The sequence below is a fragment of the Hetaerina americana genome, unplaced genomic scaffold (genome assembly GCF_022747635.1).
Source record: "Hetaerina americana unplaced genomic scaffold, ioHetAmer1.1.p SCAF_7, whole genome shotgun sequence".
In the NCBI taxonomy this organism is placed as follows: domain Eukaryota; kingdom Metazoa; phylum Arthropoda; class Insecta; order Odonata; family Calopterygidae; genus Hetaerina; species Hetaerina americana.
The window spans coordinates 8,607,789-8,679,877 of NW_027287316.1; the positions used below are offsets into that span (position 1 = coordinate 8,607,789).

General features: G+C 43.2%; 1 protein-coding gene across 1 annotated transcript; it reads right to left on the reverse strand.

Moving 5' to 3' along the window:
- Positions 1–25,832: 25,832 nt before the first annotated feature.
- LOC139696231 (actin-5C-like) lies at positions 25,833–41,993 on the reverse strand. The gene is made up of 6 exons (XM_071594906.1): positions 41,867–41,993; positions 32,966–33,140; positions 31,840–32,079; positions 31,231–31,369; positions 30,136–30,371; positions 25,833–28,190 (listed from the first exon to the last, which is right to left on the reverse strand). Exons 2-6 carry the CDS (start codon positions 33,089–33,091, stop codon positions 27,801–27,803), a joined length of 1,131 nt encoding a protein of 376 aa, XP_071451007.1. The 5' UTR covers positions 33,092–33,140; positions 41,867–41,993; the 3' UTR covers positions 25,833–27,800.
- Positions 41,994–72,089: the final 30,096 nt, after the last annotated feature.

The following is a 72,089-nucleotide window of genomic DNA, read 5'->3' on the forward strand; positions in this document are numbered from 1 at the left end:
ATTCCATTCGCGAGAATTCTCACAAAGGTGTGCAAGCGATTAACTCTTGCATTGCCCGGAATAACATATAATGAGCGTTTCGCGGATGTTATTAGCTTATGGTTCAAGTCCATGTGGAAAGATATTTTCCGTAGTAATGGAGGCTCTGAACAATTGGTGGTATTAATTCTGATGTTTGTAAGTGCGGTGGGAAACTATAGCTCAGAATTATTTCTACGGTTCCAAAATGCGAAATAAATCTCGTTCCACATTCCTCCATTAAACAACGTCCGCGCATAATGTGTCCTGGGCGGGTTCAAATTTTGATGAAATGGCGAGCCGCGGCAGATGGTAGGGTGCCTCTCTCCTCCCGCTCCCCAGGAGGAGCGTCTTTCTTTCTTGCTCCCGGCGGGGTCCGAGTGCCGGCTCAGACTGTCCTAGGTGACCTAATTCGACGGCAAACGGATTGCGTTTGTTCGGAGGAAATGCTATTACACGAGACTCGTATGGAGGGATATACATGTATGCTCGTACGTAGGGTTACTATCCATCTCTTCCATCACACTCTATTCTCTCATGCACATCCAGCGCTGTAATTTGCCAATTACGCACAGTGCGACCTCCGATCCCCCTTCAACGTGGTTGGACGACGTGCCACGCCCCTCAATTGTCGCATCAACTGTCACCGAACCCTTCTTCCCCCTCAGATTGTGCCCAAGCGCACCTCCTCCGCCATGTTTCTTCCAGTGACACTTCCAATGTCTCTCAATTATCTCTTCCCCTCCTCGCAGCCCCTCGGACTACAACTTTGAACTCCTTAAAAGGAGCCCCATTTCCCTCCTAGGCGTGTTTTCTCAGACTCTGAAGGTGACAGCCTGGCCGTCGAAACGTCAAACATATCCCTGAGTGCCCTCTCTCAGTCACCCTGGGTTCAGTTAAGGTTTGAATACATAAATATGGCTAGCTTTTATGGTAGGCGGCCAACAACTAAGGTTGGAAAAGGAGAGGGGGAGAGAAACCCGGCATCGGCATTAGCCTACTCTTGTCGAGAGGTGTCAAGGGGTCCGCTGTTTAACGTCCCATCCGACGGACGTGGCACTCATTCAAAGTGCCCTCTACAAAGCACCTCAAGCAGGGATCAAGATACCACTGAAAAATATTTGTTGTCTCCTGGATTTGAACCCGGGCTCTCTCGGTGGGAATGATGTAAGTTAGCCACCGCACTATCCCAATCCCCATAAATACACATATATGTATATATATGCACATACACATATGTATGTAATTGTAGCTTCAGGATTCTTGATAACATGAAATGTACTCCCAACAAGTTGTCGCTATTGGTGTATAAGAAACGAAGCCGATTTTCCCTTTTCCTCAACTCGAATGAGCTTTGACGTCATCTAACAGCATCTTCAGCGTCTCCAGTGTTCCGGGCTTCTTCTAATTCGTGGATGTCTTGAGTGTGACCGATGGCAGGGCGAGTGATGACGGGAACAGAGCATTATGAGCGCGGCTTGGACCTTGGCGAGCGTAGTATCACTTATCACGGGTGCTTGCTCAAGCATTGCGAGCGTGGGACCTGTTGCCATGCTATCTAGGAGGGAATAGATTTCGCCGGCGAAATCACCATCTGTCCCATCCCCGCCCCTCACCATACACACAACCCCCTCCCTCCTTCCCTACCCTTCTCCCCATTCCTCTCTCCGCTCACCCGAGTAGCCCACTTTAAACAAGACTTCCCCAGCCGACCGTAAAAAGAGAAGCACGCTTGGCAGGAATTTTTCTCCTTCCGTTCGTTTCATTTTTTCCCGTTCGAGAGTTGAATCCTATGGTATGGGGGAGGGTTAACGTTCACTCAGGGGTAGCAATCAAATACAGCCGTGCACCACTTCCCCCTCCTTCATTCACACGCGAATCCCTACCTTAGCACCTGCACGCACGCGTGATACGTGTCTCTGTACCTACGTACATGTACATATTGGCGAAAAATTTACACAAAGGTTAATATATGATTTTGCACAGGCAAAGGCAAAAAAAAGGCACTCACAAATTTGTCTTTTTTTAATATTTCCCCTTCGTTGCGTTTGCAAGTTTTCTGAGCCATGACCGCGCCTTTGACTATGCTTTTACATGAATACATGCGTATGTATATATATTGTTTTCCATGAGGCACAGCCACCCTCTTCCTGTCTGAAGAAGGTGGTCGTGCCACCGGAAAAATTCGAAGTTCGTCTGTTTCCTTTTTTATGTGTCTGCTTACACTTGTGTTGGCTAACGCCATTTTACTCCTTCGTTTTATTTACTATTCACATCTGTGAGACTTCGCTGACGATATGTATATATGTATATGTGTGTATATATGAAAAATACATGCCACGACACTCGGCCCAATCAGCCGTGTGTCGTGCCCGGCAGCGGGGGAGTCAAGGCTCCCGCGGTCGTCATCTCACGAGACCCTAGCAAAGGGAGACCGACAGCAGGAGGACAGAAGACGCAGGAGAAGAAGACCAAATTAGTTAGACTAGGAACTTGGAATGTTAGGACAATGATGAGGATAGGGAAATTGGAGAATGTTAAGCGAGAGATGGGAAGGGGAAATATAGATATTCTAGGTCTATGCGAGGTGAGATGGAAGGATAGCGGGGATTACCGGAGTGATCAGTATAGAATAATATACGGCGGCGGGGACGAGAGGCAACGAGGGGTTGCCATAGTATTAAATAAAGAGGTAGGAAGAAGCGTAGTCAACACAGAACAGGTAACAGATAGAATATTTCTAGTAGAGATAAAAGCAGAACCGACGAACTTAGTTATTATTCAGGTATACATGCCGCCGAGCAACCATGAGGAAGAAGAGGTCTAGAGGATATACGATCAATTAGAGGACATAATCGCGTGTATTCCTGCAGGGAAACATTTGATAGTGATGGGGGATTGGAATGCGACAGTAGGCGAAGGAAGAGATGGTGATGAGGTGGGGGACTACGGTTTAGGCACGAGGAATGACCGCGGGGAGAAAGCAGTTGAGATCTGCAGGAGACAGGGGTTAGTCATCACCAACACTTGGTATGGACACCGCAAAAGGCGTATTCATACATGGAAAATACCAGGTTACATATATTATGATTGGGCACAGATTCAGGAATACTGTGAAACGGGATCGAGGTGGTGCGGTAATTAATGTACGGGCTTTCTCACCGAGAGGGCCCGGGTTCAAATCCTGGATAGAGCCAATATTTTTCAGTGGTAACCCATTTTTTGACTTGAAATTGACCAACGTACTTGAAGTGCTTTATGGAGAGCACTTTGAGTATGTAGGAAGCCGGATGGGACGTTAACCTGCTGACTTCTTGGCGCCTTTCGGCGAGAGTAGGCGAATGCCGACGTCGGGTTTCTCTCCACGCTTCTTCCTTTCCCATCCATCCCTAATGGCGCGAAAGACCTTAGCTGTCGGTCGCCTCCAATAAAAACAACTACAATTACTTGGAATAGTGTGATCAATCCGCACAGCTTCCCGGGAGCGGATACGGACTCTGACCGTAATTGAATTGTCATGAAATGTAGCGTCCGTTTCAAAAAGATAATGCAGGGGCGGCGGGTTAGTAAATGGAATGTAGAAGCAATAAATGGATTAAAACGGAAGGAGTATCAGCAAGCTGCAGAGAAAATCATGGAGGATGGTAAAGAGGTGAGTACTATCGAAGAAAAATGGGAATATATCAAGAAAGGGATATCGAAAGCCGCAAAAGACACTATAGGAACCGTCAATGGAAAAAAGACTAGGAAACCATGGATCACGGATGAGATGATCGCAAAGATGGATGAGCGGAGAAAATGGAAGAATGTAAATACAAAATTAGGCAAAATGAAATAAAAAGAATTGAACAATAAATTGAGGCGGGCAACAAATAAGGCAAAAGAAGCATGGTGGAAGACGCAGTGCGATGATATGGAAAGTCTGCAGAGGAAGGGTGAAATCGGTGCGCTGTACAGTAAAGTCAAAGCTTTATCGGGAAGTAAGAAAGGAAGATCTATGCTAACAGTTAGAGATAAGGCGGGTAAGTTGGTAGCTGACGCAGGAAAGATTCAAGAGAGATGGAAGGAATATAAAGAAGAACCGTATAGTAAAGAACTTAGACCAACGAGGTTAGACATGGAAAGAAAACATGACGCAGAGGAAGGTAGCTTAGGTCCAGGAATACTCGACGATCAAATAAAAAGGGCATTATGGGAGAACAAATCAAATAAAGCCGTGGGGGTGTACAGCGCTCCTGCAGAACTGCTAAAAGATTTAGGAAAATATGGGAGGAAAAGTCTATATGGACTGATTCGTAGTATCTATGAGGAAGGAATTTGGCCGGAAGACTTTGTGAGGTCATTGTTACTTCCTATTCCGAAAAAATAAAAGGCTACATTATTTGAGGACTACAGAACAATAAGTTTGATATCCCACGCAGCTAAAGTCGTTCTAAGGATCATTAACAAAATGATAGAGATTAGGGCAAATGATTACTTAGGGAATGATCAGATTGGGTTTAGAAAGGGGAGAGGTACGCATTCCAGTAATGAGATCATTAATCGAGAGGAATATAGAAGACAATCAGGATGTATTTGCAAGCATTGCTGAGTGAATTGGAAATTCAGTGCGACAGATATAGAATGAGAATCAATATTAATGAAAGAAAGGCTATACGATTTTCCAGAAAGAGAAAGGGTAAGCTAAACTTCAAAACAGGAGGGTAAAAACTAGAGCAGGTAGATCAGTTTACGTATCTCGGAAGTGTTTTGGACCAACACGATCAAAGTAGTAGGGACGTAAGGAGAAGAATTGCGCTAGGCAAAGAGGCTTTCACAAGGAGGGAGTTAATGACGGGGACTCTGAGTAAGGATGTTAAGAAAAGACTCGTAAAAACTTTGATATGGAGCGTAGCTATGTACGGTGCGGAAACGTGGTCATTGAAGCAGGAGGATAGACGTAGATTGGAGGCTTTTGAAATGTGGGTGTGGAGAAGAATGGAGAAGGTGAAATGGACAGAGAAGAAAACAAATGAGGAAGTACTTGGTATGGTAGGTGAAGAGAGGGGTTTGTTGGGAGAAATCATATGGAGGCAGGAAAAATGAATGGTGTATTGACCGGGAGTGGGATGTTGAAGACTGTAATAGAGGGGAGAATGATCGACAAACGAGGAAAGGGAACAGGATAGGCATGTTGGACGGGATGAAGGGAGGATGGAAGTACACGGAGATGAAGAGGGACGTGATGAAGAATAGGTTGCTCGATTTTGTGTTTCATTAGGAGTCGCAAAATATTTATTTGGCACTTGTGTCCGTCCAAAACCTACCTTAACCGGTAGATTACTTAATGATAAATACATATATAATTAAATAACTATTATATATATGAATATAATAATGTATATATTCTCGCGAATGGGTTTCCAATTGAAGGGACGGTCAATTCCGGCGCTTTGTTGTCGATAGCCAAATCATAATGAATGGTTTCCGTAAATTTAATAGCGAATCGGGTAATCTATTTTTGCAGTAGACCAAGTCCAATCGGGCCTTTCGATAATGATTCGAAAGTTTGATGACCCTTACGGCCCGAATGTTTAGCATGAATTTTTTCTTTCTGAATTAAAATCCGGATCTACTGGGAGTGACGAATGCAGTTATGCGCGACCCCCTTCTGGGCAGCTGCCGCCCGCTTGGATCCCTTAGAGTGCCCCGAAGTTCACGATTCCTTGACCCCTTTGGTGCTCTCGGGTGTTGAGGCGAGGGGGAGACAAGTCCGCGCCTCTCCGACTCACGCAGACTCCGCCTTCGCGTCCCTCTTCGCTTCTCGCGGCACTTGACTGAACAGGGCGCTGGATATTCTAGGGTCGAAGAATCGAGTCTTTAAATGATACATTAGGAGAAGGTTGAGTTTTTTGAAAAGCGGTTTAAGAAGACCGATATGTAGACCTGAATCGCCAAACGGATGTACTACGATTCTAGAATAAATAATGGTCCGACAGGGCGGAAGTCGTAGAGTGAGATGGTCATAAATCAGATCTGGTTGAAGGCCATCGAGCCGCGAGGAATGTTATAAATCTCTGGAGCAATAAGCAAGTATGAAAAGATATTTGTACGAATGTCACATGAGACGAAAGAATTATGCAAGGGTCGGGAGGAAATCGTCATCACAAATCAGCGTCCTATGTTAACTTATTACCTGGTTTTTTCTTGTCGGTCCCTTGCCCCAAAAAAGGAACGGTGTCAAATTCATGTTCACATGAAATGTGCATCCATTTCGACCTTGAAAGCTTCATTTTTCAAAATTTTAAATGCGTCTTCGAATCTGGGATACCAGATGATCCGGAAGCCCTCCCATAAGGGCGCCTCACTCGGTTGTACTGACCACGACGTCATGATCTGCGGACCCAAGTACAACTTATGTCATATTTAATGGATTTGGATTGCCCCAGGGGTCTGATTAGGAGCTTATCAATTGAATTACTTTTTATTATTATTGTATAGTAGCCTGCGAGCCACTGCTAGGGCCTTGCAGTTTGGCAGGGGGTGGCACCATGTGTGGCAAGGGAAACACACCATACTACTTTTGACGCAATATACTTTTTCCCCCTACAACGGTCGGTCAATGTTTATTCTGATCCCTTGTCGTCCGTGGGAAAAATTTGAATCATAAATCTATCCGTTCTAAACTTAATCTCTCCAATTTTATTCATATGATCCCTCCACCGTAGTACGATGGGAGCTAATAATACATCTTCAAAATCGCTGCTATAGAGACATCCTTCCAACTTATGCAAGAGATTCAATCTGTAATTAAACCTTCACCCAATGAACGATTCCCGACCCTAGATCCTTTAATAATTTCGATGCGGTACTCTGTTTATCATAACGACGTTTAACAAAGCTAGCTCCTTTACGCTGCACGCGATCCAATTTGGCAATCAATCCATCCCATATACTAGCAGCATATTATCTAAATGAGGCCATAGTAGTGAAAGATAATATTTCTCTTTAACATTTTGGTAACATATCCCCGATACTATTCTAATAAATCATATTTTTTTTAGGCTTGTCCACATTGTCCTTGTATTCACCCAGGAGAGGTTTTAGGTGAGGTAACGCCTTAGTATTTAATCTAGTCTAATCTATCTCTTCCGGTGTTTCTGATGCAGTAGGCGTTCGGGAGGGAAATGGTCTTATTCCGAGATGTATACGAGTGCGCACTTTTTTAAGTTTAATTTTAATATCCAAGTGTCGCACCAGCGTTGTATAGTATTTAGGTCATCTGTTAAAGCTATTTGAAACGCCATTTAAATTAAGGGACGTATTTAATCGGTAAAGGCATCAATAACGTAGATACCAACAAATCGATATTTTCCCAAACACCATTCTCTACAATACTCTTGCGATTTCTGTAGTAGCCGGCAAATGGGCCATCGGCATGGCATTAATCCGAAGGATTCGGATAGCAACTCTTTGGCCTGCTCCTCTTGGCCTGCGCATATTCGCCCCTCTTAGTTTTCCGGGAATTTCCTTCAGCCTCTCCCTCCAAACGCTCTCGTTCCCCCGACCCTCCGCCCCCCCCCACTCCATTCATCATTCTTCATTTGACCTTCAGCATCACCCTCTAGCAATAAGTGCCCACGATTCGAGGGCTCCTCTTCTTATCTGGTCCAATTCGGCAACGGCCCGTGTCTCTCTCGCATTATGGTCGACCACATGTCGGAACCACCGAGCGCCGTTGGTGCCCGCGAGCGTCGTCTACGACCAAGAAAGAACCACTTTCTTCTCTTCCGCCGGGATTCTACCTGCCTAATTCCCCTAAATCGGCCTGTGTGACTCGTTTTCTTTCTCGGCCTAATCTTTTCCAGTTCATTCCAGGACTTGAATAATGCATTAGGCGAAATTCGAAGAAGCAAAGTTGCAAATTAACATTCCGGACCGAGCTAATTATATGCGGATCACAATTTTAGGACGGAATTCGGAGAATTGGCAATATTCAATGCAAACCAGTTGAAAGTTATTTTGATTAGAAAGGTGCGGGATATATTATGGCGAAGGGGTAATGTTTGATTGTTTCGACGGCGTGAGGCATTTTGCACCTTAAACGAAATTTCAAGGACAAATAATGAGCGTTACGCAAACGAAGGTCACTCTCGCGTAAGCTGGTGATTGCCATTCTACGTATTTCCTGAAATTCATTGACGTCCTTTGAAATTTGCCGCCGCAAAATCGGATTCCTTTAATGAATGCATTTAATAGTCGCACAAGAAATTTGCGCTCTGATCATCTTACCTTATCTTGCTACTGCAGGAGTTTTTTACTCTACGGAAAATACATATATGCGGTTAAATATTATCTGAATATTTCAATGCTTCATTCTAATATACCTAAAACACAAACATGAAGAACTGTTCTCAATATGTTTGAAAGTATTGTAAACGCAAGGATAATTGTACGTTTAAAAATGAAATCATCACCATCAGTATTTCAATCATAAGATTGGTTTACTGCAGCCCTCTATTCTTCCCTATTTAGTGTTAATTCCCTCACCCTATGATAGGTTCCCTGTTTTACGTCCTTCTTAATTTGCCCTATGTACAAACTAGTCTCATGGTCTTTATCGCGGGATCTTTCCTTCAATTTTTCTTTCTATTTTGTTTCTAACTAATCCATTGTGCCTCAAGGTATGTCCAATCCGCCTAGTTCTTCTTTGCAGTATGTCCTTTGCTATCTGGTCCTTTCCTCTTCTGCTCTTCTATATACTTCATCGTTCCTTCCCTTGTCTCTCCATTTAATCTTCAGCATTCTCCTCCAGCACCATGTTTCAAATGCTTCTATTCTTTGTTGATCCACTTTTCCAATATTCCATGTCTCCGATCGGTATAGGGCCACACTCCACACGAACGTTTTGACGAACTATTTCCTTGTTTGTAAAAATGAAATAATTACATTAAATTATCCTGGTATTACGAAGCACGGAGCCCTATGGAACAAGCTACGTTCTTCATCGGGAGGTTATTCAATTGGATTAACATCTGATTCATACTCTCGATATAATTGGTTGATATATTAGTATTTGTTTATCTTTTCACCTGTAATTGGTGGCTTATTTAACCATTCCGCCTCAAGCCGACATGCAATTAGTTCCGCATGACGTCTTATGCTGCAAGTTTAACAACTCACTCGGTGCACACACATGCTGTTGCGACGGGGCATTTATTTTCGCAGTGGGAAGACCACGTCAACTGGAAGGAAACGGATTGCGATTGGTGGAGACGTTGCCCGCGCCATTCATTCCTCCCGTGCCTTTCTCAAAGAAAGGCCCCGCATCGGTCGCTGCCCTCCTGGTCACGCGCCATGGCTACGAGGCGAGTCGGCTGTAATGAATGTAATTGGGTCTCTAATGAAATCGATCGAGAATAAAAAAAACTGATCCTGAAATACGTACGTCTTCAGCGAGTCATTCGGAATGTTTAATTTCTGATTATGATGATAGTGCCACATTAGCATTTAGGTTTTCATCATTATCAGTACATGTAACCCTTTAATCTACCGCAACTGTGTGTGGCAGGGGGTGATTATACACCAGACTACTTTTGACCCAAAATACTTCACACACCCCCTTCACCCTTCATACTACGATCGGACGTCATTCTAATCCCTTGTGGTTAGTAGGAAAAATGAAATCTCAAATCCATCTACTCTACACGTAATCTCTGTAATTTTAAATTACGTCGAATAGTCATTCGATGCTGAAATAAGCAACGGAATAGGTATGGTCATTTCAATAGTAAAATCCGTACCCTAGTCAACAGTGCCTAATCTGGGATCGATAGTTCCCTGAACCTCTTCCTCCAGTTAATGTTCCCTCGTTCTCTGCAATGCGGTCCGTGCATTCAATTTCCGGTATCTCCCTCTTCACAGTTTCAATCCATCGCTGCATTCATAGCAAGTACGTCTTTTCGCAAAATGTGCTCGACGTCATTATCCCGATGTTCCCGGCTTCTTTTTCCGCCAACTCTTCGCATGTCATGTCCGTTAGTTTTTCCGGCAGTTGAGTCCGTTCAATACATTCGACCCCAATCATTCGTGTTTTGAATTTCTTCCTGAACACCTGATCAAGTATTGCAATTTATTGTTTTTTTAAATTTATTCATTTTATTTGCATTAGTCCGAAAACAGCATTTCAGCGTTTACATCGGACCTACATCGGACCTACAGTAAAACAATGATATAACAATATTACAATTACATACATCCAAGCCTTAGGTGGAGGAAAAATCACCTCGGTGGAAATCGAACCCGCGACCTCTAGGTTGGCAGGCGAGGACGTTACCCCGCCACCACCGGGGTCGGCAAAAAATAAACATCTCTGGTAGGGTACGAACGCACGACCTTTGGATTAGAAGTCCAATTTATGAACTACATATAGTGGAGGCTCTCAAGAAAGTTTCCATCTACATTCAAGTAAATACTCCGAAGTCCACCAAAAAGGTGTGTGGCAGGGGGTGCAAGCACCAAAAGGCATTGTAAGGGAGGATATGGGTGGTTGCAGGGTTAGGAATAGGAAATAAAATATTAATTAAAAACTCCGAAATGACCAGCAAATCCAAGCACATGCTGGCGGAAAACTTACATTAGTTCCGAACAAGTCACCCACACATCCAATTTCACCCACTAAAAAAGTTCTTTGGTATACTGAAAAAGAGAGAGTAAAAATGAACCGCGATCACTTACTTACACGATAGACCTCCACCACACCGAGACAGGTCATGCGAAACTGGAAAGAAAGAAGTGGGAATGTTCTACGTATTAATCCATGGCTGCACTAAATTTAAGTATGGCCCCCGTCACTTAAGTCACAGGTAGAATATGTGCATACCCCCCCCCCACTGCTATTGGCAGTGGATGGAGTGAGGTATCACCCCCACGGAGAAGGGGTGGAAGAGATAGAGTGAAAATACTAGGGTAGGCTGAAAACTAATGCACACATGCTCGTAGACTACAAACAAAATGACCTTCAGAAGCACTCCTAGTGGCATATGGAAGTAACATTCCCCTCAATAGGTTTGCGTAGGTTTGAGGTCGTTACATTCATCCAGTGTATTTTGAGAAGCGGTAGTATGGCGACGTGTTCTAGTGCTATGTCAATGCGAGTTTACAGCGTGCTGTTATCGAATTTTTAAATGCTGAAAAAGGGACTTCTACTGAGATTCATCGTCGTTTAAAGGCTTTTTATGGTGACGATGCTGTTGATAGGTCGGCTGTAAATCGATGGGTAGTAAAATTTCGTGGTTGCGAGCCTGGAAAAGCGACTTATGGTGACGATGCTGTTGATAGGTCTACTGTAAATCGATGGGTAGTAAAATTTCGTGGTTGCGAGCCTGGAAAAGCGATAATTGTTGATGAAACACGCAGCGGACGTCCGATCACTGCCACAGACGATAAACATCGCAAACTCGTCAAAGATTGGATTCTAAATGACCGGCGAACCACTCAAAAGCGTATGATACACCTCCGACTTCGAGTTTGTCATGTTTAAGGCAGACTGGCGCCAATAATCTTGCAACGTGACAACGCTTGTCCACACACCTCGCGCGCAACTAGAGAGGGTCTGCGAAACCTAAAATATGAACAGATCCCACACCCTCCTCCTTATTCCCCCTATTTTTTCCCTCAACTCAAGAGTCACCTCAAGGGTAATCATTACACCTCGGACGATGAGGTGGAGGCAGCCATCAAGTCCTGGATTCGAGAAAAGGCGGAAGAGTTTTTCAGTGACGGAATGAAAAAACTTGTTACACTTGGGATAAATGTGTTGGCCTTGACGGTGCCTATGTTGAAAAAATAAATATATGATTTAGTAACTTAAGATTTTTACTTTAATGTACTTTTCACCCGATCTTGCTATTTGTTTTTGTTTGCGCTCTACATACAATGATGTGTGCATTACATTTCAGCCTACCCACGTATTTTGGTTTAAAAGAATATTGTTTGGTGGTATGCGTCATTCTCGGAGAGTAGCTTGAAAGTAGACATGCAATTCGACCCGCTCACTCAAAGAATTATAAAGGAAATAATTAGAAAAAATCTTTAAAAATAACCCTTCGATCCAGCTTTGTAGCTTGGGGTAAGGACGATTCGATCATGCGTAGCCAACACACGGATGAGTAGGAGGAGAGAGAGAGAGAGAGCGGTTATTTGCATTAATTATGAAAGTATCATAATTATATTCGTTGCACTGATAAATTTTTTCAGTCAAGGCAAGGGAAGAAGAAATCATTTGTGCTCAAGTGTAGTTGACGTGTATCAATCGTTTCATTTCTGTATTACAAAATATCTCCGTCGGAATGGGATTATTGCATGGGAAATGGGAAGCGCATTTCGAGACATCGCGTCATCAAAAGCAACGGACATTTTTGATTTAGAATACCGAGTCAGCGTTTATTTTCATGAAATTAGTACAGTTGCGAATCATTTATGTATAGGTGGGGATTAGCTTGATTGGCATGAGCCGTGTATTTGGTGGCGAGTGAAGACAACCAGAGTGCAGTTTGGTATGGAGAGAGTGATGTTGAATGACTCCGCGAGCTGATGCCTCCGAGAATCGGGGGTCATAACTCCTATAACATTTCTCCCAATTCGAAACTCCCCGTCGCTTACTCCGCAACTACTAAAATTACCAAAGGAACAAAATTTCCCAATATACTAAAATCCTAAATTGTAAATTCCAAAATTTTTTGTCACTAGTATTTATTGTGTCAAGTAATTTAGAAAGTCAAATTTGAACCAACGGTTCGTAAGTAATCAAGAATGTCACCATCATTTTTGTCTGTTTCGTGCTTAGAAACAATATCATACAAGCGATCTTCGAGGTGTTGCAACTTGGGTGCCCTAATTTCCTTTATTTGCAGACAGGAAGATAATGGATGAAGTGTGATCTCGGTGTCAGCGTGCTCCTTCTGAATTTCCGAAAGCAAGTTATGAATACTTGAGTGTGCTTTACCCACAACGGTCGCAAAATGATTGTGCAACTCCTCGGAAAGATTACTTGCTCTACCCTCCCTCGGTCTTACTGCTTCATATAAATTCCAAATTAGGGGAGGGAAACGTGCTCCTACAGGTCGTCGCCCGCATCTAACACGCCGGCTGTAGTTTACCTAGGATTATATTATTCCTCAGGGATTTTCCTTATTGTACAATATTTCTTATAATACATGTACTATAGTTGATAATATGCAAGAACCTCGAAGTAATCACCCACGGGTAGAAAATCTTCAGTTAGTTCGTTAGACAGAAGATCGATCAATTATCTTTAGTGATAATTTCGGCAATTGCATGGTTATGGCATAAATAAACAAATAAATTGTAATAAATGGAACGTATCAACGGAATATACATAGAGAAAAAGCATTTTATATAATGAAAACGAGATAGCCGGAAACGGATCCCTGGCACAGGAGATATCCTTACAAACCCTGAATGATTTTGTGTGTGTGAATACGATTCACGAGAATGGCCGTTATTCCTTAACACACCCTAGTGATCGAGTGGTTGTAAGTTTGTTTTAGTTTTTATTAATTTTGCTTTTTTTCGTGGGATTGAGGTATACGTGGGTCACTGTTTCCCAAACACACCCTAGTGACCCAGTGTGTGTGTGTGTTCCCTATCTTTCCCTATCTACTTGTAACTTTGCTTTACCTCCCCCCCCTTAACTAACCTCGTGCAAATCAAGTGTACGGTATCAGCTATCTCGTTTTCATTGCTTCACGACCGTAGGTACATTCATTATATATCTGCACATCTTATACAATTTGGGAGTTTGGTATTTTAGGAGATTTAATGTATTGGGAGTTTTGTATTTTGGGAAAAAGGAATAATTGGGAGTTTTTCATTGATAGAAATATTTTGGGAGTAATGACCCCCTACCCTCCGAGGGCGCCGGGCGTGGTCGTAGGATTTGTAGGGCGGGGAGGAAGGGGGTGGGATGAGAACGTGGGGAGGTTTTGCCGTGGAGAGAGATGAATGGGCCAAGTGGCGGAGAAGGGTGGTGCGGGAGAGGCAGCAGGGGACCGGGGGTGCCTGGAAGCAGTGGAGTTCCGGCTGGCGGGGAAGGCTCTGATCCCAAGTCCCGAGAAGTCGGGAAATGGTGGCCCTGAAATCAAATGGTTGTCTGAAGTATTGCGTTCATCATGGACGCAAAATTGAACGAAGAAGACCAGTATAATGCACGTTATTGATGTGCCGGTGAAATGCTTCACACCGTCTGGCCGGCCACGCCCGCTCTCGTTCGGAACGAAAGAGGACCTCGCCGGGAAAGGAATCCTCAGTGTTTTCCAAGATTATTCGGGTCTCCCACCGGGTCCACGTTCGTAGGGTTGCCGACGTTTCGATGGCCGAGTCGTCCATCGTCTTCAGGGCATGCCCTGAAGACGATGGACGACTCGGCCATCGAAACGTCGGCAACCCTACGAACGTGGACCCGGTGGGAGACCCGAATAATCTTGGAAAACATTATTCGCCGGGAAAGTACCAGATCGAATCCTCAGTGATTCGCCATCGAAAGGCGACATTCCTCCCGCCCTACACCCCATAAAACGGTCCATAGGATTTACGAGGTATGTTCAAAAAGTATTACGACTCATGTGTTTTTTCAAAAATTATTTATTTATTCATGAATATCTATTTTTTCCCCTTCAATGTAATCCCTATTCAATATTATACACTTATAGCACTTCAAAAAATCATTTTTTTTTATGATCTTGTTCAGCTCCTCCTTCGATGCAGTCTTTATCTCGTCTATCGTAGCGTAGCGTCGTCCTTTCATGGGCCTCTTCAGTTTTGGTGACAAGAAAAAGTCACTGGGGGCCAGATCTGGGGAATACGGTGGCTGCGACATCATCAGTTTGTTGTTTTTGGCCAAACATTCGCGCACAAGTAACGATGTGTGAGCAGGGGCGTTGCCATGGTGCAAAATCCAATTGTTGTTCTTCCACAAATCCGGATATTTGTGGCGGATGGCTTCGCGGAAATGGCGCATAACTGGAGGGTAATGTTCCTTATTTACCGTTCTACCTTGTGGAAAGAACTCGTGATGTACCACGCCCGTGCAATCGAAGAAAACTGTAAGCAAAACTTTCATATTCGACCGAACTTGGCGCGCTTTTCGGTCTTTTTTTATTTCGGTCTTTGGCTCGTGCTGCACCTTTCATTGGGATGATTGAGATTTAGTTTCCACGTCATAACCATAAACCAATGATTCGTCACCAGTTATGACCCTCTGGAGCAAATTTGGGTCGTCACGGATAGAGTGCAACTTCTCAATAGCAATGTTAATGCGTTGCTGTTTTTGGTCGAAATTGAGCAATTTTGGTACGAATTTCGCGGCGACCGTGACATTTGGGCCGCGTCATGCCGAAATAATTGGTATAAATCAAATGGCACGAGCCAATCGATATGTTTAGGTCCTCAACATGTTCTCTAACGGTGATTTGACGATTGGCTAATAATATTTCCTTCACTTCATCAATGTTTTCGCGTGTTGCTGATGTGCACGAGCGTGATCTTCGTCGTTCACATCTTCTCGGCCCTCTGAGAGCATATTGTACCACCGATAAACTTTGCTTCGGCCCCTTGACCCGAAACACCTTTCCCCCTTAGCGTGGTCGGACAAACGTCATTTCATTCTGATGCCTTATCACTCGTGAAAAAAGGGCATCTGAAATTTATCTGTTATACACTTAATCTCTTTTTTAGATTTTATTCACACGACTTCTCCAACCATAGTACGATGGGGGTAATGATACACTTTCAACATCTCGCTAGAGAGATATCCTTTCAATTTATGCCAGAGCTTCAATCTGTAATTTAACCTTCCCTCTGTGAGTGATTCCCAATCTAGCTCCTGAAGTAATGTTGATACGCCACTCGGTTTCTCATAACTACGTTTTACAAATGTAGCTCCTCTACGTTGCTCGCGATCTAAGTCGGAAATCAATTCAACTTTATCTGGATGTCATATAATATGCTTGAAGCATATTCTAAATGAGGCCTAGCGAGAGAAAATTAACATTGCTCTTTAACCTTTTCGTCACGTTTCCCCAATACTTCTTTTTTAAATCCTATTATTTTTAGTTTGCTTGTCCATATATTTTGCATGTATTTTTTACCCAGGAGAGGTCACGAGTGAGGGTCATGCCTAGCTATTTAAACGAGTCTCCTCTTTCTATTTCAGTATTCCCGGTGCAATAGGCGTTCGGGAGGGAAATGGCCTTATTCTGAGAATTCATAAATATACGCTGTTTTATAGTTAAATTCTAATTGCCAAGTATCGCACCAGCGTTTTATAGCATTGAGGTCATCTGATAAAGGTGCTGTGTCCTCTGGACTAAGCATATCTCTGTGAGTTACTGCATCGTCGACAGATAAACGTGTCTTACAATCGACCACGGAGTTAAAACCAATAACGCAAAGTAGAATAAAATGGGTCCGATGACATTTCCCTGGGGAACACCTTAAGCTATTTCTACTGCATTAGAGCTAACTCCACATATTTTATGGTCTTTATACTCTTTAAACCAGACCATTTAAAAAGGCATCCAGTCCCTTAGGTAATATCCTTTCCCACTGCTGAAATCGCCCCCTCCCTCCTCCCCCCTCCAATCCACCTAATGGGGTGGTCTTCATGATCCACATATTTGGCTGACTTAGAATTATCGACTTGGGAACTGTTGGACCTTGTTTTTGTCATTGAAGGGGACGTCTGTCGTTTATTTACTGCTCCAGGGATTGCTTCAAATGCTCTTTAAATTGCCGAGTGACAGGATAAATGACTGTCACGGCCGCCGGACGAAAGACAACAACCGCTTATTTGAGGAGCATTCCTTCACACTCTCATAATTACTTCACAAGGCTCACCGTAGCTTAAACAATTACATTACGCCTAACGACCGGCAATTGCCTTCGGCGTCTGTTTCACGCCGATTGGGGGACAACGAGAGAAAATGCAATTAGGGCGCACCGCCAATTATAACGGCAAAGTGTGTCTCTCTCTCTCTCCCAATGGACGTCCCCCCCCCACATTCGGGGGATCCTTTCCCTTCCCCCATGCGTCGTGTCCCTCGAATAAGCACTGAGCCGGTCTCGAGGAGACCCTCCTCAAAGAAAAGGAAAATGACCTCAAGCGTCCACTGTGGGGGAGGGGGAAACGATATTCTCTACGGAAAGAGTTCGATGTGATGATGAAAGCTCTGCTAAAAGTTTTGTGGAGCATTTTTGCCAAAATACTCCAAATATTGGCATATGGCTGCGAGGTGTGGGGAGAGAGATAGGCTAATTTACAGCGGAATCCGGAGGAAACTGGAGGAGGCTCAAATATCATGTCTAATTGCAATATACGGTCTGCAATGAAGCTCTACAAATAATGACTCGGATGCAGCCGATAACATTCTCAATAGGGGAAAGAAGAATCAAGTCACGGTTGAGGCAGATGGAAGAGGCTACTCCAGGAGATGTAACTTTGTCTCCAACTGAGAAATGTAGCAGGAACAGGAAGGTTATAAGAGCGCATTTCCTGGATAAGTGGGAACGGGAATGGGAAACATTAGAAAAGGGGAAAATAACCACAATTCCTATCTAGCGTGAAGGAAAGAATGAAGATCAACTTTAAAACTTACAAAGGAATTACGCAAATTTTAACAGGACACGGGGAGTTTAGATCATACCTCGATAGAATAGGGAAAAGAGGAGGGTGGGACGTGTGAATGCATGTTGGAGGAGGACACGGCAATAAACAGAGTGCCCAACTAATGACGAGGAAAGACGCGAACTGGAAGCCACCCTTCGATTTATTTACATAACGTCCAACAAATTGGGAATAGCTACACGAGGAACCGATTAGGAAAATATTGGATAGTTTTATCAACAAAAGATAAAGTGGGAACGGGGAGAACGACGGAAAGGAAGGGTATGTAACTCATATGTTGTAAAAAATTATCTAAATTGTATTGTTGGTTTAAAATTAAGGTGCCCCGTAAAATTGAAACAATTAATTTCCCGATTCTGATCGAACGGGCCAAATTATTATTAATACTTCGGTGGTCCCGAGACAAGTTCTAACGCAAAACGGATCGATAGAATTTGTGGGCGGCGTTAAAATTTTAAAATCGTAATAAAATTCAAGAAAACTCCCGGTCATATGTTCATGACATATTTGGCAGAAAGTTAGATGGTGGAGGTTAAAAAAAGAATATATTTACGAAGAATTCTTGCAAAATATAGTGATACGTTTCTTGGAGTAGTTTTTTATACAATGAAGTATTTTTCCAACGTTAAAATCAAAAAATATAATTTAATTTAGTTGTAATATTTCTGTTTAATATTTTCCGCGGTTAAATATATTAATTTTTTTATTCAAGTGCTCCGTGCTGCTACTGGAGCCACAAACATTCTGTAGACCGCAAATGCGCAACGGCAATAGCCAATTGTTTTGACCCCGAAGTATCACATACGTGGGCGAAACAAAAGAAATAAGTTAAGATGGTAGCTGACTGCCGAACGAACCTACCTATATAAGGGATCCTATTTCCCTCGAACGATTCGCGGCCACAGCAGAAGGGAACAACATGAATGAATATTGCTACCAAAAAATAAAATGATAAGGAATGCCAATGAACACTGATTATGGTCTGATGGTCGGTGGCAGAAAGTTAGATGGTGGAGGTTAAAAAAAAGAATATATTTACGAAGACTTCAACCAAACTTCCTCGTGGTGGCTCCTGCAGAGTGTGGCTGGGGAAGGGGTGCATGCGTTCTCCTTCCCCCTTTTGAGGTGTGGGGGATCTGTGATTATGTTTGCAACTATGCCGGCGTTCTTGGTAGTGCATCTTCATGGTTTCTTGATCGAGTTCGGATTCCGTCATGATGAAGCATGTGATAGAAATTCCCTTTATTATGGATTAATTTACACTACTTAAGCCCTTGCATTTACATGTTGAATGGATGTTTATTTTGTATTCATTTATTTTTATATTTAAATTTTAAAGTTAAACGTATTAAAATGTAAATGGGGCAAATACAGTGTGTTAGAATTTCTCATCAAATAAATTTATGATGCTTCTAAATACATATCCCATTCATTTCGATCGACCTCAAAACTACTACTACTCGAACCAAATAATGCCTTGAAAATTAGCATAGCAGGAATAAAGTAAACATCTATGAGTTTGGAAAATTGTAATTATGCAAACCATAGTTTTCCGTTTATGCATTAGAAAAAATTAATATCATGTCATGTATCAAAACTATATACCATTGCCTTATGCTGCGCCAAAGGGAGAATTGAAAACATCGACCATCAGTGGTAATACTAGCTCTTTTTCCATCAAAAGCTTTCGATGGAGAACAATAATTTTCATCATCCCGGAAAACTGTCGATAGCTTGAACTATCAACATCGGTTGAACATGCGCGGGCTACTCAATCTACCTCCCAGGCAATGGGAAGCGAAAGAGATTAAGAGGGAGAGAGAGAGTGCCGGAATGAATGCGTGGACCAGCGGGATGGAGAAAAGCGAATGCTGATTAGCCCAGAGAGACATTTTGATTGTGTTCGCTGTCACATTTACAACCGTGGAAAAGTGTTCGTTTCGCCTCTTCTTTCGTTCCGCCAAAAAAAAACATGACAGCGCTCTCTTCTCGATGCGGCATTAACCCCCTAAATTTCCGATTTTCGAGTAAATCTTTCAAAAATATTTGCAAATGCAGCACTTTCGAGAGAACGTGCAGCTGCCGGCGATGCCGTTGTAGAAGTGATGCGAGAATTTATGGAACGAATAACATCCACAAGTTAAACAACTTCTCAAGATGAAGGAAGACTTTACTTAAACATTAAGTTAAACATAGGACATTAACTAGGGCGGGCGAATAACTTCCTCGTATTTGGGTCGTATTTTAGATGAAAGCGAGCATAGTAGTGAGAGGAAAATTTGCAGGAGGTTTGTGAATTCGGAAAATTTGTCAAGAAGAAGGAAACTGATGACCGTTGCACCAATTAAAAACATAAAGGAAAGATCATTAAAGACTTTAATTGGAAGTATTATAGCGTTATATGGATCCGAAACGGGATCTTCGTAACAAGAGGATGAGTGAAGATTTTTTAGTTCGTATCTCTTTTGAGATGTGGGTGTGCAGTGAATTGAGAAAGTTTGCCTGAAAAGGCAGGAAGACCAGCGACGAAGTTTCTAATAGTAGAAGGTTTAAGATTTTGAAAGGGTAATGAAAAAATACAGCAGGAGTATCATGTATGTATGTACCACGAATCGCGAGAATTTCCCCTTGTTTGTCCTAATAAATTCTTTCCGTCTTTAGTTCTTCCTGCCTGCGAAGCTGCGAAGACCACAAGAAGGAAATGGTGTAGAGCAAATTGAAGGAAGCCAACGCAATGCCTAGTACTCGTACCTAATGGTTTTCATGGACCTTAAATACGCCTACCTTTTATGTGTGCTTAGATTACCTTTGAGTTGGCAGCCATCACGCCAAAGACGAGCAGAAAAAGTGTCCTTCAAGATCACAAGCATTTAGTTTTTCATCTACTATAGGCTGAACCAAATACTAAAAAATCATCTTATTCAGTGAAACCATACCCTTATGAATTGGATCTCAGGTCTCAGGATCCAGGTCAGATCAGGATCATCGCTTCGATCATCTGACGGGTGTATGAGCGGGAAGATTTGAGAGACCCCTACGAAAAAATCTAACAAAAAATTAAGATTTATTAGAAGAGTACTAGGTAAATTTGATGAAAAGTTAAAGAGAAATTTTATCTTCCGCTTGTTAGGCCTCATTTAGAATATGCTGCAAGTGCCCATGTAATCAAGATCATCACGAAGTTGGATTGATTGCCTTATAGCGTAGAGGAGCTTGATTTGTAAAATGCTGTTATGATAAACTTAGTAGCGTATTCAAAATATTAGAGCAGCTAGGCTGGGAGTCACGTACGGAGCGAAGGTTAAATTACAGATTAAATCTCTCGCATCAATTGTAAAGATGTCTCTTTATCAGTGATGTTGAAAATGTATTATTACCCCCATCGTACCACGGTAGGAGAGATCATGCTAGTAAAATTAGAGAGATTAAGTGTAGAACAGATAGATTTAAGTTGTCATTTTTACCACGAATGATAAGGGATCAAGAACAATGTTGTCCGACCGCGCTAGGAGGGAAAGGTGTTTTGGGTCAAGGGTAGTCTGATGTGTAATCACCCCCTGCCACACACCCTAGCGGTGGCTTGCAGGATACTATGTAATGTAGAGAGACGTGGACATCAATTTCGAGGGTGGTTGGAAGCTCGTTCAAACATCGATCCAAGCCTCGTTGTCTCTCTCGGCTAAACTCTCCCACATGCATGTACGATATTTCTCCCTCGGGCGGTTCTAAATCAAATGGAGACGAAATCAAACTTCTGTTTCCCTTGTCATTGACGATAATCCATTCGTCGAATTCCATGCGGAGACTGATGTCTGCTCGTCACGCGAGCGAAGGACGGTGGTTAAAAGGGAACGTCTTCAAGATTCCCTGGGGAGTATTCGAGTCACGTCATCCAGGCGATGGAATTTCTCCGTCCTGGCATATGAAGAGGAGTCAAGACCCGCGGGAGGGAGTGACGACGTGCGATGGACCCCCGGAAAGAAATATTTTCTTCACCCTAGCATAGAGCTGCTGCGATTTAGTTTTCTTGACTTTCTGTCAGTTTGAAATACCTGACAGAGGAACGTAGGTCTGACACGATTGCTTCAAATTATCCAAAAATTAAGTTGCCTCCTCCATCCATTCCTAGAAAACTAAAAAGCCTAACTGCCGAGGTCTTACAAGGGTGTTTTAATAAACAGATGAGATAAGAAAATGAATAAGTGCATAGCAACGAATGAGAGTACTTTGAAGGGGAAAAAAATCGATGTGGACTAAATTTTGCAAAATAGGGTATTTATGGCTTCAGTCCGGGTATTTATTGGAGAGACCTCGTAAATACTTGCGAATGTTGCCCCGCCATGCGGCGATCCAGGCACCTCTCTTTTTTTCCGATCGTTTTCTAGTAAATCCCTGCCACTCATTGCATGCTTCGTACCTTTCTGCCAATTAATATTTTGCCTCACTCTTTACCTGCTGTGTGTGGGATCCCAATGACATGTTCAGCCAACTCTCTCTCGCCATCTGTCTCATTTGCCCACTTAATTTCAATCAATCCCCGACTGCAGTACCTCGCATATTTATTGTTACTCCCATACTCTTATCTGATTTATTCATTTCGTGTTCTCTACATTCTTGTCAGGCCACGGCTCTCTTCTCCAAATGTCCAGTTTCATCGCTTTCAGTTTTACATCATTTTTATTCTCACACATCCTAAACCTCCGCGACATAAATTCCAATCCTCTTCATCGCGCTGCAGAAAATTCCTCTTCTCACATCATTTGTAATGTTAATGTTCTATCATATAGCGTTGAAATAGTTCTTAATTAATTAATATTAATTTAGAGAAAGCTTTCCATACGAGCTTCGTAATGCCTTTTTTTTTAAATAATCACCTTGTCCCGGAGCGCACTTTCTTGCTTGGCATTACACTCTTTCATGAAATTCATTCTTGTAAGTGGATTTCGATTTAAACTTACAGTGAGTTGTATTCTTATTTTAATCGGGGCTCAAATGAAAACTCAAAACGGGGGGGGGGAAAGGGGGGTCACTCTTCTGATGATTGGCTTCAATTAAACATCTCCCTCGTATCGGCCCCACCGCCCCTAGGCCACCATGTGGCTTCCGTCCGAATAGTGCTGCCCACTGGAAGTGTGTTGGTTTTGACCCCGGATCATCTGCCTCGGGGGGGCACTGGCGACCTCAAAAAGGAGGGGAGAGCGCTGGAGCGGGCAGACGACTCCCGCCCGCACGGCTTCCACTCTCTCCCGCCCAGTCACCTTATTACGTCTCTCATCGTTTCATTGGGAACGCTCTCCTTAGCCGCGGATTTCGATTCCTTAAATGGACGCCAAACGAAGCTTTCGACGACTGGTTTCCCGCGAGTCCCAAGGCTCTCGCTCGCTCGAAAGGAGGCTCGAGTGGTCGTCCATAAGGATGCCGGAGAGAGGCCCCCCCAAGCACTCACTCACATAGCGATTTATGAATCATTCATTGAGGATCCCAATCCACAGATTGGTTGGCTGCATCTAGCGCCTACACCCCTCTATATATGGTGCGCGCTCATTCGCCCCTTGGTCTTCCGTCCCGTGCACCCATCGCCTTTTCCCATTACAATCATTCCACAATGGCGTCCCCGCCGGCATGATGTCAGTCGCGGAAACCCTCGAAGTAGCCAAACGTGGTTAAGCTACCTTTTTGCGCCTGACCTGCGCCGGTAACATTTATATGTATAGTGGGAACGCAAGTATGACAACACCATGATAGGAAAGAATAATGGAAAAAATGGAATGATCAGACAGGCAACGTGGTTTCTCGAGACAAAGCCCGGTTACTCAGTTACGTAATCAAGTTTTATGTCGATCAGTAAAATTATTGGACACAATAGTTTATTCTTAGGCGTGACACTTAATTATTGTTTCTTCCAACTTGCACTGCATTGAACTTCGAACAGCCTCGTCTCTATTTGTTACGCAAATGTCTTGGAGCGAACAATAATCATTACCTTTTGGAGAGCATCGTATCTCTCACCAAATATTAACTATCGTTGATTTTTTATACCGATCGGAATCCATAAAATATCCACCTGTGCTACAGCGTCACTAAAGCATTGTAGGTAGGATGTTAGTTGGCGCGCAGGTCAGTTGAGACAGCAAATCCCATGATTGGCAAGAAGTTATGGCACAAGGACGAGGAAAAAGCGATAAACATTATCTTTCGTGGCTCGTCTTTTCAGGATGATATTTATTAAGGCAAACCTAAAATGTCGGAGGGAAAGTGAACATTGTCGGGGGTAATTAAGGCCGCTGACTGGAGGGCTTTGGGTTCAAATTACAGTACGCTGGAAGTACCAAGTGTACGTAAGAGGCACCTCCAGCTCACACCCGGGCGGCGCGATTTCTTGGGCACCAGGAAGATTTTTGGGGTACTTTCGGGGTGGGATTTTGGAAGCAACACCTGATTTTTCCAATCGAGTCCCTTTCGTGCGGGAGTAAACACTAAATCCACGAGTGTTCCAACCCATAGCACATCTAAAAAAATGGCATTTCAAAATTTCGTTAAAACACGCCAATGGTTTTCGAAACCACTTGCTCCTGCATGCCATTACCTCCCCACAACAATACCATTTTTCATTGAATTGAATAAATTTGGGTTTCCTACGTGGTCCTCGCAATGACCTCCTGGATTAAACATCCCGAGTTCGAATCCCGGTGGTGGCAAATTTTCAATAGCACTCCAATTCCTTCTCCCTGCCCACCTGCGTCCTTCGGATGGCTTGAAGAGACCGCGACGACGCCACCGCTGCCAAGGGCTTTGCAAAATGTCTATGAGGGATGCGATATTGAGAGGGCTTGTGTTTCAGTGAAATTACTTTGCCTCTATGAACGTTTTAATACTAATATCCTGATCGGAGCACAAACTATTGGAGACGCTAAAAAAATCATTTCAAAATCTGATTCAGCAGCTATTAAGATGCTTGGAGTGAATTATTACCGTTACGAAATGGTCTTGAAAAATTGTGACATTTTTGATTATAGATTTTTGACCATTGTTCCTCCGCTTCCCTTACCGTCCCTTTCCCTTCTCCCCCTACTTTCTTCCTCCCCTCCCTTTCTTCATCCTCTGCCACCCCCCGACCCCTTCCAGTGCAAATTACCTCGGCCACCTTTCGCAACATTAACTTCACACATTTCTCGTAATCGTAAATATCTGCTGCTTTGGTATCACATATACATACATACACCTGTATAAACATGTATATATATACATATATATGTGTATATATAATCGCGGTTGTCCAGGGGCAGAGCGCCGGAATACTCACCGGTCGGGCCGGGTTAGATTCCCGGGTAAGCCTCTATTGGCACTTGCACCTCCACCCAAACGATGTGATTTTTCGGGTACCAGATCTTCCTGGGTAATCATAACTGGCACAGGGAAAGGAACTGGTCCCCCTACCCTATTGTTTGAATTTCACTAGCCGTATAGGGCTTAGCACTGGGTGAACTCTACCATCATATACCAAACCTACCTTCGGGTTGATTACTATGTTCGGTTTTTTTAATATTTATATATATTACATATGTGCGTGTGTGTATATATATATATATATATATACATATGTATATAAACTCACATATCAAGAAAGACACTCGGTGGTTGATTATGATCAATAGGCAATTATTCAATCTTTTTGAAACGTAACCGCAGAATTTATGTGGTGCTTGGAACGAATTAACAAGCACGTCAGGATATTGGCATGAGATTAAAGTCAATCTTCTCGTGTGATAGGTTAAATATGGTAGTTATGCAATATTGGCAATATTTTTCACAAAATGAAATTATTGATACGACCGGTTTCAATGTAACTACATCATCGTCAGGTAACGGTCATCACTCTAAGTCCAGTATATATTACCAATTTTAATGATATTCCACCATATCACGCACGAAACGACTATTTTTAGACGCGAAGTGTTCGATTGATTAGTCGTCTTGGATTGACCAAAGTGTGACCCCTAGCTTCAGAGCCATCAATCGCGGCGAATTCTTTTGTTTTAATCCTGTAAAAGTGTGTGCATTTGAAGCGGAGGAAGGAAAGGGCATCTCTTTTTCAAAATAAACAATAAATATCATCTGGTGAAATAATTGTATTTCCATAAACAATTAATAAATTAGATACATTTATTTTTACAACAAATCCATTTCACATCGCATAAATTTTTCTATTTCATATTTACATGCATTTCAATATATTTCATTTGCAAAAAAATACGTAAAAGTACTTACAAATAAGGAAATATGCGTATGCATAATTTTTTCCACCAAGTCGTGTTTTTTTTAATGATACTTATTTTCATCGAAAGGAGAAGTGGACAGCGTCTTTGAATGTTTCAACGCAGTCTCGAATCACTCCTTCGTGGACCGCCGCGCCGGTCGGAAGATAATTTTTGATAGTATGTATGTACGAAAGTGGCCCAACCTTCGCCATTTCGGAACAACCCCTAAAGCATGGGGATGCGATGGGGACGACGTTTTGACAGCTGGCGAGGATGCTTCGTCGCCTCGTGCACATTCAAAGACGCGGATACAATATTGCACTCGCGTGAACGATTGATGACGATTCCCGGGACAGTGCGCTTTCGTGCTCCTTACCGCCAAACCTCGCCGTCATTCCTCTCCAGTCCCGGAAGGGGGGGGGGGCGGGTATCGACCAGGGCGTCGGAATGCAACCGTTCGCTCTGCCAGCAGACGGAATGTTCGGGAGGGGACTGGCGGTGAGAACCACGCCGTCGAAACATAAAAAATATGTGTGCAAAGGGGATCAAGGAGTGTACATTTTAAAAAAACCCGTTGCTAGTGCAAAAGTAGTTAACAATTAGGAACCCTAAAAAGAAAAATATACGTATCATACGAAAATGTGAGCGATGGATACATCAATGCATGCGTGTGAAACTTATAAAAGATTTACGTGAGATTTAACACGTATCGATGAGGTTTTAAACAATGATGCTTGTCAGTCTGGGGCCCATTTAAAAAAAAACTGTGGGAAACCAATGACACCATTCGAATAAACAACACCGATGATGGGAATGAAGCCGTGAGACCGCAGCCATGGAAACGGGGAGAAAAGCGCTCCTCTCGTTGAACGGGAAAACGACTGTTATTAAGTTGCCCCAGATGGCCGCACAATCGATCACGAATGATAATATGCTTGTGCCTAAGTCAGTGCTTTATCAAAACATAAATTGGTCCATTTTATGATGGTGGATGCGGGAATATTATGTTATATCATTCTGGACACTTTCCTAAGATGGGAGGAAGCATTAGGAGAAGTTACATTTCGGTTGGCAAATAGGATGGCGCCTTTGAACACGTTTTAAGCAGAGCCTCTATTACAGGGCGTGGGACAACGGAATTGAATCATCCAACATCGGCTCTTCTGGCAGACTTTCATGCTCGCTTATCGATTGGGGACGAGTGAGTGAGGACTGAGCGTAGCTGCAACCAAGTTGTTGGAGGAATGTCGTCGGCGTTCCTTTTCGTAAAATACGAAGGAAGTTCGAAATTATTCGGAGATGGATCAGAGCGAAATCTAATCTTCTCCGAATCACCTTCATTTAGGCTATTTCGACCAAGGCATTTAACTGCAAACAAAAAGTCTTTTGTTTGCAGTCAAATGCCAGGTTGACAAAAAGTCAAAAAGCGTTTTGTCCTCCCGAAAAAAAAACAAAAAGACCAGCGTTCATAGGCACCAATAGAGAGCTACGATTATCTGCAGTATTCCTAATATAAAATCATCTTCGTCCAAATCCCAAAATTAAGTGTCGACAACGACATACAGAATAGACCCGCACAAGAGCACTCCTAACTTATCCCAATCGAGATGAGGAATGCAAAGATGATGTTTTGATGATGATCATAATGATTATGATGGTGATATATGACGACACGGAAATAACCCAGCCAGGAGTCGCGGCTGAAGAATACATTCTGGACGTCAGTGACTATACGTTGAGACTCATTCCTTTGACTCATCGTGTCCGCGGATAATGTGCCCGGACCGAATTTCGTGGTAATGGCTAAAAAGAGTTCAATGATCGTTGCATAAGAAGCGGATTTAGAAGCACTTCCTGTGGACGATGGACGGGCCGGACTCGTCGTACTCCTGCTTGGAGATCCACATCTGCTGGAAGGTGGAAAGGGAGGCGAGGATGGAGCCTCCGATCCATACGGAGTACTTCCTCTCAGGGGGGGCGATGATCTTGATCTTCATGGTGGAGGGCGCCAGGGCCGTGATCTCCTTCTGCATGCGGTCGGCGATGCCGGGGTACATGGTGGTGCCACCCGAGAGGACGGTGTTGGCGTACAAGTCCTTCCTGATGTCCACGTCGCACTTCATGATGGAGTTGTACGTGGTCTCGTGGATGCCGCACGACTCCATACCCAGGAAGGACGGCTGGAACATCGCCTCCGGGCAACGGAAGCGCTCGTTGCCGATCGTGATCACCTGAGAGGGAGGACATAAAAGTATTTTTATTAGTGTGCCCAAGATGTACTGAAAAATAAATGTAATAAGAACCACCGTCAAAATTTATTTTCTCCTGCAAAGTACACCCAGCATAAACATTTTTCCTCAAAATTCTTACTCAACATACCTAAAGCGCTTTCGAAGTAAGCCAAATTTATGATTCAGCCAACGTGAACTTCAGATTCAACCCCTTGTTATGTCAGTGCGTTTCTATATAGGAATTTACCATCGCGGAAAGCGTCAACGGAGAACGTCACCAACTTTTAATTGATGCCAACTTTCACGGTCATGGTTGATGCCTACGCATGCGCATTGCTCTTCTCGTTTATTGTACAAGAGAGTCCTTGATGACAGAGTATCTATCAAGGTGGACGATAATGGTCGTCCCATCTTCCGGTTGACAAATAAATCGTCAACCCTAAACGCGAACGTGAATCTATCTTACAGTGGACGTTAAAAGTGACGCCAATCGGAAACCAGACTTTACGCGTCGTGATTGAAACGTGCTCTGAAAAACTCATTCCGTTCACCTATTTGGAACTTTAGCGTCGTTAATATTTTAAGTGTTAATGCAGTGATCATGAACTCATCACTAAAGAGTACTCCTCCGATTCAAGTCACTTTTTTTCTTCTTTTGAATTCTTCGAATGTTAGCGATGTGCACGCAATGAGGAGAAAATACGCGACATTTTCGCGAAATCTGTGGCGTGGAGTATGCTTGGGAGCGAAATGCACCTTTCTCCGCGTCACCCACGATTTTTTCCCCCCTCCCCCTTCAATGAAGTGCGCAACCGGGTCAATTGGTTAATTCTTCACCCTATTTATTTTCATGGTATGAGGAATTCCACGCGGAGGAGTTGATGCGTGGGTGAAAGTGACCCTGACACGCACATCTACTCTGGTGCAAACGATCTCAGGGAAGAAAGCGAACCATCAGAGCATGTTAAATCATTCGATGTATCTCGACTGAGATAATCGGCGAGTTTCGGACCGACTCCGGCGGCGGCGATTAATGAGGACGGAAGGCACGCGACCCAGGTTCCACTTCGGGAATAGAGAAAAAAAAATAGACTCGCGGAAATTATTTTTATCCCCAAAAAAAACCACGAATGTGAAAAAACTGCATTCTGCACTTCGTGGATTATCCGAATCGAGCAACTGCAGAGAATAGGACGACCGTTTTCTGGACTCACAAACGTTCGCCAAAAAACATTTGGTGAGTTCGGAGCTCCCAAATATTCCATCTGATTTACACAAAATCGCAGGAATCATGGTTCACCGTCGATTTTATTTTTTCCCCGCGCAAAAGTATCGAAATGGTTGAGAGAAGCGGTGGAATTGGCCTTCCTCGGTCGTCGCCGCATCACGGACCATTAATACCCAGGATCGCGTACCCGTCCGCCGCTTTCGGCGATCCGCGGGCTCCATCGCTCATCGCTGGAGGAAGGAATTTCGATTTCGAGCTATCTCATCAGGTCACACACAGCAAGCGTCCTGATTCTTTTAATTGACCGCCATGGCGTCAGCTACGTAGGGTGTACTCCTGCGAAACATTTGTATAGCAATCTTAGCCACTAACAAGCGGCCAAGGACGGTTGGATCCCGGGTGGGGCATCATTGCTTTTCAAAATGATGAGTTTGAAGTACAACACGATAAGTGCCATGACAAAGGAAAACTACTTTTTGCGGAAAAAAGCAAACCCAGAGAAAAATCTCGGAACAATTCTCGGAGTCCTAAGTGCTTAATAATTGCTTTGAACTCACATTTGCCTCTTAAAAAAATGAGTTCCAGTCTTTGAACATCGAAGGCGGAGTGAAAAAGAGAGAACTTTGGGAGGGCAGTAATTTTTAATGCATTTTCTCGTCTCCTCGAGTTATCATCCGGATGACAAATCATTGCCACTGCCGTCGGTCGTGCACTCACCTGTCCGTCGGGCAGTTCGTAGGACTTCTCGAGGGAGGAGGAGGAGGCGGCGGTGGCCATCTCCTGCTCGAAGTCGAGGGCCACGTAGCAGAGCTTCTCCTTCACGTCACGGACGATTTCTCGCTCGGCCGTGGTCGTGAAGCTGTAGCCGCGCTCAGTCAGGATCTTCATGAGGTAGTCGGTCAAGTCACGGCCGGCCAGGTCCAACCTGAGGATGGCGTGCGGGAGGGCGTATCCTGGAGACAAATGGGAGACAAACGATTCAGTCAACGTCGACGAGAGGGAGTCACGTGGGCGAAATAAATAAAACTGGCAGTTGCGCGGTGGGCAGGACTAGCCGTGAGCAAGGTGTTCCTCGCAGGCGATCGATAGAGACCTCTTACTAATTTCCTCCGCTTGCCAAATTGCCTGCAGACGCAGACCCATACGATATTACTGGTGATATAATATTATTTATGATTAATCACTTTTCTACAACCGGATAAGAAGCTTGAGAAAATATCTTTAGCCATTTAAAAAATATAATGCACGAAAATCTCTTCCTGCATTGCATTTGCTTTAACTCAGTCTTCAACGACTGTTTAATCTGACTCTTTATATTTTGCCATCACCCAAGCAACGTTGCGATGTGGGGTGAATGCAAAAAAGCTTGATTCCGTTAATTTATAATAGACGACGCATTTATTTAGAAAACAAATGCTGGAGATATTATTACTCAAAAACACCTTGTTTGGCAATAATGATTTTCTTGAGATAATAAGGGGGGAATAGCATTGATGAAGGTTACGAAAAGCATACATACAAGCATTAATATATTTTATTTTTTTAAATTAAGCCTATGTTCAGAGTAATATCTCCATGGAGGTGATGTAAAACCGTGGAAGTCTAATATAAACATAATCTCGTGGATTAAAAATGGGGTTGGAATTAACATTAAACACTTACGGCGTTTATTCAGTCAAAGTGCCTTCAGTGCCTTTTTGTCTCTATGACGGAGCGAGAATATTTTCCATAAGAAGCTTGCACATGGGGGAAGTGGCGAAAGGGGCAGAGCACCGGGGGAAGGTGCGGGCACAGCCGTAATAATGAACTCACCTTCGTAGATGGGCACGGTGTGGGAAACGCCGTCGCCAGAGTCGAGGACGATGCCCGTAGTACGACCAGAGGCGTAAAGGGAGAGCACCGCCTGGATGGCCACGTACATAGCCGGAGTGTTGAACGTCTCAAACATGATCTGTAAGGAGGAAGAGAGAGGTGTCGTGAGAGAGACTTCAACGAGCGTATAACGCCCGTACACTATGAGCGATTGTGCGGACAAAGATAGATCAGGTTGACACATTGGGTACACTATACATTGATAATAGGTGACATTGATTTACTAATTGGGTTGGTTCTTGAACCGATAAGATTGCAATACAATGAAACCACGGAGAATACCACGAATCCCAACGCGGTGGCTTCATAACTTTCCCGAAAATTCGAAACATCTGATGGAAAACAATCCTTTAAATCTAGAGAAACGGATCTCTGACCGGAATTCGAAAGCTGAAGGCTTTGGAAACTTCACATGTCCAGTATTTATTTTATCATGGAGATTATAATTAAGATTACGAATACGTAATCAATCGGAAAGTGCTGGATTGCAGAAAAAACACTCATTGCCATTAATAATTGCTTGGGCTACTGGTATCGTTTGTTCCTCACCTGCGTCATCTTCTCCCTGTTGGCCTTAGGGTTGAGTGGTGCTTCGGTGAGCAGCACCGGGTGTTCCTCTGGGGCCACTCGAAGTTCGTTGTAGAAGGTGTGGTGCCAGATCTTCTCCATGTCGTCCCAGTTGGTCACGATGCCGTGCTCAATTGGGTACTTGACCGTCAGGATGCCTCGCTTGGACTGTGCCTCGTCGCCCACGTAGCTGTCCTTCTGGCCCATGCCCACCATTATGCCCTGTCGGGGGATAAAGAGGAGGGGTCATGATATCTGCCAGAAACTTATGTTGATTTTTATAATATTTCCGTACCATGCTGCTGTTTTATGGACCGTATGCATGTTTTTATGAATATGGAGAGGATCATTTTATTAATAAAAGGGATGTGACTTCAGGGAATATAAACAATCGAAATTTTCCCACTTACTTTTTATCATATCGTTAATAAGGTAGCAATACGTTCAAATTCAAGTATATGTCTTTCTTAAGACTAACTCACGACCGCAAATGAAAGTCTCCAAAAGTTTTAACTCCAGCGTACTCAATGGTTAGTGCACTGGAGTCCAGATTGAATAATTTAAATGACAATGTCTCAATATCATTTAATGAAGATTTTTTTTTACACATTACACATTTTGAAGTTAAATGGCAGTTGCAATAGAAAATTCTGCTTGTATTTTAAACTGAAATGATGGTAATCGAGTCTGCGGCCAAAACTGTTAATTATATTTGGATAATTATCTTTGGATAATTCTCTTACCATTAAATACTGTATTTATAGTCTAGATTCGATCTTCGACGTTTTAAATCTCTGCTTTACGAAAGGACCTCGAAAATAACAACTGTTAAACCATTAAATCAAATCCCGTAAAATGAAGCGTGATAATTATGATAAAAATTGAACGTCGAGTGAATTTACATGTAAAGCTCTATAAAACCGTAGGATCTGGTCGACCCCAGCGATCGTAAAAACTTACCTTATTATTTTTTACAAACTTTTAGCAGTAGTAATAACTTTTAACGACCGGTATGCTCTTGGCCACAAGCCAAAAAATCAGCTTGGCTCGCATATTGTAATATATAATTAAAGCAGACGCGCGAGGAGAAGGATGGGCAGATACTTGCCTGGTATCTGGGCCTGCCGACGATGGACGGGAACACGGCCCTGGGGGCGTCGTCTCCCGCGAAACCGGCCTTGCACATTCCGGATCCATTGTCCACGACGAGTGCGGCAACATCTTCGTCACACATGATTGCTTCTAGATTTTTTCTTGTCCTTTCTCAGAAAATACACCTCTTCCTGGAATCATAATATTAAAACGTCAATCATTAATAAAGAAGTTTATGAATGTTTTTCATTCACTTGTTACCGCAATCATGATTGTTCCCATTTTAAGGGGAAAAGGTCATATGTGGAAGGTTTGAGGAAAAATTAAATGAGTGAAAATCAGAAAATACACAATTATGACTCTTAATGTTTCTGAGAACGTGAACAAGAGACGACATATAACAAGCACATAGCGCAACATATTAATGATAAACTTTTATATAAAAGATACTTGCACTAAAATTATGATATTTTTTACTTTTTTTAGAGGAAAGCCATTAGAAATTTTTTCCCTGAGAAAGAGAGCAATTTATGGGGTCAGGAGTGTTTTAATGCCGTTCTGCCGTCATTTGTAAATTAAGTTTGTAATTTTGGAATTCATATTTGAAGTGGTATAAGATTGTGATCATCACCATTGGGTATTCACAAGTTTTCCATCAACATTTACCGTAATTTAAAAGAAAGTTTACATACTTATTTAAGTTTTTGTGGTGTTAACTTGTCTTATTTGGGCGAGAATCAAACCCACGACCTCAGATTTGACTTTCGACACTCAAACACCCTTCGAGCTCACCATATAATCGCTACAGTTCGAAAAAAAATTCCCTTGCCGCTTCAACTGAAGGAACTCAATGAATCTTTTGTGAAAATCCCGCCTCCTCTGACAGACCAGCTGCGACGAAAAGGGCTGCGGGGATCGGGAAAGGGAGGGGGGCCGGGCGACCACGTGCGGGCGTTTCAGTCTCCGACGGCTCCCACGAGAGACTTCGATGCGCGAGGGTGGTGACCTCGGCGAACGAAGGTCGAAGCTGTGACTCACGCGCATCCGTTTATATTCTTGGGAAACGTGTTTAATACCGAACGTAACCCTTGAGACACGCGTCATAAATACTTACTGCCCCATTTTAATTTTAAATATTATTGATGGGGAGAGAGACGCTCAGATAGGCGAAGGTAATGGATGAGAGAAGCGAAAGGTCGACGAAGTTGCACCATTACGAGAGGAATTAAAATGTACGGCCGCAGCGGAATCTCTCACGCACCTCGGAAGTAGCGTAACGTGGGATGGAATGAGAACGACAGAGAAACTGCTTCCTCGAATGTACGTCCGGCGGAATTCAATAGTCGAGAGGAAATCGGCGAGAGAAATTACATATTTTACTAAGTATTGAATACTGCGATGACGTTCATTAGTTTTGAAACATACATCCTACCACCCTTGTTTCAGCATCGAGGTTATTAGGCCAACCGGCTCTGAAGGCCAGCTTGGGTACAAAGAAAAAAATCGGCAGAGGTGGCCAAGTCAGTTAAAACTATCGCTAAAATTCTCTTTTGAGAAGGGATCGATGTCCACGCTCCTTGCTTTGCGTTCCATCCGAAAATCTCTTTGGCCCAGAAAAATAATTTTCTCACCTTTTTGTGTTTGTCATCGTTCAAGTGTATTCCACTCTTATTCATATCCCTCTCTTGCATTTACTATTCAACCATCTAAGCCTTCACATCGCATGGCAAGTGCTCCGGAAATGAGAGTCCGGTGGATTTCTCTTCGCCCTCCATTGAGCCTCAACGTCAGTGCCTCGAGAGGACGTGGCTGGTGCTAAGGTCCCACGGTAAGGAAATTAAGTTCCTAGTTTTACATAGAGATGTTTTTTTAAAGGGCAAGAGGAATAATTGATGTGAATCAACGATATGCTAATACGAAAAGAAAATTGTTGCATCCAAACATAAATTGCTCACTCCTGAACTCGGGTACTCTTTGCCTTCTTCAAGGGTCCACACCCGATTCTTAAATTTTCCTTTATCTACTTCAATTTCCTCTTCAGATGGCCATTCAGACCAATTAATTGAAAGTATTGGTGCATTTTGAGAACCTTACGCGATTACGTCCCTTTGAAATAAGTGGGGATGTATACTATATGCTGGGTAATTCAAGAGGAGGAAAGATTGCACTTTGAACTTCCACGTTCTTTACCACTTGCATCGGAAACGTTGAATCCGCAGTATTATTGGAAACAAAGTGTTTCGTCGAGATTCCACGTAAAATTAAGAATGATTATTGGAAGTAAAATGATTCCCAGAATATCATTCCTAAATCACTTTAAGCATGGATTTGGTGCATTCGCAGTTTCCCAATTACGCAACTGATGAAGGATTCAATTAAGCAAAAACACCACGTACGTCACTAAAAGACAACGTTGATTACGTGGCCTAAGTACTTTCATCAAAATGCGAAACAATTCTGGTGGCTAAGTTATGTTCCCCGTGCGTATGTTTCTAGCTAAATCTGGTAACGTATTCGCAAATTTCTGCGAAGCGGATGCCTATTGAGTAATTTTAATCGGCCCCTTCATTTCCCCGGAGGACTGCGCTCTCTCTCCTGACTGAATGTTTTTATGGCCAATTTCGCCTTCCTCCGCTACTGCCTAATTGTGATATATATACAGGGAATTAATTGGACGGATCGATTCACGCGTATTCGAGTGATCGTACCTCCTCTCCGCCCTCGGCAAATGGGGAAGGGAGGTTCCCCCACCCTTCGTGGTGCCACCGCCGATCCGAACTTGGAGAGTGTTTTCAGCCCCTGCCCAACCGAATGGAATCGCCGCCACCACCCCCCTCTTCGACGCGACCTCATCACGCGCGCCGATATCGCCCCCCTAGCAGTGCACCCTCCCCCCTTCCCGCCCCCTCTCCCACACTCTCGTGTGCCCTGGAGAGGAAGGAGTCATCCCTCGCGTCTCGCCCTTGTAAGGCTTCCCCGCTTTCCTCCAAAGACCCCCCTTATTCTCCCCACTTTGTCGAGCCCCCACTGCTCACGCCAGTCATAAGGGGGCGGGACCTTGGGAGAGCACACACATAAATATGAACAAATACATGGTATGTATGTATGTATATATATATATATATATATATATATATATATATATATATATATATATATATATATATATATGTGTGTGTGTATATATATATATATATATATACACACACACACATATATATATATATATATATATGTGTGTGTGTATGTGTGTATACAAGTGAAAATGTAGAATGAGAGGAGAGGGATAGAGAGAGAGTGTGCCCTCGTATGTAGGCCAACGGGGGGGTGGGGGAGGCAGTGGCTCTCGTGTGCATATATGTACACGTCTGAAAGAGAGCTCGTCCCCACCGCCTCCTCCCTCCCTAACTCCACCGCGGAGGCGTCCCCCTACCCCCCCGCCCCTAGATGACGACGACTCCGAGCTCCCCCCTCGGAACGTGACCATATAAGGCAGCGAGAGCGAGTCGAAGGGTCTTTTCGTGGTGCGCGTGGGGAGGTGGGCGAGGGGGGAGGGGCGCTCATTTCCGCGGCAAGCACCCAATCACCGCTGCGCTCCTCGGAAAGCGGAACGATCGGCCACGTGGTGCGCGGGCACGACGAGGGCTGTGGGGGGGCGTGCTCCCGAACAGGTGCACCACCGAGACATCGCGCACCGGGTTATAGGGGCGCCGGCACCCACCCGTGCGGAATCGCACGCACCACGGGTAATGAATGGTGCTGGAAATCCGTAACTCGCCACGAATCCGTAGTTAATCAATCGATAGCGAAAATCTCTTCGTATGTGACGAATGTCTATCCGAAAAAGCTATTCTGTAACAGGTGATAGGGGCAGAGAGTCGTTCCATTTAGCGTCGACTTAGTTTACATCATAAACAGTTAGCTAAAGGAGTAAAAACACGTAGGCAGGAAGCAATTATGAAAGATAACCAACCGAAATATTTTGTTGACGTGTCTTAACGGGTTGCAGAATAATTACACCATTTACAAGGGGGAATGGGGTGAGTCCGGAAACGAGAATGATTTCCGGTTATTTGAAATATAAATTTCAACGCTGTCATCGGATTTTTATTTTTTTTTTGGCATTAGAAATTTGAGAGAATAATGAAACCGACTGGGAATCGCTACCGTCCTCAAACGAACTCGCTTGTAATCGTGAGTTGGAGAGACTACTTGTGCCACACCTCACAAATGCATCCTCGGATAAGAATTCTGATCGCATTACGGGACTCGAACTCGTGACCCTATCCGAGTTCAGCCGTTGGCGGCACGTGACTGGCATTAGGGCAAACCCGTTCGGTCGCCGCCGGCCACGTCCGCCGGCGGGCGTGCCCAACGACCAAGTGACCGACCACCTTCATAGCGCTCCCTTCATCGAGAATAATATGCATTTACGGAACGCTTGCAGTCATCCGATGAACTGAATACGGCCCCGAATTCCCTGAGATAATCGAGTAACTATCTAAAAATCGGGAGATTTTTTGAAATCCTTTTATCATCAACTTCGATTACGGCCTCCTGAATTCCAATGGCGTGTGTATGGTAGTTTGATAATTTTCTTCCCAATATCTCTCCCATTTAGTCTTTTTATTCGAAAGACATTTTGGAATACCGTTATGTAAGTGAGTTCGTTAACTTCGAGTTTAATTTAGCTGGGGCCATTTGAGCATCGTCAATACGTATCTCAGTGCTTTGTGCGGTAGTCAACATCCTTGGCATGGAACCACGCTCCGAAATCTCATTTAGACTTTACCCGAGGAAACGCGAATACAGACGTGCCATTATAACGTCACGGTAAGTACACTCTTTGACAAACACACTCAATCTATTTAGCCTTCTACATCCATGATCCGAATTCTTCCACCACAAGTAACCATTTAATATTCGTTTCAATCTTTTTTCTTTTCGCACGGCACACAGACTTCTCGATTATACCTACCGATAGCAATGATTGACTTGAAAATCAGAATCTTCTGAATAAAATTAGCAGCCGTCTACGCCCCGCGTATTTTATCTCGATAGAGAGAGAACTTTACGAATTGGTCGAAAACGCTCCCCCGATCACGATTGTCGCGATAAATCGCCGGGAACAGAGGGGTGTGGGAATCCCCTTGGACATGGTATTTGATTATTCGCCGTTCCCGATCGAGTGCGCTCGCGTCTTGCCTCCGTGAGTGGGGGAGAGAAGGCTTGTCGCTGGATCGCCAATGTGTCCCGCCCCCTCTTAGAATACGCAGAGGCAAATTTGTCGCTATTTTCAATCCCACCACCGCGAGGCGGATACTACTTATACAGGAGACATGAACTCTCCTCCACCTTCCCCCTTACTTATTTTCATCGGCGCTATCGTTAATACCTCGCGGGCATCTTTCTGAAATAAATTAGAAAATCGTATTTATGCTTAATGAAAACCTTTGTTTGACCGTGACAACCGATCAATTAAATCATGCACCGGTCCTGTAAAAGTTCACTTCCTTGAAAGATTTATTTTTAATTTTTGCGACATTAGAACACAATTGAATGAAACCAATTTTCCAACTCTTTAAACATGTTTGAAAATAATCAGTATTTTTGAAGTGACAGTTTCTTTCATGTATAGTATATTCAGTAAGTGTTATTTGCTGCTAAAAGATAACAAAAGTTATATCTCCATAAGTAATGACTGAAATAATGAATTAATAAACCTTTTAAAAATCCTTCCTGGCCCCCTCCCCGACACTCTCTTTACGCAAACGTGACGAACGGGCGTCCGGTCTCGCCCGCCAAGTTTCGCGTAATTAACGGGCATTCCCGAGATGGGTCAGGAGAGAGAGAGACGACGGCTCGCGTCGGAGAGGAATGAATGAATGAATCGCGTGATTCCGAACGGCGCCACTTCCTCAAGGACGGGACATTACTACTCGCGGTGAGTGAGTCACGGCGTGCCCAGCCCTCTTCGCTAAGACGGGGGAAGCCCTGCCGAATGGATGACTCACCCCCTTCGCCGAAATCTAACCCCCCACACTCCGAATACCGGCTGGCGCATTCATTTCGTTTGCATCTCAACTACACGTCGCCGGGCGACCCATTTCCCGGAAGTTCAGGGGAGCGATTTTCGCACTCACCGCCGGCAGCTTGCTGCCCCTCTTCGGTGAGCACGCAAGTGCCTCACGTCACATCACGGCAGGGAAGTGATGCCATACAGCCGCCCACTAAGTTCCCCCGTGGAAATCACTTAGGATGTGACTGAAACAGTTGGGGGCAAAATGTCTAGACGGTCACGTTTAAGCGCGGGAGGGTTCTCTTGGTGATGGGCAGAAGGGAGGGAGGGAAAGGTGATAGGAGGGGCAGCACGGGAGAGGGCGGGGTACGTGCCATTGTCTCACGTTGACTCCAAGGCCCACCAGTCGCCCACGGCCCTCAGGGCCCACGCGGTCCAACAAACCGCCCCGCGGTTCAACAGCAAAATAATGCCTGATTATAACATTCATAGAGCCATTGAAACTGCATCTCCGATTTTTGGAAATGTTAGTGTTTTTCAAGACAAAAACCCCATTCGTCTACACGGAGACACGAACCCGGAACCCAAGTATTCCGGCCAATTCATTTAACCGGTTAACCTCCCGAGGAGGCGTCCTATTGAAAATTTCACATTGGAGGAGTGCGCATCGCTAGCTCAACTGGCTATAAAGAACACGCCCGGAATACGAGGGCACGGGGTTCGAATCTCGGTGTAGACCAATAATTTTTCCCACTGTGAAATATACGCATATATGTGCACGCGCTCTCCCGGTGGCATGCCAAAGCTGTTTCGGGATATTTCGTAATCTATTCCGTTCTTGTGCATTGAGTCGCAATCGCGTGCTAAAGCCGAGGAGATATTGTGCCAAACGTCGGAGGAAGAGGCCTAAAATGCCTAAATTGTGCGTGCCTCGTGTTGGAAGAACTCGACGGACCGCGCGCGGCCTCTTCCACGACCTTCCGCTTTTGGAAATTAAAAAAATAATAAAATCGATTCGGTTGCATTTTCCTAGATTTCACTCCTCAGTGAGTTTCACAGCTTTCTCTCCCCCCCCCCCCTCCCTCCGCCCTTTCCCCTTCCTTGTCGCCTCTCGGCAGTTATTTCGTCTGTTTCTGATTCTGGTTCGAAGAAAACGCCACCCTATCTCCCCCCTCCGCCCCCTCCAGCGGGAATTCCAACAAGTATTTCCTTATAAGGCAATCCCACAGCCATTGAATCGACAGGAAGACGTGGGAAAGATGACGTCAACAGTTCTCAGGGGTTTCAGTGTTGCTGTAGTTTATCCGGAAGCAGTGCGATTTTGTTCGCGTCACCTACAATGCTGCGTTGGGAAAACAAAACTAGCGGGTGTATTTCCACGGATGAAAGGTGTCGAATGTTTTCGCCGAAAGCGGCAGAAGTGTTTCGAAAAATAAAGTCCCGATGGCGGTCGTCCCGAGAAACGCAAGGGCGCTCTTCCGCGGGGCTGATTCGACGCGAGGGAGGGCGGATATTGACTAACTGTGCCAAGGTCACGATTGCTTGAACGGGAAATAAAAAAAATATAAATGCTAAGGGACCGTTTCGGAGTCCGTTCGTTAAGCCTGGAAAGTTCGACTCTGTTAGTGAGTAATTCCAGTGATGGAAGCCAGGATTGACACCGGGGAAATGTGACGCTGTCGCCAAATAGCGTTATATTTCACTTTCAAATGTTCAGCCATCATTATGTTCCGGAAATCATGCGTATGAGATCCTTTAAATATCGCTACGACAGCTTTTAAGTTATATCAAAGAGTGGTACATCGAGGAGACTTGCAAAACATTATCATATTATGAGGTCACTTAAAAGTGAGCTATCCTAATTGAAGGTGAATAATTTTGGAATCAATGACGGGGGCAGAAGTTTACAAATTAGAATCTAAAATTATTCAATATTGAAATACTCGACTCTTATATCAGTCCTGAATACGGTAAATTAAATTGCAAATCACTATTTTTTGAAGAAGGTTGTGAGCAGATGAACATAAGACTACGGGTACTAGGGCACTTGCTGCCCCTCTTCGGTGAGCACGCAAGTGCCACCGAAGCACCATTGAGGGCAAATCTTATTCATTCGCACGCGCGCCATTCCTCGAACTAAGCAATTTCAGTTCTTGACGGTATTCTACATCCCTGACATAAAATTCTATCCACCATTCGAGGATCTTATCGTCTTAATGAAGCATGTTAATTAAAACTGGAACAATGTGTTGCATTTTAAACTGTTTACAACCCCGAACACTACCATCATCGTTTAGATAATCAAATCAACTTCTTTGTTATCTCAGTCTACATGTTCAGTGGTGCGTGTCGGGTGTTGGATCTCACCCTGGAACCCCAACGAAAAAAAAACAAATTGAAGAAAAAAAATCCTTCAGGAAAAAGTTTAGAAAACCCTAAAACGATCCCAATTTTTTATCAAATATATTCCAGTCCTATTTCGCAAAAGCTTAGAGTTTGGATTTCGTGCACCACCTGCCAATCACCCGTACAAATCTAACAACGGTCGCGGTGTACCACCCAATTGCATCAGCCCCGAAGTCTGAAGTCGACCCCATTTCCCTCAGCACTCCTGCGAGCCACCGAGACAGTAAAATAGTTACGCTCCCCACTCAACTGTTCCTTGACATACGAAGAGTGGCGGGGGCAGGGGTAAGGAAATGTGAAAAACTATAGTATTTCCGAGTGGTAATTTTGGGAAACCCTTGGACTTCGGAAGACGGGACGACAGTGGGATCCCCCGGCGAGGGTTTCCTCGCCATCCCCACGCGACGGGGCGGCGGCCTTCGTGCCTCTCCGATGCGCGGGCGTCGAAGGCGGTTGAGTGGGGCGGCATGCACTGGACTGAGAACCTCTCACCTGCTTCTTGTCGCTCTTCCTCTCCAAATACGGCGGTGTTCGCAGCGGCGGCTGACTATCCCTTCAGGCACACACTCACACACCAAATAGCACACTCACTGAATGACTAGTCTTCGAACTCGGTCTGCGTTCCTCGGACGAGTGAAGTGGGCTGAGTCGCTGGCGTCCGGGTTATATGCCTCCGCGCCGCCTCCCCTCTCCGCCTCCCCCTTCCCCTCGCGCCGCTCCCCTTCGCCGTAATCGGTGATGCACGGAATCGCCCGTTCTCGTCCTCCACTTCCCCTCATTCCCCCCCCTCCTCCCTCCCTCCTCTCCAGATAAACAGCTCACTCTGGGAATTATGAACTCGCGGCGTGAGCACCATGAGCGTTGAGACTCCATCCCACGAGCAGCCTGTTCGCCTTTCCATTCGGACAATTGTAGTTCACATTCATTTAATTAAAATGAGATCACTTCGAGTTGGATTTGCAGAAAATCTGCATAAAAATTTAATCAGCGGTTGCCCGTCGCCACCGTGTTGCGGTGTGAGATACGAAATTTTGATTTTGAAAAAATGTAAGAAAAGAATAGAAGGGTAAGCCAGAAATTAGTCCGCTTCCCACTCGCCTCCACTTGATCCCTCTTGGGTTTATTTTTTTTACTCAACTTCACTCAACTTTGGGGTACCTTTGTCTTAACCCCCAAAGTTGCATATTAATATTTTGTTGCATAAAAATTGCAAAAGGTTGCCTACGTATTACATAATTATTGTACATAAATACATATTTCAATACATACATATATATATATATATATATATATATATATATATATATATATATATATATATATATATATATATATATATAATGTGCTGACAGAACATAACACAAAAAGAAAAGAAGAGCAACATTTAAGAGAACACTCGCACGGTAAATTGTTCGAGCTTTCGGCCCTCTCAGAGGCTTTCTCCAAGTGAGGCAGTCTCACTTGAAGAAGGCCTCTGAGAGAGCCGAAAGCTCGAACAATTTACCGTGTGAGTGTTCTTTTAAATGTTGCTATTCTTTACTATTTGTGTTATATACTGTCAGCCCATTATTGTGCCGCTCGTGTGAGTTTTTCCGTACAATCGTTATACATACATATATATATATATATATATATATATATATATATATATATATATATATAATTATATATGTATATATATATACATATATATATGTATATATACATATAACCACACACACATAATAACACATTGATTGCTTATAATGCAATAAAATTCAATACCACTTTATCTTTATTTATAAGTAGTTTCCATAGGCTTTTCTTCTTCTTACTCCTAGGTTGTCTTCGTCACTGCCGACAAATGAAGATTTCCTGAAAGAAATCATCAAGGCCAGTGACGAAGACATTCCAGAGACAGCGGAACAGTCGAAACAGTGGGTTGCTGAAGGGGATCCGGTTCCGAAGAAGTCGAAGACGGTGAAATTGGCCGACAAGGTGAGTGCCAGACTGTTTTGGGATGGACGCAGAATCCTCCCCATCGATTACTCGCAAAAGAACGCACGATAAATGGGGTGGTATGCGTCGTTACTGCACAGGTTTAAGGAAGAAATCATGAAAAAAACGTCCTCATTTGGCAAAGAAAAAAATTCACTTTCATCAGGACTATGCACAGGCACACAACTTCGTAGTTTCGGTGGCGAACGTTATGGAATTTAACTTCGAATTAGTACGTCATCCACCGTATTCACCTGAATTGGCCCCCAAGTGACGTTTTTCATTTCCAAACATGAAAAAAAATTGCTCGGCGGAGAGAAAAGTCCCATTTTGAGGTAATTCCGAATTTCTACTTTTTAAACAGCTTAAAAAAGTTGCAGAAACAATGGGAAAATTTTATCGAACTGAAAGGAGATTATCTAGGAAAATAAATAAAACCACCCAAAATAATTTCTCTTCCATTTTTATCTATCTGCCAGTCTGCCCTCTGACGCCCTAGGAAAAAGTCTCGAGGGAAGTTCACTTCACTCCGTGGGAAATCGTTTTGATGCTGAATGGACCTTGTGAGCCTTTTCTTCGATTCAAATCATTGTTCGTGAAACATTGTTCATTTGAAATTTTTCGAAGCGCAGATTTATGTAAATATATAAATAGGGTTTTATGTGATTACGATATCACAGTGGAGTGACCTTTCGAAGATATTATAAAATAGAATAATAATGAAACGCATTTATTGAAGCGAGATTGAGACTACTTCCACCTAGAGGAGCGCGGCATCTAAATGCAGGCAAGGATTCACGTAGCTTCTCATGTTTGCATCTACGTAGCATCTAGTATTAACAAATATTGTGCGTGGGAAGATGAGTTAGGTTCAATTATACAAGTATTATCCGGTAGCATTCTCTTGCAATTAATTATTTATCCACCGAATTAGAAATGGACATCCCAGCCACGATGAGAACGGAGTGAAGTCTCAGGGGGATTGGGGGGGGGGGGGCGAGCGAAGACTCGGTGGAAGCCCGCATCCTCCGGGGTATCTGACGATGGTGATCGAACTTTGAACCTCCGATGAGAAATTGAATGCCGTTGCGAGAACTCTGATTTTTTACTAAAATGGCAATAAAATCGCAGGAAAAAAAATTGAGCGGGTTAGGAACTTAAAATCTCAAAAATGTTGAATTTGCCCTCCAACGTAGGGGTGGTGGTAAGCATAGAAGATGCCGTCCTGAAACACGCCATCTTGTTTATGTGGAATCATATATTTATGGACATTATTGTCATAGATATAACTGAGAGCATTTGCGACCTAGTAAAATAATGGTTTCAATAATGAAAAAACTGCTCTAATTCTACCATTTAAATAAAGTAACCTTTTTTTTAGTTTTTTAAAAGTTTTATTTCGCGGCTTGCGAGTTTGGGGGGGGGCGGTCACGGCGACGGGTGGATGTGCCATCGAACGGACAGAGTATCTTGATGCAGTCTCAAGCGGAGTCGTATTGGAGCGCGCACTCTTTGCAGATAAACGATCGATTGATTAGAAAGCATTGCCTAATTATTCTCTCATTGAAATTAACGTATTTGGAATCCTGAAAACTAAACTTGATTTGGACTTCACATCATTCGTGCCAGTTCCGTTGATTGATTTGGTCCCACATCCCTTTAAATCCTGGCGGAACTTCTTTCACCCGTATAACCCCTGTTGTTCTATTCGCCCTCAAGGTGGAGAGGGCCCAGTTGTTCGTTGTTCTCTCCGGTCTCATTCTTCTGACGTTTCTCCATAGAAAGTCATTCATATTTTGTTTCTGTAGTCGAAATCTTCTCAAGCCTTTCGTCTTTATTTGGCACCAAATGGAATAAGAACTCGCTTGCCCTCCCTTTTTTTTGTATTCCAGGATATTTTGGTGAAACTTTCTTTCTCTGTCTTCTGTTTCCATGAGTTCATTTTTGGCTCCTGTCTCTGCTTAATACGAATTGTACAGACGCTCTGATTTGCCTACCGTCCGGTAGTGTCTGGGTTATATATGATTAGGTACGTAGAGATTTGGGTAGCAGTAGTTTTAATGGGAGACGACCGACAGCTAGGGTCATTTGCGCCATTAGGGATGGATGGGAAAGGAAGGGTGAAGGGAAACCCGGCGTCGGCCATCGCTAGTCAAAAGGCGCCAAGGGGTCAAACAGTTGAACGTCCCGTCCGACGGATATCCTACTCACTCAAATTGCTCTCCACAAAGCACCTCAAGTAGGGTTCGTGATACCACTGAAAAAATATTTGTTGTCCCCAGGATTTGAACCCAGGTCCTTTCGGGAGGAAGTCCACCGCAACATTCCGATCCCCGTAGAGATTTGGATTCGTAAGTCTTCTAGCATAGTCTGTGAACGCCACCTCCATATCTCCGTCCTTTTTTCGATTGCTCTCTCCTCTTTGTTGTTCGGGGTTAGAATCTCACCTAGCTATTTAAACTTCTGGACCCTTTTACTACTGCCATCCTGAGGATTTCGTCGCTCAAATGGGTTCATATGCTCTATTTTTTCCAAAAGATAGTTGCCATCTTTGGATTCTTCGCTATGAACGCGGATTCGTTTGCAACGGAAGGAGATTTGAATTAAATGTGGGTCTTCTTGTCGTGTAACTTGATTCTGTTTGGGATGTTGCACGTGTTTAACTTTTTTTTCATCACTCCCGCATTATCTTTTCCAGAATGAATATTGTTGACGAGGATTGAGGCTAGTCTGCGTCTTTGTTTCACCCCTGTTTTTTTCAATTACTAAAAACACTGATTATAAATTTATAAATTTACGAAAATGGCATTCATCGACTGGTTAGGTGGTAAATAAATTAATAAATTAGTATGGTTTTGTCGGAGACATGGGGAATAAGAAAGGCAAAGCCACTGATTGGGTTGAGACCCATGTTTTGTGAAATAATTTATCTTAATCAGCGAGGGTGCGTCAGTGATCGACCCCCACTTCCCTCGGGAAAGGTATTCGTAGCACCGACCCCTCGAGACTCAGATTGTGTGGTGTGGAGGGCTGCATTTTTCAGCGCAAGAATCAGGCGCGTTGGCGTCCAACACGCTGCGCACCAAGCCAGAACCACTGCTGGTGCGTGAGGGGGGAGGGGTGCTGCCACCCTTGCCGAATGACGGACGGCCGGGGTTTCCAGCAGTCCTTCGCACCGCTGGAAACTGCTTCCAGCCGATGGCTGTTGCTTTCTATGGACCAAGGTTTCAGTTAGTTGTATTGGTTTTCTTTCTCTCTTTTTAATATATTTTATTTTTTTTAATCTATTTAATATGTTTTCCATTGTTGATTTATTTTTTTCGCTGTCGAAGGGAAAAGTGTTGGCCGGAAAAAATAAAGACTTTCCCACAGCGACCGGACCGTCGCCGACGTCGAGGCGAGTGACGGGGGTGTGTTGTGTGTAGGGAAGAGGCGGTAGAATCCACTCATCGCCAAGGTCGCTCCAAGAGGGCGTCGCTGCCCTCCGCCGCCCCCCTGACCCCTCCCGGCCTGCCCCGCCGAAAAGGCGGCCAATCCAATAATATCCACTTCCGCCGCTTCGCATTCCACTTGATCCCTTCCCGGCACGCACTACGAGACCGATGCCCACCCCTGCTCCCACGTCGGGACTCATCCAATAAAGCCTCGATCCAATTCACCCCCGTCCCGGTGCCCCTTGCCTCCCCGGCTTTCCTTCCGCTGCCCTGAATGTAGCGGAGAGCGGCCATGTTTGTGAAAAGTTGCCGTGAATAACGTGGCGCCGTCACTATACTATTGGAAGAGTTAGGGTAGAAGCCACCTAGTTGGCTGCAGGCTTAAATACAGGTTAAATTTACTTCGTAAATTTTAGACAAATTACTTATCTGAGGATGTTAAGGACTTATTACAAGCCCCCCAATTACTATAGTAGATCAGATCACCAACGTAAAATCAGGGAGATTTATTGTAGAACGGATAGATTTAAAATTTGTTTTTTTGCTCGCAAGATTAGAGATGAAAATAGATATATCAGAGGCAAAAAGGGGATATTTATGATTGATATATATTTGTATATATTGGTATATATTTTTCGTTATCCCGCAAACAGTGGTCAAAGTAGTAGGGGCATAAGGGAGAAGAATTGCGCTAGGCAAAGAAGCTTTCAAAAGAGGGATGAATTGATGACAGGGAAATCGAGTAAGAATATTAAGAAAAGACTCGTTGGAAATTTATATGGAGCGTAGTGATGCAGGGCGGGGAAACATGCTCCTTGAAGCAGAATGGTAGGCATAGATTGGAGCTTTTTTAAATGTGGGTGTGGAGAAGGACGGATAAGGTGAAATGGGCAGAGAAGAAAACAAATGAGGAGGTGGTAGGTATTGGGGTTGAGAAGAATTAATTAGGATAAATCCAAAGGAGGTAGGAAAAATGGATGAAGGGCTTGATCAGCAATAGATGGGAGAAAGTTAGGCAATCTAGGAAGGGGCAGGAATAGGATAGGGATATTGGATGGAATGAAGAGAGGAAGGAAGTATATGGAGTTGAAGAGGGGTCTAGGGTATGGTAGGATCTTAGGTTGTGTTTTGTTGGGAGAGACAAGAGTATTATTTGGTAGTTTGTGTCCAAACAATACCATAGCCGTTAGATTACCTATAATAATAGCAATAATCCTGCTCGTACATTTCAAAGAGATCTATTTTAACAACATTGTTCCCGCATGAATTAAATGCATCATTTTTTAAAATCGTGTTATTGAATATTATTGCCCGGAAGCACCTTGTTTCGTGTGATTAAATTAGTTCAAGTGCATGATCGAATTAATATTTGTATGGATGTGTAATGATTTGATTGTGTATGAATGGCATCGGTGACCTGACAACCCCCGCCACACGCTCTTGCATCGACTTGCCGGGTGTCATTTGGATGTAGATGAATGCAAGTTCTGAATTTGGGTGCAACTGCCCAGATTCCTGTCAATTAATTAAGTGAGACACACTCGCGTTTTGCCGATGAAAATTTATGTTCAATTTTTCGGCGATTCATTTGCAGCTTGGCACGCCAAAGCGAAGAGGCTCGCGTGGAAGCGTTCTTCCACGCAACACGTCTCATTCTTTACGGTTAAGTCGAGACTTGTGCAGTAGCTCGCAGTGGGTGAGGAGGGAGGCCGATGGACTGGTTTCGAATCCCGGGTGATACCTTTTGGAGACAACCCCACCTAGAATCCAAACGGTGCGATTCTCTGGTCACGAGAGCTTCTCGAAGGCGAATTGTGGGCCAGGAACCGCCCTCCCCGGAGTTCAGATGCAACCTGTTGACGCCTCGGGGTTCGGCGTGTATCATTATGGTCGAAACTATCTGTTGATCAAAGCCTCCAGTGCTCCTATGGCCCTTTTGAGCTAAAAAGTAAACGGAACTCCATCTTAGAATGCCATTAAATAATGTACTGTTCTTAACACTATTGCTTGCTCTGCCATGGCTGTTATTAAGATTCCCCTTCCATACCTCGTCTCTCTCTGTGGGGGGACCATCCCGCTACCTGCAGCGTTGGGTCACATTCCCTACCTGTGTCCTTGAGGGAGGATCGTATGTTGCATGTCCAGGTGGTAGTGGAATTTCGCCTTATTACTTTTCAAATTCTATCTTGCCCGTTATTGGATAAATTTCTTGCTGTATCCTAAGGCGCGATTTTTTTCTTAGATGATATGTGTATGTATTTGCATGCGTTTAAAATGAAAGGATTTTTGTAAGAATGTATTCGTCACTGAGGGTATAGGTTTGCATGTATGTGTTGATTTTGAATGCGGTTTTGTCCTCTTTTACAAGTGGTGGCCTAACACCCCCCGCCACACGCCCTTGCGCTGGCTTGCGAGATATTATGTAAATGTAGAACACCACGTAACTTTCAGCGCAAAGGTTTCGCTAACTTAAGATCGATAATCCAGAGCCAATCAAAACCAAAATTTGGGTTGGTTGCATGGTTTGTGGTTAACGCAGCCAGTTAGTCAACCTATTATTTCTATCTTGTCATAGATGGGGATTGGGATTTGTCTTAAAAAAAGTTTTTGAAGTCAATCCGGAAGATTTTGTGAAAAGAATCGACCCTCAATATCTAACGTCACTTATCATAATAACTTTAGTTTATGGCTGCCAAATTACTCACGTGGTTGGTTATCCGGCCCTCCAGCATACGTTTTTTCCTCAGAGTCATTGCTCTGCCATGAGAGAGTATGTGATTTTCATGTCCCTTGTAATAGCATCGGTCAAATTAAACCATGTCTTCGTCCTCTTATGACCTTTCCGTCGTTCCCATGAAATAAATGCCTTGAGTTCATTATAACCTTTGGACGAATTTTCGAGATCTAGCGGTCATGTGGATATTGAGTCATATTGCCTCATATCTTCTCGGTACGCAGGACTTTAAATTGATCTGTAATTATCTTTAACGCTGCATGTTTATATTCCAAGACGCTTCTTTTCTCTCATTGAGTATGCTCGTCCACACTTAGTTGTGGTGTGAATCAGAATCGAACGCTGAAACGGGATTGGGCGAAATTAACCATACCCAGCTCACAATCAATCACGGGATTCGAATTATTGTAGTCGTCGGAGAATCCTCCCGGAAAGCAGTAGGTCTTGGGTTCGATTCTCGTTGCGGATCAACTTAGACTGTTTTGAATCGCTAATCCCTCCTATTTTTTCTCCCCCAGCCATTTTTTCATCGCCATCCATGTGTCTGCCCGATCCTCTCACATAAAATGCCTTAAGACCAATAGGAATAAATACCCCTAGGAATCTACATCCACACAATACCCCTTAAACCGCCGCAAAGGCGTGTGGCGGGGGTTGTTAGGTTATCAAATATTAGTTTGACCATGCATTCGATAAATTTTAATCACACGAAAGAAAGTACTAACATATAATAATATTCATTAATAGGATACGCATATTCAAGTCATGCTGCAGAACTGACAAATAGATGGGTCTGTTAAATAAATAGAATAGCATGCAAGAAAGAACATGCAGGATGTCGACAAAATATATACTCTTCCTATTCTAATTATCTCCTACGCGATTGATGTCATATCTCTTTTAATCTCTAATACTCCGAGGAAAAAAGAAAATTTGAAATCTATCCGTTGACCCTGATTTTACGCTGGTGATCTGATCTACCGCAGAAAGTCGGGGCCAGTCTTTAACCTCCTCTAATTTACGAGGTACATTTAATCTGTATTTAAGCCTACGGTCAACTAGTGGCTCCCATCCTAGTTCTTCAATAGTGTCGCGACACATCACACTATTCATCGCACCTAAAATGGATAAAGGAATCTGCGGAGTGGAATAAGGGAATCTAGGGACCATCGAACGAGCGATGGGGTAATTAATATTCGCGTTGGTGAGATCTCGTCTTGAACACGCGTCGAATGTTTTAGAAAGAATTTAATCCCGGAATCAAACGGGATACAAGGAAAAGCTTCACGTTACCCGAAGAATCGGTATAACCAAACAGAAAGCTTTCCATTGGACAATCTTGTTTGAAAGATGCTGAAATCGCGACTTTATAAATACAAACCACTTGAGTTTCACGCGTGACAGGGAATAAATAATCCTAGCACCTCATTGCATTGTTAGGCCCGAGTTCACGATGGTGATACGGTAATGAACATTGGCCAAAGAACTGGTCAATTTCAGCAGTCATTTTTTGGGGTGTTCCCGTGGCAACAGCAGCAGGAAACATAAATAATGGCAAATTGTATTTTACGAGTGTCATTAATCACTTAATAATTAATGTAATGTTTGGTGAGCTTTACACTCCCTGCCACACGCTCTCGTGGCGGCTTGTGCAGTGGATGTATAGATATTGAGAGCTTCGTTTGATTTATACGAGTGGCGCTCCTCGGAAGGGTGCCCTCAGCCTCCCGCCCTTCGCCGATGGCCACGCCCCCTCCGCCGTCTTGATTAGTGCCATTCGCCTCCTTTTTAGGCGCTAGCCATCGTTCGTAATTGGAACCGAGCCTAGTCGGGAGCTCAGTCGCCGGGCGATCGGCATGCCCCTCATGCAGCTACGTGCATTTTTCAAGGTCCGTTCTTAAAGTACAGTCAGTCCCATTTGAAAAATTCATTGGAAATTTGAACTGCCGTCTCTTCGTAGGGATATCGATTTTTTCACAAGTGCGTCAAGTGGCACATAGAAACTGCACAGCTCTCCTCGACGGCACCGCATAGACGTCCCTCGCCTTCTCCCATTCCTTTTTTAGCGAAAGAACTACTCTCGACATTTTAAGACCATCTCTCCTGACTCCATAAGGCCTCGGATTCGATCTTTTCCCCCTCGAGTGCCCGCGGGTGTTGGCTACGCTGGTTATCCGCGGTGGGGCGTCCTCCCCTTTCCCAAACCCCTTAAGCGAGGCCTCATCCACCACTCTCTCCTTCGTGGACGCCGTTCGCTAGCCTTATTGGATGGACGACCTCCATTGCGGCGACTCGCCTCATTGCCCCTTGAAGTCATTCGGTGCTATTGTGATCGAACGATAACGGAGACGATGATGCTGATCGATTAGTCTTGAAATCTCCACAGAATGTCGAAACGTACGCATGTGGCCGATATATTTTCATATGTCGATTTTGTGCAAATCAAAATTAATCAATTTTACTCGTTAATATTATGATTGATGATTTCCGACGTAACTTTATGGAATCGATTCATAATGGAAATGAAAAAATAGTAAATTTGTGATTCCACGGAAAGGTTATTTGGATACGACCCGGATTACGACGTTCAACTGATAGATGACGTTGAACGTCGAAAACATCTGGTCGTATCGTAATAAATTTTCCGTGGAATCACAAAGTTTCTATTTTTTCATTTCCAACGTTAATATTATGAAAATAATTTTAATTTTACGACGGGATATCTTAATCCAAAGGCAATCTTGGGTTTTTAACACTGACCCCTTAACCCTATTGAGAAATCGCGGTCACCGACGAAATGAAACTAACTTTCGAAAGCAAAATATCCGACCGTCATGAACCCAAAGCCGTTTTATTACATTTTTATAAATTTGTCATTGTGCGCCTTGTGATCGTTTCAGTATCAAAACCAATGGCTACACAGGTTACTAATTCGTCACTCGCTAATCTCGTCGGCTCAATCCCATGAACACCCCTAGCTGAAGAGTCCTCCAGAAGAAATCGCTTTGATTTGACGTGATGTGGGTGAATCATTAAAGGGAAAACCATGATGGAGTTCTAGGTATGATATTGGAAGAGAGAGGGAAAAGGGGCTTTCGGGAGCAGTTCGAAGAAGGAGATGGACGTAGACAGACAGAATATGCTGAGAAGCTGTGAGCAGCTGAAGACCTATCATCGCACCTAACATGGCTAAGGGTATATAAACAAAAGCAGGAAAGCATTAAGGAATCTAGGAGGATCATCAAATGAATGCGATGTCGAAGGGAGAAACCAGGGAATGCGAGGCATAGGGAGGAAAAGAATAGGCAGTTAGATTTAAATTAAGGTAGCTAGAAAGCTCGCTGGTTAGGTCTCATTTAGAATATGTTGTTAGTACATACTATATATGGGATCCTCACGAAATTGGATTGATTGCCGAATTGGATCGCATGCAGCGTATAGGAGATAGATTTGTAAAACGTTGTTATGATAAACTGAGGAGCGTATCAAAATTATTTATAGATCTAGATTGGGAATCATTCACCGAGCGAAGGTCAAATTACAGATTAATCCTCTCGCATTAATTGGAAGGAAGTATTTAGCGTTGATGTTGAAAATGTATTATTACCCCCATCGTACTACGGTAGGAAAGATCATACTAATATAATTAGAGAGATCAAGTGTAAAACACATAGATTAAAGATGTCATTTTTACCACGAACGTTAAAAGATCAGAATAACGTTGTCCGACCGCGGTAGGGAAAAAAATATTCGGCCAAAACCTGTCTGTTGTGTATATACACCCTGCCACACACCCTAGTGTGGCACAACTTACAGGATACTTAAACATCTAAATATGTAAATGTAGCTACACCACCAGACATCACTCGGGTGTGTTACGGTGGGTGATCACAAATCAGGTGATCAATTGAGTTAGGCAATATTGGAATTCCAAACTTGCCAGTTAGTCAGTTGAATTTCTTTGATTTATTTTCATCATCTCTTCCATGATAGCGATAAGAACCTATTGCTACATTTTTATAGATAAAATTGATACGTTTTACTCCTTGTTCCATTTCCTGATAGCAAAAAATTTAACGTTTCATTCTAAGCGTCACAAGATTACGGGTCTTCATTTCTTGCAGCTTGACAATCAGATCAAAGAGGAAAAAAATCAATTGCTGCAAAAGATTAACGCGAAGTCTTACGTCAACTCCAACGAGAGAAATATTGACACTTAATAGAATTGGTCGAAACCGTGGCAAAGTCGGGTTGGGGCGAGGAGGGGGGGAGAGAGAGAGAATTTGGGGGAGGGGGGGTGGTAGTTGGTTGCCGCAGCAACTGAGTGCGGTGAAGGAATGCAAGAGGTCGGAGCCGGCGGCCGTGGTAGGGCGTGGGTGGACGCCGGCATCTCGAGGGGAACGCCCCCTCTCCCTCGAGGGTGAGTCATCCGAAGCGGCGAACGCGCGAACGGACGCTCATTTCCCCAGAACAGGAGCCGCTGGAAGACAGCTTTAAAAGGCGAGGGGGAGATGGAGGAGAGGGAAGCCCTCTTCGGCGTGAGTCACGGAATGCGATCCCGTATCGATGGGGGGGGGGGGAGGGGTTTGGCGGCGTAGCCCTTCTCTGATGCCGGCGCCTCTCGTGCTCGGCGCCGGCCACGCCATTCCCCTCGCCACGCACCACGCTCCTCGTTCAATTTCACTCGCAAAACTTTTTGGGCAGTCGCGCCGCTGTTCACGCGCCTCGTGCAAACTGACTATTGAAGTGTGCTTAGGCGCGGAATCAAGCAATTAAGGCTACACCGATCCACAAAAGCCTCTACATGGGCGTATGGCGGGGGTTTTAAATCATCAGCCATGCAGGCAAAATCACTACACCTCTTCACAGATAGCAGTTCGAACATGATCAGCTCAAAATTTCGTGAAAGTTATTCACACGAAAGAAGGTACTTGCTGTGCTATCTCAGATCTTCAATAACAGGATATACGTGACGAATGATGCAAGGCCGGGACGACTTTCAACCACCCGTGCTGACGACAACATTGATCGTGTGCGGTCTCTTGTCCTTAGCGATCGTCGAAAAAAAAATGTTCGAATGATATCTGATGAACTGAATTTAGGAAAATCAACAGTGCACGCTACTTTAACCGAACATGATGGATGGATCCTTCACCATGACAATGCACCTGCACATTCAGCATTGATTGTTCGCCAGTTTCTCGCAACAAATTCAATCACCTTGATCCTTGATCATCCTCCTTATTCGCCAGATCTCGCCTCCTGCGACTTTTTCCTGATGAGGGGACATCACTGGGAAGATGTGTAGAACACGATAAAGCAAGAAACGACGAGAAAACTAAAAAGCCTAACTGCCTAAAGGGCTTCCAAGGGTGCTTTAAACAGTGAAAAAGAAGATGAAATAAGTGCATACTAGCAACGAATGAAGAGTACTTTGAAGGGGAGAAAATCGGTGTAGACTTAATTGCACAAAATAAAGATTTTATGGCCTCAGTTCGCGTATTTTTTAGACAGACCTCGTATTCAAGTGGTGAGGGAACAATATTGCAAAATGGGTTTATTTAAATTTAATTCATGCATGATATCGGTAAAATATATGCGCTACCAATAATAGTGATCCCATTCACACCTGGGATTATATTTACTTTCATCTCTAAATCATATAAGGAAAAAACGGCATTTTTACATCTACATGTATCTATTTTTACATCTGTCCGTTTTACTTTCTGTCTCCCTTAATTGTTCACGAGTGATCTGATCTACCATATTAATTCAGGGCCTAAAGTATGTCTTTAACATCATCGGATAAGGAACTTCGGTGTCTGTGCTTTCGGGTGAAATGCTTTTCCTGCAAAAATATATCGAAACGAACGAGCAGGACAACTAAATCCCCAAGTTACTCAATATTGTGGATGAGTCTGCTTATACCGACCAGAAGGGTAGTGACGACTGCTCCAGATAGGGCCGCCACCCATGCTAAATTGGTAAAAACTATGATTCAGGCCAAAGATGATCCAAAGCAACTTCCGTAGGTACACATGGAAAATTTCGTGGGAAACCGGTAGGACTGGTTAGGTCACATCGAGGTCAGACAGATTAGAGAGCAACGCTATCAAATCCCACAGCTTCCCGGCGGATAATGCAGATTCGGACCTTAATTTAGCTGTTCTGAAATTCATCTTGACGTTCAACTCCCGTAGTTAAAATATTATTTCCCCTGTGAGAGATAAGTGATCGGAATGACTTCTAGAGACGAGGCTACGAACGCCGATTTCCTTTGTTCCAAGTATGTGCCAGGTGTATGCTTATTATGTTGCCCAGCCTTTGATTTGTTGATATCCTTTCAGTTTGTTTCGCACGCGAAGTATTTTGAACCGGCGCATCATACGAGGGGTATCCAAAGAGTGACCTCCGTTTTCGTGATTCAGCGTGAGAATTAATGGACGAGGGAGCCGGATGGTCGCTGTATTGACGCTCACATTATAGGTCAGTACGCCTCGAGCTTAAGTGGTATGGAGGGGCGCGCCGCTAGTCGTTTGTTTACAATAGCGATTCAAAATGAACAGTACAGTTGTGATTCCCGCCAAATGTGAAGTCCGTTCAGTGATGAGTTTTTTACTGGCAATAAACTTCAAAGCTGCTAACATTCATCATTGGGAAATTTGTGCTCTAAACGGACAAAATGTGAAGAGTGACCAGGGTTTTGCATCAGTGTTGTCGTTCGTTTGAGAGAGAGCAAAAAAGTCCATGATGATGACTACAGAAGTGGCCGCCCTCCGTCTGTGGTGAACAATGCAATATATGTCACGTCACGACAGTGCTTGGGAGTGGCGTCACCTCTTCCCGGACACATCCGTTCTCCGCTGCCATGAGAAATTGATGAAAATATCCCAGTGTCAAAAACAAGCCTTCTTAAGGATTTTCTTAAGGATAATAAAAAGTATAAATATTTTTCGACAAATATAATTCATTATTAAGGCTGTAGGAGGGCGAAGGAGGCAAAGTTTCTGGCTGGATTGTTGAGGATTGTGGACTAGTATGCAAATACTTGTATAATATTCATTTAAAGGAAAGCTCACTCTTCGTTCTTGCAAATATATGAAAATTTCCATGAGAATATTGCAGGTTTACGAGTGCAGAACAAAATAATTATGGAAAAAATTCATCTATTTCATTTTTCGTTACCAAATGGTGCTGCAAACAGAAACAAAGCATGATACAAATATTATTTCGATTAAGCAATTGGTTATTTTTTTAAATGCATTTGTTAGACCAGCTAGGCTGGGAATCAATTAATGGAGCGAAGGTTAGATTACAGATTGAATCTCTTGCATAAATTGGAAGGAGTTCTCTTTAGCGGTGATGTTGAAAATGTATTATTACCCCCATCGTATTACGGTAGGGGAGATCATGTCAATAAAATTTGAGAGATTTAGTGTAGAACAGATAGATTTAAGGTGTCATTTTTTCCACGAACGATAGGGGATCATAATAACATTTTTCGGCCGCGGTAGGGTCATATTCGGGTAAAATGTATTCTGGTGTGTATTCACCCCCTGCCACATGCCCTGACGGTATCTTGCAGGGTATATATCAATTTAAAAAATAAAAGAATCTTTCACTGTCTATAGAAATCTGAAATTGGTGTAGCATTTTAGTCTTCTTTTTGTATGGTTATTCCATTTCATTTAAAATCAGTTCTTCGACTTTCAAATTCAGCAATTGAAGTGTACCCCCATGTGGATGCGTTTGAGCGCTTTCCATCAGGTCATCAATGCAACTTGAATACGATGCTGCTTAAATTTGATTTCGACAGTCGAGAGAGATAAAGAGAGAGAGGCAGTTTAACATATTCATCCACGCAGCATCCCCGCAAGCCTCCTCAAAGGACTGCGGCGACGTGTTCAAGGACACCACGTCGCCGCACGTACAAATATTCACTTTTACATAAATAGTATACATTACACATACATAAAGGAACACGTGCATTTGCTCATATATATAGTAATAAACATTGGGTGAGTTTGAGGAAATTTATAAATTATTTTTCTTAACTAAGAAATTAGGAGTTGCTACGTCCAATTTTGTTATGATTACTATTTGTGATGGGGAAGAACATGTACTTGAATCCATCAGTGCTTCCAGCTATCTCTGTTAATTTATCACGTTGTTCAAATCTATCAAAATTACTTGGATCCATAACTATTCCCTCGCTGTCCTAGTAATATCGGTCGTAACTTCTCCAATAGTTCGCCTTGCCTGTTCTCTTCGTGAATCGAGAGGCTCCCAGCCTAATTCCTCCAGTATACCCGTCACGCTTACTCGTTTCCCAAGCAAGTTTTAACAAACCTAACGGCTTACTCTCAACTTTTCCCAATTCCATAATTGGCGTTTTCTCCCCAATGGACCCCAAATATCTTATCTACCGCTTATTCAAAACGCAACCTTACTAAAGCGGAGGAATTATTATTTTTGTTTAAATAACCCAACCCAATGATTTAACCAAACACTTTCACCACTGTTCTACATATAAATAATACCCTGCAAGCCACCGGGAAGGTGTGCGGCAGGGGGTGTATCCACATCAGGTATGCAGAGCAAAAGAACAGACAAAGTCACGCAGAATTTATGAGACACAACTCGAGAAAACTATTTCGACATGCAATGAACTAGAAACCACTCGACTCGAAGGGAATGCCCGTGGTACCACCACCATTTCTAGTAAAATCATGTAACAAGAGTAATGTACGAGTATTTCTTGCTTAAATATAGCCTCGACTACTTAAAATAAAAGTACGTAAATATGCGTATGCATAGGCATGCACAATTACACACACAGATGCATTCATGCATATATGTAGGTAATGATGATTCTATTTGAGCACTCTCTAATATGAGTAGCAACTGTTACTGTTTTATGTAATTGTTTTAAGAAAAATCGACCTCTTAAACACATCCGCTTTACAGTCTATCTCCCTAAACTTGAATGAGTGATCATATCTTCCATACCACGAGTAATTTGGAACTTTTTCAAATGTGCTGAACCTTTTACGAAAACTGATCAGTCTTTAATTTACCGAAGAGGTTCAATCTAAAAACTAATCTTCGTTTTTCCATGGATCCTATACCAAATCTTTCAACTATTTTGTCACTCTGCTAGAATATAAATCAATAAAAATATATAATCTAATCACAAGCGAGGGCATGATTCAACGCTGCGTAGACATCTGGTTTATTCGTCGGTGCATGTGTTTGTCACTTGCTAGTATACTCGTATGTATTTACATGCGTGTAAGTTAAAATTGGGCTCCGCATGAATATATACAAATCGTACGTCTCTGTGGGTGTGAATTCACATCCTCTTTTGTTTTTGTTTGGCTTGTGGTTTCATTCTCTTTTCCAGGTGGTGTGCCATACGATGGTATCTATTTAATATGTTTATCCCATGAGAGATCATTGGTAAGGACGATGGCTAGATTCTTCATAGATTCAATGTACATCTACATAATACCCCGCAAACCGCCGCAAGGGCGTGTGGCGGGGGATGTTAGGTCACCATTCGAAAAAAAGAACAAAAACACATGTAAAATCAACACATACATGCAAAACTATACCCACAGTAGCGTAAACATTCATGCAATTATCCTTTCATTCTACACACATGGAAATACATATACTATCATCTGACAAATAATTGCACCTTAAGATGCTGTAAGAAATTTATCCAATTACGTGCAAGCTAGAATTTGATAAGTAAGAAGGCGAAAGTCCACTACCACATGGACATGCCACATACACCGGTCTCCTCCCCAAAGACAAAGGTAGGGAATGTGTCCAAATGTGCATTCATTAGCTCGCTAGTATTAATATTGTAAGCATGTCGGGGAGAGCAATTTCGTTTCCGGTAGTTCACAACAAAACATTTTTTTAAGATTTAACTCTTAAATGCCGTAACTTGCACCATTCTTGCATGAAATAAACACTTATATTTCGTCACGAATAGTATTTCGCGAATATTTTCCGAGTGCGCTTTGTGTCAGCGCTGTACTGCTGGTGTTGGAATCTGTCTGCAATGGTCTTAATTTTCTCTCACTTTACCTCGTTAGTCGAATCTACCGTGTGGTGCCATATTAATTCCTAGGATGGCACAAGAAAACTCGGGTGCCCCATGCCTTTCTGGAAGTCTTCAAATCTTGCCTGCTGCATTCGTGAGTTATGGAGCTTTGAGTCTAATTGGTCGAACATGTTTCCTGCAAATGTTTCAGCCTGAATCCTTCAAAATCTATTCCAAAACCTTCGTGATTTAATCGATTCACCCTGCGCGACGACGAGATCAGTGGTGGAGGGACGTCATTGGCGTTTATCGCGAAAATCTGCGCTTTTCTCGGCGAGGAAACTGATTCGCGTGAATTCCGCGTACCGCGTGCGTCACTCTCTCTCTCTCTCCCTCCTCCGGGAAGAGAGGGGGAAGGGAGGAGGAGGGTCCGTCGTTCCGCGGGACGTTGGTTGTGCCTATCAGTCGGAAGCGTCGAGGCACGTGGTGATTCACTTGTGGGGAATTCAAGGAATGCGAATGGTGGAGTATGAAAGGGACATACCGGCGGGAAGAGGCGCCTCCGGGTCTGAGCACTCGTGTGACGCGCATCGCGGAAATCGCCCTCTTAGCAATGGGTTTGTTTTCCATCGCCCCGAGAGGAAAACTCGCTATCTCTCTTGATCTAGAGGTGTGGATCCGGCGCCAGAAGCCCTCCCGGACGCAAGCAAGTAGGGTTTATCTGCCAGCATGGATCACGCCTCCATAGGAATAATGACTTGCCGTTCTTTTAGCACCCTGCAAAGCCACCGCAAGGGTGTGTGGCAGGGGGTGAATACAAACCGGACTAATTTTTACCCGAAAATGTTTACCCTTACCGCCGTCGGACAACCTTTTTCTGATTCCCGTCTCGCACGTGAAAAAATGATATTTTCAATCTAACTGTTTTACACTTAATTTCTCTAATTTGATTGGAGCCATCTCTCCGACCGTAGTACGATGGGGGTAATAAGACTTTTGCAAAATCACTGCTTAAGAGAAATCCTTTTAATATATGTAAGAGACATAATTTGTAATTAATTGATTTAAGGCTGACATGTTTAAAATTTCATTTTTTCCATGAACAATAAGAGACCAGAATGCTTGTAGTCGAAATCCCCCGGGAGTCAGTTCGAAACAATAAGTATTAACCTACGAGGTAGGGACTGCGCGTGGTTATTTATATATATATATATATAACATTTATATTTGTATAATAAATTTTTTTCTAGCTTCCCCTCACCTTCCCCCTCCCATTTGAGAAACCCTAACCCCCCTCACTCCTTACCCTTTCCTCCTGGTGCTGCACCCCCTGCCACACACCTTTTTGGTGGCTCGCAGGGTATTGACGTAGATGAAATTTAACCTCCGCTCAGTGAGTGATTCCCAGCCTAGCTGCTCTAATATACTGGATACGCTACTATGTTTATCATAGCAAAGTTTTAGAAATCTAGCTCCTCTACGCTGCACGCGATCCGATTCGGCAATCAATCCAACTTCGTGAGGATCCCATATACCGGCAACATATTCTAAATGAGGCCTAACCAGCGAAAGATAACATTCTTCTTTGCCTTTTGACCTTTGACTCGTCGTCAGAGTCTGCGCAGGTACGTTCTTGGACCTCAGGCCGTTGCTAGATTAGTTGGGTCGGGTGCTATTAAATCGATCGGGAGTTTATTATATGGAAGAGGCTTAATCTCAGATAGTAGCGCATTCGATTCACGAACACCGTTTGAGTTTTGAGCATAGTTGGTAAGAAAGAATGTATGTCATATTTCGGTGTAAGTAAAGTAAGATTGAGCACTATCTGTCATTTCAGATCGGAGGCATGAATTGCTGCTGACCTAACACCCCCTACCACACGTCCTTGTGACGGCTCGAGGAGTATAACCCACTCTTACCAATGCTCTATCGCGGAGTAAACATATTAGACAGATATTTGGACCAGGCAACCGAAAATTATGATTCGTAATGAGAGTATTGGGGAAATGCGACGAGAAAGTGATAGAACGATGTTATTTCTCGCTTGTAAGACCTCACCTGGAGTATGCAGCCAGCATCTTGGATCCTCGCAAGGCAGAAATAATAAAAGAGTAAGATCGCTTGCAGCGCGGAGGAACAAGCTTCGTCAAAGGAGTTTATGACACAGACAACAATGTGAAAAAATGTCGAATATTTTAGGGCGGGCTCCCCTCGAAAAACAAAGATTAATTTTTAGACTGAATCTCTTAATTAACTCAAAGACCGATCAGTTTTGAAAAGACGTTCAGCACATTTTAAATATTCCAAATTACTATGGAAGATATGACTATTGATTCAAGGTTAGAGAGGTAGACAGTAGAATGGATAGCTTGAAGAGGTCTTTTTTACGAGAATATCTCTTTTATGAGAGACTATGAATGCTGCTACTGACAACAGCTAGAGATTAAATAGAATCAAAATTACGTACAATAATGCATGTATGTACTCGTATGAAGGTACTCAATGTGTGTGTGTATATGAGTATGTGTACATATTTTTTCACGAATGTGCAAGTGTGTGCAATTAAGTCTTCAGGTCGAAGTGTAACTTCGACCTGAAGACTTTAACTGAAGCGTAGTTTAAGTGTAACTTCGACCTCAAACCCTCGTTGAAACACGGGCGAAACTGTTGTCCGAAAAACAACCTACGCGGTGACATCCCGAGAAAGTCTTTCATTAAGCATATCTATGTTTACACATATATACATACATATGTATATTTAAAGTAGTCGAGGCTATATTTAACAACAAACATATCACTCTGGTTGCATGATTTTACTAAAAATGGTGGCGGTACAATGCGCATTTCTCTCGAGTCCGATAAGTGGCTCATTGCATATCGAAATTCCTTTTTCTGTAATTGTCCCTCGTGCATGGTGCGTGACTTTGTCTGTTCATGTTCTGCGAATGCATGATTAGGATACGCCCCCTCCCACACACCTTTCCGGTGGATTGCAGGATATTATGTAGAACTACACGTATTTTGTGGATTTAGATGATGATTGCCCGGAAGGGCGTTTCGCTGCACAATGTCTCCCTTGCGTTCAAATCTTTCCTATCCGCCCGAACGCTAACATTTGGGGAAATCAGCTCTGATGGAAGAGCAAAAAAATGAGACTTGGTTTTCCGCAGACGATGGCGTCAATGTTTTAAAAAAGTTGTCGCGAATCTAAAGGGACGCTTTCTTGGCGTAAAATCTAAAGATAACTAAACGGGACACCGACGTCGTTTTATCTTTTGCTGGCAACGAAACGCATTGAGTAGCATTGAATGCAGAAGCGATTGAAATTCGAAAGGTTTTCCTACTCACTCATTTCTCCTGATGGCGATCCAAGACCAGGAGAAATCGTGGACGGCTCGCCACAACATGCAGGACAGCTGCTTCGACTCGGAACATGGCCTTCAGATTTCGGCGCACGTGATAAAAATAATAATAATTAGTGGCAGGGTCTTCACTTATCGTCATCATTAAGCATCCCTCCTTGCCTCTCGGATAAAATGTGACTCGAGGAAATCATTCTGATGGCCTAGCCATTTTGTTTTTCCCTTTTTATTTATCATTCAGTATTTGGTGTTTTGTTAGGAGTAATAAAATATTTGTTTGGTAGTTGTGTCCATCCAAAAACCTACCTTAACCGGTAGATTGCCTTAAAAAAAATAGTGAACGGGTTTTTTGCTGGTGCGTCCTCAAAAATGGTCATTTTGAATGGTCCGAAATATGTCTGTGTCGGTGTACCCCATATGCTCATGCTGGAACCAGGAAACTTACTCCATTTAATGCGGAATTATGCAAACGTTTATCGTCGTTGTAGTCTTTCCGCTAACTCTCGATGGCGAAGAGTTTGAAGGCTTAAATTCGTGTTTCATAACGGTCTGATACAGCGTAGAACACATTGAGTGTGTATTGCGACCTATCTCGAGAAAGCGAATAAGAATCGTAAATAATCCACTTTTGAATGATCATTTATCCAAAGTTCTAGATAGAAAAAATGTCCACTGGAATATGAGTTTGATCTATCATCCGTATTATACTCTTAAACTTTTGCTTAAATTTTTTAACAGATTGAAGCTTTTGCATACATTCGGGGGGATATCTCTTTGGCCATGACGTTGAAAATGTATTATTACCCCAACCGCACCTCGGCAGGAGAGATCATGCTAATAAAATGAGAGCGATTAAGTGTAGAACGGATGGATTTAAGATTTCCTTTTTTCCACAAACGATAAGGGATCAAAATAAGGTTGTCTGACCGCGGTAGGGGTAAAAATATTCGGTTAAAATTTAGACTGTTGTGTATTCACCCCCTGCCACACACCCTAGCGGTGGTAGTTTTATGGAACAAAAAACGCAAATGCTTCTAGCTATATAATTAGACTTTTAGAGAGGTTCAGAACAAACGAGTTTGACTGTGACACTGAAGGAATTGTGTTGGCCCCGCACTACTTAGGTATATCAGACCACAAAGATAAACTAAGGGAGATAGATTCCAGGACAGATAGGTACAAATACTCATTCTTTCCCCGAACAATCAGAAATCATAATAGTAAGAAACCGAAGTCACTTTAGAAATATTGAAAACATTGAATTTACAAGTAGGAGCAAAGTTAAACACTGCAAAGCTGTTAGGTATAATTTCAGGTGCATGTGTATGTAAGATGTAGTTTGAGTGTTTGCATGTGTGTGGGGTGTAAGTGTTCATGCATGAATGTTTGCCATGTTTTTTTTTGTGGATATGTGATTTTGTGGTTATTGCATGCGGTTTTTTTTTCCTTTTCTAAATTACGGGTGGTGTCCTAACACCCCCCGCCACACGCCCTTGCGGCGGCTTGCGGGGTATTAAGGAGATGTAGATGTAGATAATATCATATGGTACTAGGTGAATGACAGCTGTTAATTACGGAAAATTGTCATGCATTCGTTAGTTTCCGGCTCAACTCTGTGAAAGTTCATCATAATGAAATAAGGAACACACTGTGCGTATTTATCTACTGGATTTTATTGTGGTCCAACGAGTTTCAAGGTGGCTCAATCGTACCTGATGGGACACTTGAGCGTTGAAAATTACTTTCATTGAACGCAAGTCCATGGCGGGACCGCAATCGCAGCATTTGAGTTTGAAGGAAGGCACGTAAGCCACGCCAATAACACGCCTGACGTTAAACATGAATCAATGGGGAGACTAATTAGTTTAAACAAATCCAATTTGGTCGTAAAAATAAATGTCACCTAACATAAATTAAATATAGAAATTTTCCACAAAATAAACTAAGTACCAACTACATCATCGTAAAACTAGCAACATCAATAAAATAAATAATAACTACATCATCATTAGATGATCTGATGACGATTTAGTTACATTGAAGTCGGTCGTATAAAATTTTATCTTGTCTAAAATTGCTATTTTTAATTAATCATGGTATTCCACCATATCAAGGCTGAAACTTCTCTTTTTATTTGCCATATAACATGTTGACGAGTCGGCAGAGACGGAGGGAACCGCTGAAATGTATGTACATTCATATCATACGCTCAGAGTTATTTTACTCATACTTCCCTGTCCCTAACCATCCATGTCTTACGTCAAAAATATCCGTAGTTCCTTATTTAAATGCATTTCGTTTCGGTTGTCTTAGGAAAGCGTGTTTATGCAAAATTGGTGCGGGAGTCATCACGCACCCGAACACGTGAAAACAACAGCCGGCGGGTGTTTGAACCAACAGGAGAAAGTACACCGTTCTTGATTTAAAATTCATTTTGGGAGAATATGCGAGTAGTTAGCCGCCATGCCCCTCCCCCCCATCCCCATAGTCCGCCCCCGGCTCCCACGACCGCTCACGCCTCCAATTGTTCGGCCTGGGGTGAAGGGAAGACGGTGGAAGGGGCGGGGGTCGTCTCGCTGAGGTAACGGGATGCGACGGGGGAGGGGTGGGGCAGGGAGAGGGGCGGAGGTCCCGAGTGGCGTCATCGCAGGCCCCTTTGAACGGGGGCACCCTCGGAATGAGGCGCAAGGCCGTGTCAAGGCCCCCCCCCCCCCATCCACCCCCCCGTCTCCTCCTCACCCCCGGCCACCGTCGCCCCCGTATAAGGCAACGGTGATGGAGATGCCGCTTCACGGGGCGGGGGCGGTGTCAAATCAATGCCGACGTTATTCGGATGCGGTGGGGCAGGCGGTCATGAGAACGAGTGGATCGGTATTCTTTGCCATTAAAAAAAACACTTGAAAAGCTATGCGCAAAAATTTGATGGCCAAATTGAGAGCGTTTGGTGCACAATAGAAAGAAATAACTAGAAAAAAATACAAGTATGCCCATTTTACGGGCCACCCGATTCTACTTCAGATGCGATAGAGGCATTAAATAACTCATTTAATCCGCAAGAACATGAGAAGCGGCATAATAGTTGGGGGTGACTTCAACCTTCCTTTCAATAGACTGGGACAAATACTGCATTAAGACAGCTGCAAGAAACCGCGATTCATGCGGGGCTACCTTTAATATGATCACCGCGATCAAAATGAGCCAAAACATAAGAACATCAACCAGGGGCAACAACATTCAAGATCTTTGCTTAATAAACCATCCCGAAATTGTCACACATTCATGCGTAATGGAAGGAATAAGTGATCACAAAGCAATTGTAATAGAATTATCTGTTTCGGTGAACAAAATCGGTAAAACCAAATGAAGAGTACGAGTATACCTATTCGAGAAAAGTAACCTCAAGTATTGCCGCGTGTCTTAGAAAAAGCCTACAGTTACCCATTACGAAGACGCTCAACGCTACAACTGAGGCTACATGGAAGCATTTCTTAGAATTAATTAGACAATTCATAGAGACATTTATCCCAACTAAAGAGAAAAACGATAATTAGGAGCCACGATGGTATAACAGGGAGGTGAGAAGGGTATAAGACTCGGAATACAAAAAGATCTTTGAAAAACGGCCAAGGAACTCGTTCTGATAGTGCACGATAAAAATATTTAACACATCGCAGGGGAACAGAGACAGTATTGCAAAGCGCCTAAATAAATTTCAAAAGAAAAAGTCATTGAAAACGCAGTTGGGGCTTTGCTATGTACGACGTTCTACAATCGAGGGAAAGAAACAAACAATTAGATGCGATATTCTTGGATTTCAAAAAGGCCTTTAATAAAGTCCTACACGCTAAATATGCAGCGTAGAGGAGCTAGATTTGTAAAACGTTGTTATGATAAACTTAGTAGCGTATCCAAAATATTAGAGGTGCTAGGCTGGAATCACTCACGGGGCGAAGGGTAAATTACAGATTGAAGCTCTTGAATGAATCGTAAGGATGTCTCTGTAGCGGTGATGTTGAAAAAGTATTTTTACCCTCATCGCACTACGGTAAGGCAAGATCATGTCAAAAAAATGAGAGAGATTAAGGGTAGAACAGATAAATTTAGGATGTCATTTTCCACGAACGACATGGGATCATAATAACATTGTTCGACCGCGGTAGGGTCATATTTGGGTAAAATTATTCTGGTGTGTATTCACCCCCTGCCACACACCCTGGCGGTGGATTGCAGGGAATATACAAATAAAATAAATAAATAATTAAATTTATTCACAAGTTGCAATTGTATAGAATAAACGACAAAGTAATAAACTGGATTTGGGACTTCCTTACTAACCGCAAACAAAGGGTAGTGATAGATGGTTCAAGCTCTAATGATGTGCAAGTAACATGGGGCGTCTGACATGGTAGCGTCATAGGACCACTACTATTTCTTGTTTATATTAATGATATCACCAGTAAAATGAAAATTAGCATAAGACTCTTTGCCGACGACACTGTAATCAACAGGGAAATGGCGAATGACGCAGATCGTGAATCACTACAAATTGACTTAAACAGCATTCAAAAATGCTGCGAAAAATGGGGCTTGAATTAAATAAGAAAAAATATACCGTCATTCATTTTTTAAACAATAGAAAACACAACCAAACTTTACCAACTTGCCCACTCGGATGTATTCGGATGAGCGTCGTGGATGAAGTAAAATACTTGAGGGTCACCATTGAATCGGATCTTTATTGTGGTGAACATATACGCGTTATTTGCGGAGCATTAAAACCGCTGGCATTCGTCAACCGTATATTCGGGAGGTGTGGTGACGAAAAAGTGAAGGAAACGTGCAATTTATCATGAGTTTGGCCTCGTATGGCGTATGCGGCGAGCGTTTGAGACCTATTTCAAAAAACATTAATTACAGACTTGAATAGGGTACAGAGAAAGGCCGCTAGGTTCGTGAAAAACTCGTACCAAAGGACACAAAGCGTCAAACACATTTAATATGGAATCTGGGGTGGGAACCTTTAGATATGCGAAGACTCAGGGCGATATTGAACATATTACAAAGATATAAAGCGTTTGGTTTTGCATCCGACATTGGAGATATAATCAGGCCTCGTAATTACATTGGAAGGGTCGACGATTGGCACAAAATTAGAGAGTTAGATTGTCGAACTCATAGATTCAAGTATTCGCTTTTCCCATGTACTATTCGCGACAATAATAAAAAGGGAACACCTTAGTAAATAATAGGTACACATTGTCGAAAATAAGAGTTTACAAGATTAAATTCCCACAAAACACCATATCTATAAATGCACTATATATATTCAAATCTGGCGTCCTAATGCCCCCGCCGTGTGCCCTTTAGCCAGGTAGGTGAATGTGTATAAAGTCATGAAGGATCTCAGGTTTTCCCGGCGTATGGTATTCAAGAAGTTCTCTCGGGTTTCCCACCGGGTCATGTTGCAGTACACCGACGTTTCGAAGGCTGACTCTGCCATCGTCTTCAGGGTGAAGCGAAGTGAAGTCTTCACCCTGAAGACGATGGCAGAGTCAGCCTTCGAAACGTCGGTGTACTGCAACCTGACCCGGTGGGAAACCCGAGAGAACTTCTTGAAGTGTATAAAGTCTATTGTATTTGTGAATTGTCCGTCCGGAATGCGTAGAAAACTAACCGGTAATAAGTGTCTGAATTGCATGTTTGCCTGCCCTCTTTTACCCTATAATCTTGTCCTCTTTGGGTAGGCATAGGAATAATTGCTAAACATGTATAGCTCATAACATACTATATGTGGGCATGCGACATGATTGGTGTTCGGTCGCTCCCTTTCAACGCGGTTTTGGGTAGATCGCGGGGTGCCAGGTGCATGAGGAAATAGAGTGAATGTATGCAGAATAGTTGGTAACCTACCACCCCCTACCGCACGTACTTGTGACGGCTTGCGGGGTATTGCGTAGATGTAGATGAAATGTAAATCTTGTACGACAGGAAATAACAATTTTTTGATGGTTGGCTAAACAGGGGTAAAACAGCTTCGGGTTGGTGCTTAATGGAACGACAAAATTCAGTACTCGTTAGCCATTCCTAGCCTGACACAAAAATCCTTGAACCTCAAACAACATATTACAATTACGTATTCATAAGCTCAGCATTCTTTTAATCCTCCCTGCAATGCATTTAAAGTGCGCAATATTTTCATCCGTCCATCACGCTTTTCCAATACTCTCCCCTCTATTACAGTCCTCCGTAACCCATTGGCTCTCAGTACCTCTTGTGTCTTTTGTTTTGCCTTCTTTGAATAACTCCAAACAGCCGCCCCTCGTCTCCCGCAATGTCTAGAACTTTCATCCCTTGTTTTATTCTGTATAGCTGACTTTCTCCGTTCTACCCTGCATCCACATTTAAAAGGCTTCCACTCTGTGCTTAGGCTCCAGCCTCCTGCATCTTCAATTAATGGGTTGCAATTTAAAAACTTGAGAAAAATGTATATGTATTTTTTTTACATGTTTTGGACCCATTTAAAAAATGTTTCCTGGGTACACTTTTTACTTTACTTCGGGGTAAATTGGGGATTCCTTTGAATCTTAGTTCCCCTTTTTTCCAAAAACATTAGTTCACTAATAAAGAATTTTCCATGCGCAGGAAGCACAGTTAGCTTTAGATTTTAAGCTACAAACATCATGCTTAGTCTTTAAAAATGTTCCGAATACATGTCTCTTTGCCAATTTGTGCACTAAAATATCACAAATACCCTAATACAATGAGTAATCACAGATACTTAAAACATTCAGTCAATCAGTGTGTTAGTAATACACCATTAATTCCCAGACATTATGTTCATCACATTCACGAGGCCACATTCTAAAAGCTTCCAGTCTGTGCTTAGGCTCCAGCCTCCTGCATCTATGACACAAGTTTTTGAACCATACGAAAAAATACGCTTCATGTTGAAGATTCCGTTAGTCTTTGCCTTACATCAATACCCATATTGCCCGTCATCAACACTAGCCTCTGTCTAAAACGCTTCTATGACTGACGTACTTTTCTTTCAATGCTCCCTCCACTCACCTACACGATCATCCAAAACGCTTCTCGCAGAGTTGAACTGTTTCAACCCGACAATTAATGTTGATATTAGCGTCAAATGATGTTTGTACAAACCTTTGGACAAACTAACGCTTGATCATCCAACGTAAATATAACGACTGATTTGAAATTGAACGACCCATCTGATTCCTCTCCTCCGTCCGTCTCTCCTCATTTCTTGCTTACCATTCCCTCCACATTCAAATTGAGAAGAAAGAGATAATGGACAGCCCTGTCTTACCCCCTCCCCCCACCCTTCCTAGCATTGCCAATCCCTGACCTTCATTCGCAATCCGTCCCTGTGCACTTTGAAACTTATACAGTTTCCGGCTGAGTTGTCTATCTCTCCAGTATTCCTCTACCTTCTGCATAATGTTCTTTGAATGCACCAAGTTTACCCTTTCGAACGCCGTCTCATAATACACGAAGTATAAAAATGCATCATGGCTATACCCTATGTTTCGTTCTACTGGCGATCACATCATTACTGTGACATCATGTTTTCCCTCTTTACAATCAAAACTGGTCTTCACTTAATTAGTCGTGAGCCCTCCTCTCATTCCTTTTGTTAATTATCCTAATTGCTACCTTTTCCGCGTGTGATGCCATGCATATCAGTTCCTCCTTTGACACGGCCATTTTGATTTTTGTTTAAGAACAAGAACGTGTCGCAAAATAAACGGAAAAACTCACAAAAGAATGCTCCAACGACGACGAAGCTTGGTAGAATAGCAGTTTAAAAGGTGCACCAAGAGTCATTGTGCGGCAGATCAATACACTGCTTTTGTTTTGGGCGGAATGTTTAACTTCTCGTAAAAGCTGGGTAGCACCTCGAACATCCTGATAGCTATTTTATCCTCTCTGAGTCTTTGTTCACGTTCTTCGGTTTCATTCCTCAATCTATTTTCTTAATCACATCTTCTGTACTCCATGTGTGCCTATTCCTCTTTCCATCCGCCCTTCCTTTTGTTTCGGACGCCGCTTTCGTTAATCCTTGCCTGAGACATTCCCCTTCGTTATTCTACAGTATTCGGTCCCTCCTCCCCGCTTCGAGTTTCATCTACTGCCACACCGTTTCGCCTCAGTTGTCTACTACATTTCATTTTGATAAAATCCATCTCTTCCTAGTTCTCTTACATTTAATATTGCAATTTAGGAGCGCTAAATTTGGACCCAAACCCGTATTTGACCCCGGGAAACTAAGAGGAATGATCCCAGTATTCCTAAATATATGGCTGTCTATAGGGCTGTCCCTTCACTTACAATCGCGTTCCCATGCCCCATCACTATCAAATGTCTTCTTCCAGGTGCTTTCGCAGTCATTGCGTCCAACTGACCGTATTCACTGTCCACGTCTTTCTCCTCATGACGCGTTTTGGGATGTACGTATGCATAATACTCGAATGAGTGGGCCTTTCGTTAATTTTATTGATGATATCCTCTGAAAATATTCGATCATTCACCTCTTTCACCTTCATTATCCTTATCTCTAGTTTCCTATTCGTTACTATGGCTACCCTAAGTTGACTCTCCGCTCCTTCGTGACATATTACCGAGTAATTAACCCTTAAACATGTGAGCATTAATTTCGATGCCGATTGATGCCGTTCAAACATGGCCAGAATCGTTTTATCTGGTTTTATCCAATTTCAAATGTCAATGATAATTTCCTAAGCATTATTATTCCGCTTAAAAAGTCATCATTAACTTTGAAATAGATTTCCTGGGGAGCTTTTGACATAAAAATCTACAAATCTCAGGAGATGAGTGTTGCTATAATTTATTTCGTAGCCCTCTCCAGGCGCTTTGGTGACCTGGGGCGGGGATTGAATGGGCACCCGTCCGGCTGAGAGAATAAAGAGATCATTCATCTCTGGTGCGCCTGCCCGACGTCAATCAAAGCCCACGGGGCAATTGCGTGCGTGGAAATAAGCAACGCGGCACCTCCGATATTTGTTTACCGTTGGCTGGTCCCTCTTTGCGTGTCTTGCACCTTGGTTGGATGGTTCGGGTGCATCGGGTGCGGGCGCTGCAGTCCGGCCGGACGCGCCGCCGATTTCCTTTGACC

Coding starts and splice junctions, on each gene's coding strand:
- LOC139696231 (XM_071594906.1), bottom strand. CDS start 33,091: ATGTGTGACGAAGATGTTGCCGCACTCGTCGTGGACAATGGATCCGGA. Junction 31,370..31,839: donor ACAGGGAGAAGATGACGCAG/GTGAGGAACAAA, acceptor TCCTCCTTACAG/ATCATGTTTGAGACGTTCAA. Junction 30,372..31,230: donor CACCGTGCCCATCTACGAAG/GTGAGTTCATTA, acceptor ATTTGTCTCCAG/GATACGCCCTCCCGCACGCC.